Genomic DNA, 72,089 nt, shown 5'->3' on the forward strand with positions numbered 1-72,089 from the left:
AAAAGTAAAATGTACACTCACTTTGGTCTTCCTTGAACGACGGCTGTGACGGGAAGGCCTAAAACTAATAAATAATTCCCCCACCCATCTTCAAGGTCCCAAACAGTCATTCTGATTCCCATGTAAAATAGCCTTTATAGTGATTCAAATATCACCCATAAACTTTTGGGGATTTATAAATATTTTTTGAAAAAGTCATTTTTCTCTCATGGCTAACTACAGTGCCTTCAGAAAGTATTCATACCCCCTGACTTATTCCACATTTGTTGTTCCAGCTTGAATTCAAAAGGCTTAAATATATTATTATTTCTCACACATCTACTTACAATAAGTGAAAACATGTTAGACATTTTTGCTAATTTATTGAAAATGAATTACAGAAATACCCCTGAGTCAATACCTTGTAGAAGCACCTTTGGCATCGATTACAGCTGTCATGACGTTGGCATGGGGGGTAGGTTTATGACAGTCATAAATACCTCTTCACTGCTTTTTCCTCTCTCTACCCTACTGATGTTACATTTGCAAAACCCTTGGTTAACAGAGATTCTGGGAACATCAGAAGGTGGGGGGAAAATTAACTATATTCTGGTAATCCGACCAATGGAACATATGTGGTGGTACTTAATGAATATGATGTCAGTTCGGTTGTCATCTGAGACATTCTCATCAATGATAAGATGACAAACTCTACAGTGGAAAGTCTACACATCAGAGTTATCGGATTCACATGGAATTGTTGTTCAATGTAAATGTTTGAATATGAAATTATTTGTGGGATGAAATGTGATTTTGGCTTCTAAAATGTGAGATTTGGGGTTTCATAAGATAGGGCTCTGCTCAATCAGTGGCCCGCCCTGTGAAGGGACATGGGCTATAAAACTTTTCAAACACGCCCTCCTCTCCCTTCCTATATAAGTCCTTGATGACAATAGAAACTCCTGTTTCCCGAGGATGTAGGACGACGATCCTATGTCAGAATGGTTCAGATAATAACTACAGAACGAAGCCAACATGAGCGTGAGCTTTGGTTGCGAATGGTATGAACTTTGAACTCTGTGACGACCCTCCCACTCTGTCTGCCGTATTCTGTCTTTGTTCTTGTTTCCTTATTAGGATGCCGGTGGGCGGAGTTGGGGAGGGTCGTTAGCTACATGGGAAACACCTGGGCCAGGTGTGTCCAAGGATAAATAGACCTCTTCCACATTCATGGAGGAGACTCTCTCCATGCAGACACCTTTGTAGATTGTGTTGTGGTTCTTGGTGGCCTTTTGTTTGTTTGCATTGGCACCTTTCAACACACTGCATTATCACATTCATGCATGCAAAACACTCGCTTACACTACTGATTACACACACCATTGTATATTTTCCTTAGTTGCTTTGGTTAATAAATATATATTTTGTTACTCCTTATCTCCACGTTGTCTCCCTTTGTTACGGGCTTTGAGCCGGTTCGTGACAAGTGGGGGCTCGTCCGGGATCTTTGAACTATTGGTTTGGGAGACCGTGGAGGTACGTGTTTGGTTTGCATATTGTGTTTGAGTTTGATAGGCCCAGTATTGGTTGCTTTTGTTGCTTGGTTTGTGTGCTGCGTTGGAGAGAGATAATGGTTAGTTTCCAGGCCCTGCCTAGCCTGAACTCTAGTTCTGCTTTCTGTTGGGAAGTCAGTCTGAGGAGGTGAGTAAATCGGCTGTGTACCTCGGTAGGAGATTTGTGTAGGGTAGTGGAACTTGCTACCTGGAGCTATAGCCTTTTACCCCTGATAGGCTTAGCGACGTGTTTCATTTTTGGACATGTTTGGCATGGTTAAATGTTTGTTATTTTTGTGTGGTGTCTGTGGACTGAGCAGTTGTCTTCGGGGCACATCCGTGGGTTGGTGGAATTTGCCAACATGCTGGGGAGTTTTTCTTTGCCAGCAGGCTACAGTGCGTAAATTCCCACCGCAAATCTGCACGAAGACTAGGGTTGAGTTATTGTAGGTTTGGGGAAGCTCCGTATCTCATCTCTCTTCTGTGGTGCTCAGGGTGATTGTCATTTCTCTGGTTGTGGTCTGTGCTCAGCAGAGGGGTTGAGCAAGATTATTTACTTATTACTATGGTGTCTCATGTACACAAGTTCATTCGCTTTCCATCAGAGGACCTGTTAGAATTATATACTAAAGAACAGCTGTTGAAGATGGCTGAACACTACAAGGTTAAATGATTGAAATTAGTGAGATTCTGAATCGTTGGAAGTGACTATGAATCGTTGGAAGTGACTATGAATCGTTGGAAGTGACTATGAATCGTTGGAAGTGACTATGAATCGTTGAAGTTGTAAAAATTAAGGACCCTGATGTTCTTTTCGTTGGAGTTTGTAGCTGTTGTGGTCTTTTGTGCCATGTTACTGAATGTTTACGTGACTGACCATTGTTTTGGGTTGTCATGTTCGATCTTTCCTGTCTGTTCCCCCCTGGTCTTGTGTTCTTCTTTCCTCTTAAATATTGCTTCCTATGCACAAAGGTTGCTGAGGTCTGGGGAGGAGGAGGTTGATTTGTGCAGGTGGAGGTGTGAACTCATAACCCCTCATCAATTTGGGACGCAGAGGCTGTGTCAATTTGGGACGCAGAGGCTGTGTCAATTTGGGACTGCAGAGGCTGGTATGTTCCGGGGTCCTTGTTGGTCCCCGGTTTTATGGGGGGGAATGTGACGACCCTCCCACTCTGTCTGCCGTATTCTGTCTTTGTTCTTGTTTCCTTATTAGGATGCCGGTGGGCGGAGTTGGGGAGGGTCATTAGCTACATGGGAAACACCTGGGCCAGGTGTGTCCCAGGATAAATAGACCTCTTCCACATTCATGGAGGAGACTCTCTCCATGCAGACACCTTTGTAGATTGTGTTGTGGTTCTTGGTGGCCGTTTGTTTGCATTAGCCAACTCCAATGTCGTTTTAGAGAATTCGTCACTGTCTAACCAGCCTCACAAGCGCAGACCACATGAAGCCACCCCAGGACCTCCACATCAGGCTATTTCACCGGTAGGATCATCTGAGACCAGCCAGCCAGACAGCTGATGAAAGTGTGGGTTTGCACAACCAAAGAATTTCTGCACAAACTGTCAGAAACCGAACATTATAATTTGTTTACAAGCATGATAGTTGTACTGTCAGTTCTTGGCCATCAGCCAATCAACGTTTTTCAACGAGTTCAAAGCACTTGAATTAACATTTCTCAAAATAATGTATCTCTTCTAAATCATTTCAAATGTTCTTATATTCTGTTTCGTTTACTGACTTGACTGAGTAGTTAATAAATGCGTGTCCTTAAAAAAAAAACATTGCAAAATACCGTGGGTCTTAAACAACTTATTTTGCGTCTGAAGTGACGTCACACTCAGTTATGTCACCGGTGGACAAAGTGAGTCTTTCAAATCTGTGCAAACCATTGTGAAGAGTATACAATTACATGCTACTGCTCTAGTTATTGGTAACTACATTTGCAGGGGTGGGTATAATTTGTGGAACGTTCCAACAGGAATCCGTTCCAAAAACTTCGTAAATAACAAGGTTGCCAACAAGCAACGCATACAGAGTCGTATAACAGTAGAATGAGATACCGGGTAGGGAGCGAGCTATGTAATTACGTTTTTCATTCACCACGTTTATTCGGAAAAAAAGTTCTGTCTTAATCCTTTTCCCCAAATATAGCAGGTAACTTGTGTCTATGTCGATGGTGTTGAGTTCATCTTGCCTAGTTAAATAAAGATAATAAATTAGAACGTTTAAAATATATACTCTGACCTATTTCATTTAACCCCAAGATGCTTGATTCACTACACCTGCTTTTGAATAACTTTCCAGTCGTTTTTGCTTTACATTCCGACTTTTGAACGTCTGTTTATTGGACATATATATTAGTGTCTAATAAAAAATAGCAACTTATGTAAAGCATCCCATCTGTGTTAAGGTTCAAGTGTGTGTGTGTGTGTGTGTATATGTGTGTAGTGTAGGTTTTCTTGATGTCCACTAGGTGTCAGCACAGCTTCAATAATGTCACACCAGGTTCACAACATGCTTTTCATGTGTAACAAATCAAATTGTATTTGTCACATGCGCCAAATACTACATGTGTAGACCTTACAGTGAAATGCTGAAATGAAGCCCTTAACACATTTTTCTTACAACTAAATTGTTGGTTAAGTAAAAGTAACAATTAAAGATCAGCAGTGAAATAAAAATAGCAAGGCTATATACATGGGGTACCGGTGTTCCTTTCAAGTCCAGTGGTGTAAATTACTTAACAAAAATGTATTTAAACTACTCCACTACATTCTATTTATATCTGTTTTTTTTGTATCTGTCATTTTACTCTTTCTGTTTCTTTACAACATTCAATTTTACTTCGCCACATTTTTAAAGAAATTAATATATTTTTTACTCCATACAGTTTCCCTGGCACCCAAAAGTACTTTATGCATTTGAATGCTAAGCCGGACAGGAAAATGGTCCAATTCACACACTTATCAAGAGAACATCCCTACTGCCTGATCTAGCGGACTCACTAAACACATACTTCGTTTGTAAATTATGTCTGAGCGTTCCCATGGCTATTTCATAATTAAAAATACAAGAGAATTGTGCTGTCTGGTTTGCTTAATATATGGAAGGTCAAATAATTTATACTTTTACCACTGACACTTAAGTATCTTTTAGCAATGAGGTTTACTTAGTATTTTGCTGGTTCACTTTAACTTTTACTTGAGACATTTTCTATTAACATATCTTTACTTTTACTCAAGAATGACAATTGGGTACTTTTTCAACCACTGTTCAAGATGTTTAGCACCCAATACCCAACATTCACTTGGTGGCTTGAAGGAGGAGTGCTGAACTAGGATCTGTTTGGCATTTGTGAGTAGAATGAATAACATTACTTTGACGGGGGTGGGGGGTACTGCTTCCAGTTCAGCATTCTTAGCCTGAGACATTTCATAAATGCGTACAGAGGAGTACTTTTCTACGATCAGCTTTGCCCAAATCATTCTGAATCAGTTGTCTCTGGAATAACTTTATATGGACAGCGGTGGGTTTGTTTGTAGATCAGCACTCCTTCTCAACACCAGTTGCTGTACCCTAACATTTTATAATCCAATTTCCCTTAATGTCTATGTCCTTCCGGAACCCCACCTCAACATTGTTCTGTCAAGGCAACAAAAGCAAGTTGGCATGCTCTTGAAATGAATTTAACTCACAACCTCTCCTTTGGGAATTCATCACCATATCTACTACTACAACTATTTTTAAACTATCTTAACATGTGGCTTTCTTCAGGGGGACCAAGACTAGGAACACTTTTGAATGGTCTACAAAGAATGGCCCCAGGTAAAAGTTGGCTTTTGCAGAGTATGTTTGTATTGTTACTCCACAGCATAGTATGCTATCACAACTCTATTGAAATGACATTTGAAACAAGGTGTCACTTCATTCTTGCTTTTTGATGGGAACTAGCCCCTTTTCCCCTATATACCTCTGGTTTGCTCTTTCAGACGCACAAAGGCAACAAGAAAGAAGTTGCTACATTAACTGTTTCTCTGGGATTTGAACAAGGGGGTACATACCTCAAGTTAGCTCTTTCATGGCAACAAAAGGCAACATCAAGCATGGCTCTCTAAAAAATGCTCTCCTCAGATTTGAACTCTCAAAGTCTGGTTTGGAGAGCAAACACCATAACTTCTACTCTACCAAAGAGACAGAGACTACATGTTAAGGGGCACTTCAAAATGCACACATCAAAGACAACATTTCAGAGGTGAGAGAATGGTGTGGGGGCGTGTACTTCTTGGGTCCACCAACCGTTCCTCAATCTTCTTTTAATGACTACAAACAGAGATTATCAATCTTCAAAACCTACACTATATGATGGATGTGTTTAGGAACGGGGGACGGAATTCGAAAGAGGCGTGTTTCCAATTACCAACAAATAGACCCTAGAAATGTTATTCCAAAATCTTAATATTGGAACTTTGTCCCTTCATTTGCCTACCACTGTCTATAAGCTATCATAACACGTGGGTTTTTTCTTGCTATTTTTATTTTACTGCTGATCTTTAATTATGTGTTACTTTTATTTCTTATTTTTTTACTTAACCAACAGTTTAGTTGTAAGAAAAATGTGTTAAGGGCTTCATTTCAGCATTTCACTGTAAGGTCTACACATGTAGTATTTGGCGCATGTGACAAATACAATTTGATTTGTTACACATGAAAAGCATGTTGTGAACCTGGTGTGACATTATTGAAGCTGTGCTGACACCTAGTGGACATCAAGAAGACCTACACTACACACATATATATACACACACACTTGAACCTTAACACAGATGGGATGCTTTACATAAATTGGTATTTTTCATTAGACACTAATATATATGTCCAATAAACAGACGTTCAAAAGTCGGAATGTAAAGCAAAAACGACTGGAAAGTTATTCAAAAGCAGGTGTAGTGAATCAAGCATATTGGGGTTAACTGAAATAGGTCAAAGTATATATTTTAAATGTTCTAATTTATTTTATCTTTATTTAACTAGGCAAGATGAACTCAACAACATTGACATATGTAACAGGGTTATATTGGTGATTCCACTTGCCACTTTATTGTTAAGCCAATGGGTTTTTGGCTTGAGCTTGTCTTGCCTTCACCTACTCAACATGGCATCTTATTGGCTGGTTTGCGTAGCATGCTTACGAGGGGGATGTTCCAGTTAGAATCGTTCCAGTGAACAAGCACCAAACCAGCGGTAAGCACCGTACATCAAAAGTGATTATTTCAATGTACAATTTATATCAAATTGTTTGTAAATGTTATTCGAACATCACACATAAGATGCAGCGGTTTTTGGAGAATATTTGTTGTGCATTTTGTTGTAAAGAATTCCCGCCAGTACTAGCTAGCAACTTACTGTGTCTGGTGGGGGGGTGGGGGGGGTTAATATATTTTATACAGTGAGTGAGTGCAGAGTTGGATGGTGAGACGTGCATTGCATGACGTGCAGTTTTGTGTCGTTCCTATCAGGTACATTGTTAAAGATATTATATTGTATATTGTAACAAAAAAAATGTATGGCCACACAACAGCAGCTGAATGGAAGCCTACAGTATGTGGCCGAGCTTCGATACAGCCATGGCCATGTGTAGACTTGACAGTTCATGTCGTTTTTAGTATTCTGATCATAGTTCTGACCACGGAATTACGAACGAGTCAATGTGTCCGGATTACCCTATTCACACACTGTTCAAGTGGCCAGGATGCATTCAACAATTGTTGGAATAGGCTAAATATGATGACATTACAACTACTTGATGGCTGTAGCTAAGTAGCCAGCTGACCTATGTAGCAAGCAACGCTAAAGGGATTTTAAAAAGGGTTAGCAGAAGTCTAGACCCAACAACAAAATAAATCGTTTTTCTTAATATTCGCTAGAAGTCTAGTATTTATGAGTCTAGGAACGGATTTCATCCGAAGTTCTAATGAAAAGGTGCCTCGGTTCCAAAACACACCTTTTCTGGAGACTTGTGCCACTTGCTGGAGGGGTGCTGATAACGTCGCCCACTGTATGTGTTTTCCGTAGCCTGATTGCGTCCAGAGTGAGAAACCTGCACACAATGTAGCCCTGCCAGATCTGGAAAAACAAAGCGAGTTATGCGCGTCTAGTACCGTATTTTCAATGCGATTTTCTTATTCTGATAGCAATGTCGAAGGTTTCTATATTCGGGTTGCAGCGAAGCAAATGTGGCTGTACTTGAACTTTTCAAATATCTCATGTGCCTTGGCATGTTAACTATCTTGATAGCTATGTCCTTTACATTTAACAATGTTTGTGTTACCAGAAAATGACAAAACAGTTAGCTAGTTGTTTTAGATTAGAAAGTACTTTGTGACTTGTAAACATTGATTATTTTAATACCAATTGCATTCGAGATGGTTTTTAAAATATATTCAGGTAGGTCCTTCCCCGTTTCGTTCCATTTAATTCAGTTCAAGAAACGTTCTGGAACAGAATTGACATAATGAATATACCCAAGAAAAATATTAGATTGAGAAATATTTGGGGCGGCAGGGTAGCCTAGCGGTTAGAGCATTGGACTAGTATCCGAAAGGTTGCAAGTTCAAATCCCCAAGCTGACATCTGTCGTTCTGCCCCTGAATAAGCAGTTAACCCACTGTTCCTAGGCTGTCATTGAAAATAAGAATTTGTTCTTAACCAACTTGCCTGGTTAAAAAAAAATCTAAATATATATATAATTATTTTTTAAATATATATTTTTAACCAGGCAAGTCGGTTAAATGACTAATGATTACACCCCCGTCGTGACCTTTTTTCTTTGCATGCCTTCTCTCTAGCATCAATGGCATTAGCGGAATCTAAACCAAACCTCAGCCATCTACAGGTGTCTGAGCTAGTGAAGAGGCTCTTTGACTTGACGCCGTCCCAGATTCACCCGCTGCCCAGCTACGATGACCAGAACTTCCGCTTGGTGGTCAGTGAGGACAACGAGTACGTCCTGAAGGTAATGAACTCTGAGGACAGTCAGAACCCCACTCTGCTGGAGCTGCAGTCTCATGCCATGACCTTCCTGCACAAGAAGGGGCTTCCTGCCCAGACAGTTCTCCCCACCACCTCAGGACAAGTCATGAGCCTGGAGGACATCGGTATGTATGAAGCTCACACAAGACTGAGCCTTTGGGAGATGCTCTGGGAATCACCAGATGTTACTGTATGATCATGGTTTAATTGCATGTTAAGGCCTATTAACAAAAATCAGTGTCAGCTGGTTTTCTCTTCTTCCTGGTACTTAGTCAATCTATTTAGTAGAAATGGGCACGTATAGGGCATTCCATACGGGAGTGACGCAAAGATATTTATAATGTTTTGGATCTTCCTGAAATGAAATCCTCTGGATTTAATTTCAGGAAGATCCAAAACATAAAAATCTTGTGGCCAATCTTGTATGGAATTGCCCACATTGAAATCAATAAAATAGTTTTTGATACAATATACAGTGTGTTATACTATCATTCAAAAACTTTGGGGTCACTTAGAAATGTCCTTGTTTTTGAAAGAAAAGCACTTTTTCTTTTTTGTCCATTTTGAAATGACATCAAATTAGAAATACAGTGCAGACAGTGTTAATGTTGTAAATGACTCTTGTAGCTGAAAACTGCGGATTTTTAATGGAATATCTACATAGGTGTACAGAGGCCCATTGTCAACAAACATCACTCCTGTGTTCCAATGGCACGTTGTGTTAGCTAATCCAAGTTTATCATTTTAAAAGGATATTTGATTATCACCCGAAAACCCTTTTGCAATTATGTTAGCACAGCTGAAAACTGTTGTTCTGATTTAAAGGACAACAGTTCTTTCCTGTTCTTTAGACTAGTTGAGTATCTGGAGCGTCAGCATTTGTGGGTTCGATTACAAAATGGTCAGAAACAAATACCTTTCTTCTGAAACTCCTCAGTCTGTTCTTGTTCTGAGAAATGAAGGCTATTCCATGTGAGAAATTGCCATTAAGATATTGTACAATGCTGTGTACTACTCCCTTCACAGAACCGGACAAACTGGCTCTAACCAGAATAGAAAGAGGAGTGGGAGGCCCCCGGTGCATAACTGAGCAATAGGACAAGTACATTAGAGTGTCTAGTTTGAGAAAGACGCCTCAAGTCCGCAACTGGCAGCTTCATTAAATCATACCCGCAAATCACCAGTCTCAACGTCAACAGTGAAGAGGTGACTTCGGGATGTTGGCCTTCTAGGCAGAGTTGCAAAGAAAAAGCCATATCTCAGACTGACCAATGAAAAGATTAAGATAGTCAAAAGAACAGACACTGGACAGAAGAACTCTGTAATCTTTCTAGGGTAGGTGGGACGGTAGCCTCCCACCTAGCCAATATCCAGTGAGATTGCAGAGCGCGTAATTCAAAAATACTATATTCAAATATTTAACATTCTTGAAAATGTGTTATACATCAAAATAAAGCTTAACTTATTGTTAATCCAGCCGCGTGTCAGATTTCAAAAGGGCTTTACGCCCCCCCCCCCCCCTCCTTTCCTTCACTAGGCACTTTACATTCTAGCGTGTCTTCTTCAGATATCGTTTACAGTTCGTTTTCCCAACGGCACTTGTAACTTTTGCCTGTCACATTTCATGGCCCTTGATCATGTCCCGATTTTAATATCCAAGTAGATACTTCCGTTTCCCCCACGTACACGAGTCTCTCACCTGAGATTGTTCTCTCTCTCCACGCTCACTCCACACGCGCTCTCAGCACCCCCGCCCTGGTTTATGGCTCGGATCAGATAGGAGGGGTAAAGGTCACTGTCTCTCATTGCCTTTGTCGCTCTTTCTTCAGCCAGTGAGGCAGGGTTTTGAGGTTTACACACACCGTCTATGGTCAAATTATTCCTACCATGCATTAAGACACAATCTGACGATACCTTCCATGATAACTGTTAAGATCTGTGCTTTTTGAGGTTAAGTTCATTCCATTTGCTTCAGGAAACCAGACAAACCTTGACGATATGATGAATTATGACATGAACCTTTTCTTAATAACATCTCTAAGACAAATGTCAAAAAGCATAAAACCATTTTCTAACCATTTTCTCCCTTATTCTACTGGCGACCTCTAGGAAGAGTTATCGTTCAGTTAACACCCTAACCCCTCGCAGAATTCCCACTCCAGGATCCCAATCTGGTGGCGATTGTATCAAAACACATGAAATCAGCAATACATATATCACAATCCATTTGAAGTAACTGTCATCCCTTATTAACATATATTTTCCTTTCTATATGCAGCCTGAACACAGTACCACTGTATAAGTAGCACAAAGACCAGGACCTCAGGGAACTGGTCATTTCCCACTTTTGCTCATGTGACAAAAACAACATGTTAAATCAAAAAATAAACAAATTCGAATAACTAATCAATTTAGAATTATAACTCCCTACAGAAATAATAATCTGAAGTAATGGTACAATTTTGATAGAGACGGGTGATTCCTCATTAATTTTATAATTAAATCCCACTGTTCCGTTAATTTCTAATGAGATCATTTCTCATTAGTATTTTTTTGTTCTCTCCCTGTCCTCCGGAAACCATTTAAATACCTCTTCAAAACACTTCCATCATCCTGCATACCCAATTTAATTAAAAAGACCCCTTCTAATAAATCCCACAACATGGCGACAGTATCTCTCCACCGAGTCTAACGATTCACTGGTCTCCTTTTCCCCATGTGGTTCTCAATAACCACCGCACCGCATAAACAAATTAAGTTACTTTTAGGTTTGGTAACCCCTATTCTAATTCCTCGTGACCCCCTCTTTTGTCCATTCCAGAATTAGATGACATAAAATGTAAATGTATAAAAAATAAAAAAACGGCTTAAAATATCTAATGATTTCAACAAACCTTAAGGCCTTCTGAGTTTGCAAGGAGTGTTTGTCCATATTTAAATGTGTTAACTTTAGAATCCATTCCCCTGGCATTTCGCCTAGAATCTTCAAATCTAATTCATTTCTAAAGCCCTTATATCAGCTGATATCTCAAAGTGCTGTACAGAAACCCAGCCTAAAACCCCCAAACAGCAAGCAATGCAGGTGTAGAAGCACGGTGGCTAGGAAAAACTCCCTAGAAAGGCCGAAACCTAGAGCAACAGGCTATGAGGGGTGGCCAGTCCTCTTCTGGCTTCTGTCCTCTTCTGGTGGAGATTATATCAGAACATGGCCAAGATGTTGAAATGTTCATAAATGACCAGCAAGGTATAATAATAATAATAATAATAATAATAATAATAATAATAATAATAATAATCACAGTAGTTGTCGAGGGTGCAGCAAGTCAGCAGCTCAGGAGTAAATGTCAGCTGGCTTTTCATAGCCGATCATTAAGAGTATCTCTACCACTCCTGCTGTCTTTCTGTCCGGTGAATAGGTCAGGGTTCCATAGCCGCAGGCAGAACAGTTGAAACTGAAGCAGCAGCACAGCCAGGTGGACTGGGGACAGCAAGGAGTCATCATGCCAGGTAGTCCTGGGGCATGGTCCGAGGGCTCAGGTCCTCCGAGAGAAAGAGAGACTTAGAGAGAGCATACTTAAATTCACACAGGACACCGGATAAGACAGGAGAAGTACTCCAGATATAACAGACTGACCCCAGCCTCCCGACACATAAACTCCTGCAGAATAAATACTGGAGGCTGAGACAGGAGGGGTCAGGAGACACTATGGCCCCATCCGAAGATACCCCCAGACAAACAGGCAGGAAATAACCCCACCCACTTTGCCAAAGCACAGCCCCCACACCACTAGAGGGATATCTTCAACCACCAACTTACCATCCTGAGACAAGCCTGAGTATAGCCCACAAAGATCTCCTCCACGGCACAGTGACTCAACCTACTCAAGTGACTCACCCCTTCTAGGGACGGCATGGAAGAGCAGTGACTCAGCCCCTGTAATAGGGTTGGAGGCAGGGAATCCCAGTGTAGAGAGGGGAACCGGCCAGGCAGAGACAGCAAGGGCGGTTCGTTGCTCCAGAGCCTTTCCGTTCACCTTCAGACTCCTGGGCCAGACTACACTCAATCATATGACCTACTGACCGTAGCGTACGTTTAGGTATGTACGGCAGGACCAAATCAGAAAGAAAGGTAGGAGCAAGCCCATGTAATGCTTTGTAGGTTAGCAGTAAAACCTTGAAATAAGCCCATGCCTTAACAGGAAGCCAGTGTAGGGAGGCTAGCACTGGAGTAATATGATCAAATTTTTTAGTTCTAGTCAGGATTCTAGCAGCCGTATTTTGCACTAACTGAAGTTTATTTAGTGATTTATCCGGGTAGCCGGAAAGTAGAGCATTGCAGTAGTCTAACCTAGAAGTAACAAAAGCATGAATACATTTTTCTGCATCATTTATGGACACAAAGTTTCTGATTTCTGCAATGTTATGTAGATGGAAAAAAGCTTGATATTAGAGGTCGACCGATTATGATTTTTCAATGCCGATACCGATTATTGGAGGACAAAAAAAAGCCGATACCGATTATTCGGACGATTTTGAAAATGTATTTGTAATAATGACAATTACAACAATACTGAATGAACACTTATTTTAACTTAATATAATGCATCAATAAAATCCATTTAGCCTCAAATAAGTAATGAAACTTGTTCAATTTGGTTTAAATAATGCAAAAACAAAGAGTTGGAGAAGAAAGTAAAAGTGCAATATGTGCTTTGTAAGAAAGCTAACGTTTAAGTTCCTTGCTCAGAACATGAGAACATATGAAAGTTGGTGGTTCCTTTTAACCAGGAACAAATCGACAACAGCCACCCTCGAATCAGCGTTACCCATACAGTGGAAGGGGAACGACAACTCCAAGTCTCAGAGCGAGTGACGTTTGAAACACTATTAACCCCTCTAACTAGCTAGCCACTTCACATCACATCGTTACACCAGCCTAATCTCGGGAGTTGATAGTCTTGAAGTCATAAACAACAGAGCTGCTGGCAAAACGCACGAAAGTGCTGTTTGAATGAATGCTTATGAGCGTGCTGGTGCCCACCATTGCTCAGTCAGACTGCTCTATCAAATCATAGACTTAATTATAACATTTACATTACATTTACATTTAAGTCATTTGGCAGACGCTCTTATCCAGAGCGACTTACAAATCGGTGCTATAACACACAGAAATACGTGCCTTTGGTCATTAATATGGTCGAATCCGGAAACCGTTCTGTATTCCGTAAAAAAAAAATTAACAGGTGGCATCCATCAGTGTCACCTGCAAGGGAATCGCCGGATCAAAACTGTGTGTCTCCTGAGGTATTTCCAGTTTGTGCCGTTCCCCGCGCGGACTCTCGTTAGGAGATTGAGAGTAAGCCAGAAAGTCTTGAGTCAAACTCCAGACAGAACAGTTGACTAGTTCTAGAGATTCATTGAAGGCTGAGCAAAAAGGCCGATACTAACTTGGCTGATCTGTTTGATAAAGTTGTTCCTGATTCAGTGGTGAGGAACAGTGCTCAGTGTTATTTTCTTCTTCATGGGCTGTTGGTCAGGAAATGTGTTCCACACTATGATCAGGGTCTAGGAGAACAAGTCTTTCAAATAGTTGTACCTACTACTTTGCGAAATAAAGTGTTGCAACCTTCACATGGTGATGTGGCAGGTCATATGGGTGTTCGTGAAACCTATGATCACATACTTCATTATTTTTTCTGGCCACGTTTAAAGCGGGATGCTGCTCAGTTTAATACAACTTGTGATACGTGTCAGAGCACAAGCAAGCCAAACCAGGTTGTATAGCCAGCACCTTTGTATCCAATACCAGTTGTAGGGCAACCTTTTGAGCATATTATTATCGATTGTGTTGGGCCTTTACCAAGGTCCAAGTCAGGTCATAGCTACTTATTAACTGTTATGTGTTAAGCAACCAGATATCCGGCAGATCTGGTCAAATCTTCTCAACGGAAAATGAAACTTAAATATGACAGACAGGCTGAGCTGCGTGAGTTTAGTCCCGGTGATTGTGTACTTGCTCTTCTGCCTCTTGTAAGTTCACCTTTTCAGGCAAAATACTGTGGTCCCCTCAATGTGTTGTGTAAAGTGTCAGATTTGAACTATCTTATTGAAACCCCTGGTCATAGGAAGTCCTCTATATTATGCCATGTGAACCTGTTAAAATATTATCACTCCCGTGATCTAAGCAAAGTAGAAGGCACTCCAGCGGTGAGGACAGCGTTGACTGCTGCTCCAGTCACTGCATCTTGTGGCTTTAATTTGGTGGAGGGGGGAGAAGAGGAGGACGTTAGGGTTTCGGATGAGGTCTTACAAGGTCGGTTGAAAAACTCCGACTTTGCAAAACCTTGGGGTTTTGGTAGATCATTTAGACTCTGAGAAACGTGATGAATTGATAGCTCTTATTAGAAACTACCCTGTTTTGTTTTCTGACACTTACTGTAATTTAATTATACCAATGTGTTTTCATTAATTGAATTCCCTTAATCTATTTTATGAGAATTTGTAAGATTCTTGTTTGCATAAAATAGATGGAGACCAGTCTTATCATTTCATTGCTCCTAAAATGAATCTCCTCCTCCAGACCGGGACAAAGGGAACTTTAAAGGTTCATTCTGAGTTCATTCTGGCCCCCAGCACATACACAGGACACACAATACAACTGAATTACCTTTTGACTCCTCACCATTATCGATCACCACTTAGCTGACAGTTCTAATTAACAGAACCTAGGAATGCACTCACTGTCTTATCTAAAACACCCCAGAGCTAAGTTTTGTCGGTTCAACCATAGGTTAACTACCTTATCTGTTTACTTAATCCACAACCCATTTCTTCCTAGTTGGAATGGTGGTCATTAACTTTAATTACTCCTTGTCTGTGTCACACAATCCCTTATGAACTCATACTGTTAATAAGATGTAATTAAACAGAGTATAAGTTTACTTAGTTACAGTTCTATTTAAAATGAGGATATTGTTTATTCATAATATTTCTAACAGACACTCCATCGCAAACCCACTTAATTGAGCATGATATAGACATCGAAGATGCTAAGCCTATCAAAAAGAGATTTTATCGTGTATCTGAGGAGAAGAGATTGAAACTGGAAACAGAGGTGCAGTATATGTTGGACAATTGTATTGCGGAGCCATGTTGTTCAAATTGGGCTTCACCCTGTCTTTTGGTCAAAAAGTCTGATTCCACTTTCAGATCTTGCACTGATAATAGAAAAGGTAACAATGTTACTAAAGCAGACCTTTACCCTATTCCTAGGATGGAGGACTGTATTGATCAAGTTGGGTCAGCAAAGTATGTTAGCAAATGGGATCTTTTAAAGGGATATTGGCAAGTACCCCTTACCAAAAGAGTTTGTGAGATTACTGCCTTTATAACTCTGTCTGGTTTGTTCTCCTATACAGTGATGCCTTTCGGCTTGCGGAATGCTCCAGCCACCTTCCAGAGGCTAATGAATCGGGTGGTCTCAGGTCTGGAAGGGTGTGTCGTGTATTTGGACGACGTGGTCGTCTACTCAGACTCCTGGGAGGAGCTTGTTTGGAGAGTGCAAAAGCCCTGTTCGAAAGACTGGTGTGGGCCAGGTTGACTATTAATTTGGCAAAATGTGAGTTTACCAAAGCTACAGTCACATACCTAGGCAAGGTTGTTGGTCAGGGTTTTGTCTGTCCCGTGGAAGCCAAGGTCCAGGCTGTGAAGCATTTCCCACAGCCCTCCACAAAGACAGAACTGATGCACTTCCTGGGAATGGCGGGGTACTGCCGCGCTTTCTGTAAACTTTTCAGTAGTAGTGTCCCCCCCTGACCAATCTGTTGAAGGCCAAGGCTTAATTTATCTGGTCCACCCAGTGCCAAGAGGCATTTGATGCAGTTAAGGCTCTTTTGTGTTTGGCACCTGTGTTGGCAGCACCAAATTTTAGGAAACCTTTCAAATTGCAGGTAGACGCCAGTCAAATTGGCACTGGTGCTGTGCTTCTCCAGGAGAATGATAACAATGTTGAGTGTCCAGTCAGTTTCTTCTCCCGGAAATTTAATAAGTATCAAAATATTCTGTAATTGAAAAGGAGGCTTTAGGTCTCATTTGGGCTTTACACTTCACAGGGCTTTTACTTCGAGGTCTATGTTGGTTCTGGTTTGACCCCTTTAACTGTGTTCACTGACTACAACCCACTTGTTTTTCTGCTCTGTCCCGTGCTCCTTTAACCTAGTTTGTATCTTCTCCCTGCTGACCCCTACGGGCTGTCTGCGCCTCTTTCCTCTTAAATTGCTCCCCAGGTACCAGGGCTGCCGAGTTTGAGGGGTGGACAGTCAGTTGGGGGACACGGGGCTCCTACTAGGAGCCGGGACTGGTATCCTTTTTTTGGGGGGGGGGGGGGGGGGGTGGAATTTGAATTGTTTTGAATATGTTGGAGCAAATTGGGTTGAGGGTGGGACCCTCATTTTACGGGGTGTGTGTGTGTGTGTGGGGGGGGGGGCTCCTCTGGGGTGTGTGGGGGGGGGGGTGTCACGGCTCCTCTGCAGTGCAGGGGCGGCTCCTCCTGCAGGTAGAGGAGGGTCGTTAGTGATTGGAGTCACCTGGGCTCAGGGTATTTAAACGGCTTCATTAATCACTCCTTCTCTCTCCTCCTCCAGGTATGAACCTGTTTTGTTTGTTCTTTTGTAGTTTTGCATAGTTTTCACTCAGTCATTCACACACACAGATTCACACATCCCTGCACTTTACCTACAACTTACATTATGATACTTCCACACCTCATACCTTTTTCTTAGTTTAAAGTTAATAGTTTGTTTATAATATTTTTTTTTTTTTAATTGGCCTATACCTGTTCGCATCCCCTCATTTTTGCCACAGGCTATGAGCCAGCCTGTGACACTTATGTCTGAAACACAAGCTTCTAGCAAGGGCAATTTTGGGGCTTCACCATGTTTCATTGAAATGTACACCTGTGTGTCATCCGCATTGCAGTGAAAGTTAACATTATGTTTTCGAATGACATCCCCAAGAGGTAAAATGTATGGTGAAGACGATAGTGGTCCTAAAACGGAACCTTGAGGAACACCGAAATGTACAGTTTTGTCAGAGGACAATCCATTCATAGAGACAAACTGATATCTTTCCGACAGATAAGATCTAAACCAGGCCAGAACTTGTCCGTGTAGACAGGATTGGGTTTCCAATCTCTCCTCACTAAGTTCCCCAATAGAATGTGATCAATGGTATCATAAGCAGCTCGAAGGTCTAGGAGCACGAGGACAGATGCAGAGCCTTGGTCTGACGCCATTAAAAGGTCATTTACCACCTTCACAATTGCAGTCTCGGTGCTATGAATGGGTCTAAAACTAGACTGAAGCATTATGTGTACATTGTTTGTCTTCAGGAAGGCAGTGAGATGCTGCACAACAGCTTTTTCTAAAATTTGAGAGGAATGGAAGATTCGATATAGGCCAATTCATTTTTTTATATTTTCTGGGTCAAGGTTTGGCTTTTTCAAGAGGCTTTATTACTGCCACTTTTAGTGAGTTTGGTACACATCCGGTGGATAGAGAGACGTTTATTATGTTCAACATAGGAGGGCCAAGCACAGGAAGCAGCTCTTTCAGTAGTTTAGTTGGAATATCCAGTATGCAGCTTGAAGGTTGAGAGGCCATGATTATTTTCATCATTGTGTCAAGAGATATAGTACTAAAACACTTGAGTGTCTCTCTTGATCCTAGGTCCTGGCAGAGTTGTGCAGACTCAGGACAACTGAGCTTTGGAGGAATACGCAGATTTAAAGAGTCCGTAATTTGCTTTCTTATGATCATGATCTTGTTCTCAAAGAAGTTTATGAATGTATTACTGCTGAAGTGAAAGCCATCCTCTCTTGGGGAATGCAGCGTTTTAGTTAGCTTTTCGACAGTATCAAAGACATTTCGGCTTGTTCTTATTTTCCTCAATTAAGTTGGAAAAATAGGATGATCGAACAGCAGTGATGGCTCTTCAATACTGCATGGTACTGTCTTTCCAAGCTAGCCGGAAGACTTCCAGTTTGTGGCGCAATTTCAGTTCCAATTTTCTGGAAGCTTGCTTCAGAGCTCGGGTATTTCTGTGTACCAGGGAGCTAGTCTCTTATGACATTTTTTAGGGGTGCGACTGCATCTAGGGTATTGTGCAAGGTTAAATTGAGTTCCTCAGTTAGGTGGTTAACTGATTTTTGTCCTCTGACATCCTTGGGTAGGCAGAGGGAATCTGGAAGGGCATCAAAGAATCTTTGTGTTGTCTGTGAATTTATAGCATGACTTTTGAGGCTCCTTGGTTGGGATCTGATCAGGTTACTTGTTGCAATTGCAAACATAATAAAATGGTGGTCTGATAGTCCAGGATTATGAGGAAAAACATTAAGATCCACAACATTTATTCCATGGGAAAAAACTAGGTCCAGAGTATGACTGTGACAGTGAGTAGGTCCAGAGACATGTTGGACAAAACCCACTGAGTCGATGATGGCTCCGAAAGCCTTTTGGAGTGAGTCTGTGGACTTTTCCATGTGAATATTAATATCACCCAAAATTTGAATATTATCTGCTATGACTTCAAGGTCCGATAGGAATTCGGGGAACTCTGAGGAACGCAGTGTATGGCCCAGGAGGCCTGTAAAAAGTATATAAGGCCAGGAGGCCTGTAAAAAGCTATAAAAAGTGATTGAGTAAGCTGCATAGATTTCATGACTAGAAGCTCAAAATACATTTTTCTTTTTTTTGTAAATTGAAATTATCGTAAATGTTAGCAACACCTCTGCCTTTGCGGGATGCATGGTCACTAGGCTTTTTCAAGAGAGGCTTTATTACTGCCACATTTAGTGAGTTTGGTACACATCCGGTGGATAGTGCCGTTTTAAAACCGTTTGGAATCCGCAATATTTACATGTGGTTCTCTAAGACTTTCTCTCACCAAGGCAGCTGCCTTAGCCAATTCGTCTCCTTTACGATTACCTATGGCGATTAAAACAAATCATATATTTTATAACTGTACGACGAGTATGGTCTTCACCTTTTCACAACTTCTAATTTACTGGGTAACTGACATGCTTCTAATCATGTCTCTACCTCCAGACCATTTTATTTTATTGGTGTTCCTGTTGCTGTTAACATGCCCCGATGTGACCACAATGTACCGAAATCATGAACTACTCCAAATGCATACCACACTGTGTTCATGTAACTAGAGCCATCTGTACAATGCTTTTCCCGATTCCAGTGCTGTCACTAACAAGTCAGTCCTAGGTTTTGGACCACCCCCCCCTTCCGTCAACTCTGTAAGTGTCTCAGCAATTTCAGAGAATGACTAAATAAAATGTCTAACAAAATTGAAAACTCCTAAAGTGTTCCTGAGCGTGCAAGGAGTGTTTTGGCCGTGCCAAACACTTCCATGGTTTCTACCCGATCCCGGGTAATGTATATCTTGCTCTTAGAAATCGAAAATGCCAAATATGTTACTTCTTGCTTTGCTAGTTGTGCTCGCTCATACGATGCTATATGACCCTGTTCCGAAAAATAGTCAATGTGGTGAGGTCTCGCAAGTGTTTCTTCATCTTTTGACGCTAATAACAAATCATCCACGTATTGTACCAACAGGATGGATCAACAACATTATAGTTACTCCACAATACTAAGCATGTAGAGAATACCATTTTTCCACAACATGCATCCTGTTTGCAACAAGGCACTAAAGTAATACTGCAAGAAATGTGGCAAAACGATTTAACTTTTTGTCCTGAATACAAAGTGTTATGTTTGTGGCCAAATCCAATACAAGACATTACTGAGAACCACTCCATATTTTCAAGCATAGTGGTGGCTGCATCATGTTATGGGTATGCTTGTAATCGTGTATGCTTTATATCTTGTGAATCTGTTCAATTTAAGACTCAGACAACCAGGTTAGGGCAGTTCATAACTAATCAGTGACCTTAATTGATCTTTCAAGTATAAGGGAGGAGTGAACTTGCATATACAGACACTTGGCCGTCCAGCAATTTGAGTTTGTTTCGCCTGGTGTAAAAGTTACATTTAGTTTCTGGAAATATTAATAACAATACTAAAGCACTAGAGAATCAGACCTGGGGGAACCTTCAATACTGCATCACTAGAGAATCAGACCTGGGGAAACCTTCAATACTGCATCACTAGAGAATCAGACCTGGGGGAACCTTCAATACTGCATCACTAGAGAATCAGACCTGGGGGAAACATTCAATACTGAAGCACTAGAGAATCAGACCTGGGGGAAACATTCAATACTGAAGCACTAGAGAATCAGACCTGGGGGAACCTTCAATACTGCATCACTAGAGAATCAGACCTGGGGGAACCTTCAATACTGAAGCACTAGAGAATCAGACCTGGGGGAAACATTCAATACTGCATCACTAGAGAATCAGACCTGGGGAACCTTCAATACTGAAGCACTAGAGAATCAGACCTGGGGGAACCTTCAATACTGAAGCACTAGAGAATCAGACCTGGGGGAAACATTCAATACTGCATCACTAGAGAATCAGACCTGGGGAAACCTTCAATACTGAAGCACTAGAGAATCAGACCTGGGGAACCTTCAATACTGAAGCACTAGAGAATCAGACCTGGGGAACCTTCAATACTGCATCACTAGAGAATCAGACCTGGGGGAAACATTCAATACTGCATCACTAGAGAATCAGACCTGGGGAAACCTTCAATACTGAAGCACTAGAGAATCAGACCTGGGGAAACCTTCAATACTGAAGCACTAGAGAATCAGACCTGGGGAAACCTTCAATACTGAAGCACTAGAGAATCAGACCTGGGGAAACCTTCAATACTGCATCACTAGAGAATCAGACCTGGGGGAACCTTCAATACTGAAGCACTAGAGAATCAGACCTGGGGGAACCTTCAATACTGCATCACTAGAGAATCAGACCTGGGGGAACCTTCAATACTGAAGCACTAGAGAATCAGACCTGGGGGAACCTTCAATACTGAAGCACTAGAGAATCAGACCTGGGGGAACCTTCAATACTGAAGCACTAGAGAATCAGACCTGGGGGAACCTTCAATACTGCATCACTAGAGAATCAGACCTGGGGGAACCTTCAATACTGCATCACTAGAGAATCAGACCTGGGGGAACCTTCAATACTGAAGCACTAGAGAATCAGACCTGGGGGAACCTTCAATACTGAAGCACTAGAGAATCAGACCTGGGGGAACCTTCAATACTGAAGCACTAGAGAATCAGACCTGGGGAACCTTCAATACTGAAGCACTAGAGAATCAGACCTGGGGAAACCTTCAATACTGAAGCACTAGAGAATCAGACCTGGGGGAACCTTCAATACTGAAGCACTAGACAATCAGACCTGGGGGAACCTTCAATACTGAAGCACTAGAGAATCAGACCTGGGGGAAACATTCAATACTGCATCACTAGAGAATCAGACCTGGGGAAACATTCAATACTGCATCACTAGAGAATCAGACCTGGGGGAAACATTCAATACTGAAGCACTAGAGAATCAGACCTGGGGGAACCTTCAATACTGCATCACTAGAGAATCAGACCTGGGGAAACATTCAATACTGCATCACTAGAGAATCAGACCTGGGGGAAACATTCAATACTGAAGCACTAGAGAATCAGACCTGGGGGAACCTTCAATACTGCATCACTAGAGAATCAGACCTGGGGGAAACATTCAATACTGCATCACTAGAGAATCAGACCTGGGGAACCTTCAATACTGCATCACTAGAGAATCAGACCTGGGGAAACATTCAATACTGCATCACTAGAGAATCAGACCTGGGGGAACCTTCAATACTGCATCACTAGAGAATCAGACCTGGGGGAACCTTCAATACTGCATCACGAGAGAATCAGACCTGGGGGAAACATTCAATACTGAAGCACTAGAGAATCAGACCTGGGGGAACCTTCAATACTGCATCACTAGAGAATCAGACCTGGGGGAACCTTCAATACTGCATCACTAGAGAATCAGACCTGGGGGAACCTTCAATACTGCATCACGAGAGAATCAGACCTGGGGGAAACATTCAATACTGCATCACGAGAGAATCAGACCTGGGGGAAACATTCAATACTGAAGCACTAGAGAATCAGACCTGGGGGAACCTTCAATACTGCATCACGAGAGAATCAGACCTGGGGAAACATTCAATACTGCATCACGAGAGAATCAGACCTGGGGGAAACATTCAATACTGAAGCACTAGAGAATCAGACCTGGGGGAACCTTCAATACTGCATCACGAGAGAATCAGACCTGGGGGAAACATTCAATACTGCATCACTAGAGAATCAGACCTGGGGGAAACATTCAATACTGCATCACTAGAGAATCAGACCTGGGGGAAACATTCAATACTGCATCACTAGAGAATCAGACCTGGGGGAAACCTTCAATACTGCATCACGAGAGAATCAGACCTGGGGGAAACCTTCAATACTGCATCACTAGAGAATCTCCAATAATCGGTATCGGCGTTGAAAAATCATAATCGGTCGACCTCTGGCTAGGTTAACGTTAACAGTCAGAGCTGCTTTTTAAAATCTACATTGCCAAGCATCTAGAGGCAGATTTAATTTGATCTTTGTTGACAAGGAGGTGGTGAAACAGGATGAGCTTATATTCCAATTTCCCCCAGAGGGCAGCAGATCTCTTCCAATTACTATTTTTTATTTTTCCCTGGTAGACTGCGGCTTTGGCGTGCAGAAGTACCTGGTGAGACTGCTGACCTATTTACCGGGAACCACCATCGCCAAAGTGCCCTGCTCTCCACAGATCCTGTATGAAGCTGGCAAAATGGCCGCCAAGATGGACACAGTCCTGCAGGAAGTATGATTATCTTCAATTAGTCTGCCTGAGGTGCGTTCAAGTAGGCTAATGTTTGCAAATGTTGCTATTTAAAATGCATACAGTTAGTTTGGCAACATTTTAACTTGAAGAGGGTAAGATATAACACCTCAATTAAATGTGACGTCAAAATATTTTCACTGTTTGCAATGTCTGGCCTTATGGTTTATGCAACATTGTACCCTATATAGACCTACTATGTGGCCGTTGCTGTGGTAAGATAGAGAGAGAAAAGCGCTCCTGTAGTCCAGTGTTTTTGCCCAAACAATTAATATCCTACGGTTGGGATCTTGCGACCAATTTGTCAGTGAAAAGCATGCAGACAAAACAAGCCTTTTGAAATATTTCAACTACAATCGTGGGCTAACACAGGTTGGAAAGCAAATGGCTTCTGCTGAAAAGAGAAGACTCTAATCTGTCAACTGTAGGATACGACATATATTGTATCAACTTCCAAATAGGCCTATAATGCGAACTGTATTGTTTTACAAAGTTAAACAAGTGAGTGGCTTTGGGTATGAGAGCGAGGCCATCGCTGGTGAGTGAGCTGTGCATAAGTGGGTGAGTCAGTAAAACTGGAAAGCTTTTTTGGGACTATAATTGTCTCTGCGGACTGTACAATATGTCTCTCCACAGACCTAGGCCTAGGTTATTGATGGATTCAAGACAAGGTCGTTTTTTTATTGATCTGTTTGTCAGTAGCCTGTCATTTCGATCATTTGTGCAGTGTTTTAAAAAAAATAAAAAGATTCTGCCAGTCTCCACTCATGTAAAATAATGCATGAAATGTTTTTATATAAAACCACATTTTTTTCCCAGACCCGAGGCTACTAAAATTGTTCCCCGTGTGTGCAACTTCTGTAAGCGCGACGGTACGAATGCATGTAATGATAAATAAATAAATGAATAATAATAATAAATAATAAAGATATGCATGTAATGATAAATAAATAAATAATAATAAATAATAAAGATATGCATGTAATGATAAATGAATAAATAATAATAATAATAAATAATAAAAATATGCATGTAATGATAAAGGAATAAATAATAATAATAATAAATAATAAAGATATGCATGTAATGATAAATAAATAATAATTAATAAAGATATGCATGTAATGATAAATAAATGAATAAATAATAATAATAATAAAGATATGCATGTAATGATAAATAAATAATAATAATTAATAAAAATATGCATGTAATGATAAATAAATAATAAAGATATGCATGTAATAATAAATAAATAAATGAATAAATAATAATAAATAATAAAGATATGCATGTAATGATAATAATAATAAATAATAAAGATATGCATGTAATGATAAATAAATAATAATAAATAATAAAGATATGCATGTAATAATGAATAAATAATAATAAATAATAAAGATATGCATGTAATGATAAATAAATAATAATAAATAAAAGATATGCATGTAATGATGAATAAATAAATAAATAATAAAGATATGCATGTAATGCTTTGTTATAAAAGGTATTTTCCTTTTTCATGCATTCTGGTGCCTCTGAGACCACTAGGTCACTTTTTGCTCCCACCTGATTTAAAAAAAAAATGTTTAAATATTTTTTTTTTTTTTACAAATGGAGCTCTGGATGACCCCCTTTGAGTATTGTAGTATCATTCATAAAACCTTTTATTCCATTTATTCAGTATCATTCATGAGTAAATAAAATACCCTTTTTCATGACAACTTCTTGGATGGGGTATGCAAAAGGAAAACACAATTTTTATGGGTGTCTCAGTGTCATATTCACATTTCAAGTAAAGAATGAAGCCAGTAAAAGTGTCATCTCTTTTTAAATGTTTGTTAGGTTTGGCTCAGGGCAAACAAAATTAGCAGTGTTTTTCTAAGCTGTTGAAAAACCATCACAATACATATTATTCTAGGAGGTTGATGCTTATTCTGTGTGAGTGAATACATTTCTCGTATATAGAGAGCAAGAAAATGGGTTCTGTCAATTTGAAATCGTCACAATGGATTGAAATATGCATTGGACATAGAGTAATACTGAAGGCCGTATTAAAATATTTTTTCATATGCTGGATTGTTGGTTTTTGAATGTGAGCTTTGAACGCACCTCTAAATGTTGACCAAACAAAATACTGTCATGATTTTACCCCCATTTCCCTGCATGCTCTATGACCCACTGCTATGCGTGATCAGATGATTTCAAGGAGTTTTGGTTTATATATGATATAATATATATATAACGATTGATTGGCAAACAAATATTTCAGTGTTAATTAAAAAACATAATACATAATTGCTCATAGCTGTAGAACGGCATGTTTTAAAATAAAAAAATGTCTGACAATAATCTGATCGACAGTAGTTAACTCAGTTCACGGTTGATGAGTCTGTTTTTATAGATGGAACATCCTCAACTCCATGTACTACAGAGGGAGAAGTTCATCTGGAGTCTGTCCAACATCCCTCTGCTGGAGCCGTACCTCCATGTAATGGACGGAGATCCTGTACAGCAGGTGGTCAAGTCAGTCATCCAACTATACAAGACTTGTGTTCAGCCCAAACTCGGCTCCTTCCGCAAGTGTGAGTCTCTCCCTTCACCAGCTGTTCTGTCAGAGCTCTCTCTTTTGATAGACCTGGTTCAAATGGAAGAAAACGGACTGGAACAGCGTAGGACTAGTTCATCAAGAGAGGCACATTTTTTGTTTTCCATTGCATGCCACAATGAATATGACCTTCATTTTAACAAAGTAACCAATCTGTTGTAATGATTAACAGGTCAGGTACTGATGCAGGTGGAGAATGTAATGGTTTATAACTGAGCTGTGAAATCAAACCTGGAGTCAAATAGTATTGGTTTTCTTTCAAACTTTCACTGGGCATTATTGAGTTTACTCAGTGCAATGGAACCAATGAAATAGGCCACCAAAGTACAAACCACGCCCATTTGGTACTCTAGGTAGACTCACGCAAACGCTCAAAACATTTGAACGATTTGAATTACTATTTGAGCAAACGTCTGGTACTATTGCACGTGCATATTTGATATGTCAAGTAAACGTGCATTTGTTTCTATGTAGGCATCAACCATGGTGACTTCAATGACCACAACATCTTGGTGCAACCAGATGATTCAACCGGCTACAAAATCTCTGGCATCCTGGACTTTGGGGACATGAGCAGCGGCTACTATGTGTTCGAGCTGGCCATCGCCATCATGTACATGATGATGGAGAACCCCACACCTCTGGATGTGGCAAGAGACGTGCTAGCCGGCTGGGAGAGTGTTATTCCCCTCAACGAAGCCGAGAGGGACGCACTCTACCTGCTGGTGCTCTGTCGCTTCTGCCAGTCCCTGGTTGTTGCCCGCCACACTGTGATGCAGCACCCGGAGAACAAAGATTACCTCATGATCACCACCAAGGCGGGCATCAGTCATCTTTGCCGACTTTGGGAACTGGGCAAGGAAGTGGTGGAGAGGAGGTGGTTTCAGAATGCCGCCCAGTATCCTGGCAAAGAGTGGCCCAATGTTCTCCAAGCCCAAGAGGTTTAAGGGAAGCAGTCTCTCTTGAAGGATATTTCAGGGACTTTCACTTTCTTTTCATAGGCTGTGTGTCCCGATTTATTTTCCCTTCAGCCAGTGCTTTCACCAATCCAAATATTAAATCCATGTGGAGTCTGCAGGTGCACCTTTGTAAGTATTAAAAGGTGCACTCAGCAATATGAAATCATTAAAGTGTGGCGTGCCTCAAGCTGATAGTTGGTTGTCATCCTGTTCTGCATGATAATTTCATATTGCTGAGTCTAGCAGACCCCTTTTAGTAACTCAGTTTTACATGCATTAAGTCATCTCTTAACACTTCCAAAGCTTTGATTTACGAGTTTAAACCCCCCCCGCACGGAATTTGTGCTCTTTTCAAAATGGCATGTTGACATTGTCATACTGTGGATAATGTCTGTTGGGATAATGTCTGTTGGGATGAAGGCCATATGATTATTCAAATGAGTAGGTCGGATGATTTTAGGTGCTTATATGCATAGCAACAATTTACTCTGAATCAGCTGTGGCAATGTCCACAATCCACACTATGTCCTGTGTCAATTTTCATCATTTTTAGGGCTCACTTCAATTGGTGTAACTCACTTTACAAAATAAGCAATTCAGCAGCTATGACCTACATTTAACTAGTGCCTGTTTAAGGAGTCGTTGATGTACCATGATCGGTTGTTAAAATCATATTTTGTACCATGATTGTTTGTTAAAATCATATTTTGTAAGATTCATCTAATTCCGTTGCATAATAAACCTACAAATCTGTGAAATTAAGAAACTTTCAAAGTATTTATTTTATGAAACTGGATATATCAATCAATGAAGCGATGAAGGGATATACAGGCAGGTCTGAACTTATTGGCACCCTTGATAAAGATGAGCAAAAACATACAAATACTGAACAAATATTACATGCTAAAAAAAATTGTACTCTTGTTTTTTTTTACTAATACAATTGCTCAGAGAAGCAGATTTAGTTAAAACAAAATCTAGGGGTAAAAATTATTGGCACCCTTTATAAAGACGAGCAAAAACATACAAATACTGAACTAATATTACATGCTAAAAAAATTGTACTCTTATTTTTTTTTACTAATACAATTGCTCAGAGAAACAAGATTTAGTTCAAACAAAATCTAGGGGTAAAAATTATTGGCACCCCTGTTTTCAATACATTTTCAAAAAATCAAGTCTAATTTTAATTGTCACAAGGCACCAAATACAATTTCACCTTACAGTGAAATGCTTACTTACAAGCGCTTAACCAACAATGCAGTTAAGTAAAACAAATAAAAAATAAAATAACAATGCAAATAGTCTGGGTAGCTGTTCAGGAGTCTTATAGCTTGGGGGTAGAAGCTGTTAAGAAGCCTTTTGGACCTCGACATGGTGCGCCGGTACCGCTTGCCATGCGGTAGCAGAGAGAACAGTCTAACTAGTGTGACTGATCACGTTGAGGGAGAGATTGTTGTCCTGGCATCACACGGTCAGGTCTCTGACCTCCCTCCCTATAGGCTGTCTCATTGTCAGTGATCCGGCCTACCACTGTTGTCGTCAGCAAACTTATTGATGGTGTTGGGAGTCGTGCCTGGACGTGCAGACATGAGTGAACAGGGAGTACAGGAGGGGACTGAGTACACACCCCTGAGGGACCCCCATGTTGAGGATCAGCGTGGCGGATATGTTGTGACCTACCCTTACCATCTTGGGGCGGCCCGTCAGGACGTCCAGGATCCAGTTGCAGAGGGAGGTGTTTAGTCCCAGGGTCCTTAGCTTAGTGATGAGCTTTGATGTCATGGTGTTGATCTGTAGTCAATGAATAGCATTCTCATTTGTGTTCCTTTTGCCTAGGTGTGTAAGGGCAGTGTGGAGTGCAATAGAGATTGCATCATCTGTACATCTGTTGACGCAGTATGCAAATTGGAGTGGGTCTAGGGTTTATGGGATAATGGTGTTGATGTGAGCCATGATCAGCCTTTCAAAGCATTTCATGGCTAGAGATGTGAGGGCTACGGATCGGTAGTCATTTAGGCAGGTTACCTTAGTGTTCTTGGGCACAGGGACTATGGTGGTCTGCTTGAAACATGTTGGTATTACAGACAGGGAGAGGTTGAAAATGTCAGTGATGACACTTGCCAGTTGGTCAGCACATGCTCGGAGTACATGTTCTGGTAATCTCTCTGGCCCTGCGGCCTTGTGAATGTTGACCATTTTTAGGTCTTACTCACATTGACTGTTGAGTGCGTTATCACGCAGTCGTCCGGAACAGCTGATGCTCTCATGCATGTTTCAGTGTTTGCCTCGAAGCGAGCATAGAAGTAGTTTAGCTCGCCTGAGCATATAAGTAGTTTGTCTGGTAGGCTCGTGTCACCGTCACTAGTCCTGTATTGATGCTTTGCCTGTTTGATTGTTCGTCGGAGGGCATAGCGGGATTTCTTATAAGCTTCCGGGTTACACGAAACCCAAACCGGCTGTGCGCGTGCGCAATCGTGCATACATTTATTTTGTCCCCCCTCACCAAATGCGATCAGGAAATGCAGGTTAAAATATCAAAACAAACTCTGAACCAATTACATTAATTTGGGGACCGGTCAATAAGCAGTAAACATGTATGGCAATTTAGCTAGCTAGCTTGCACTTTCTAGCTAATTTGTCATATATAGCTAGCTTGCTGTTGCTAGCTAATTTGTCATATATAGCTAGCTTGCTGTTGCTAGCTAATTTGTCCTGGGATTGTGCATTTCAGGTAAAATAACAAGGTCCTCTACTCTGACAATTAATCCACACATAAAACGGTCAACCGAATCGTTTCTAATCACCTCTCCTCCTCCCAGGCTATTTCATCTTTGAACTTATATGGTGATTGGCATCTAAACTTTCATAGTTTTACCACAACTAGCGGCAACAAAGTTTGTTTTTCAATCATCCACATGGGTATAACCAATTGAGGAGATGGCAAATTGGGTACCTGCTTCTATAAACCAATGAGGAGATGGCACATGGGTACCTGCTTCTATAAACCAATGAGGAGATGGCACATGGGTACCTGCTTCTAAATCAAATTTTATTTGTCACATACACATGGTTAGCAGATGTTAATGCGAGTGTAGCGAAATGCTTGTGCTTCTAGTTCCGACAATGCAGTAATAACCAACAAGTAATCTAACTAACAATTCCTAAACTACTGTCTTATACGCAGTGTAAGGGGATAAAGAATATGTACATAAGGATATATGAATGAGTGATGGTACAGAGCAGCATAGGCAAGATACAGTAGATGGTATCGAGTACAGTATATACATATGAGATGAGTATGTAAACAAAGTGGCATAGTTAAAGTGGCTAGTGATACATGTATTACATAAGGATGCAGTCGATGATATAGAGTACAGTATATACGTATGCATATGAGATGAATAATGTAGGGTAAGTAACATTATATAAGGTAGCATTGTTTAAAGTGGCTAGTGATATATTTACATAATTTCCCATCAATTCCCATTATTAAAGTGGCTGGAGTTGAGTCAGTGTCAGTGTGTTGGCAGCAGCCACTCAATGTTAGTGGTGGCTGTTTAACAGTCTGATGGCCTTGAGATAGAAGCTGTTTTTCAGTCTCTCGGTCCCAGCTTTGATGCACCTGTACTGACCTCGCCTTCTGGATGATAGCGGGGTGAACAGGCAGTGGCTCGGGTGGTTGATGTCCTTGATGATCTTTATGGCCTTCCTGTAACATCGGGTGGTGTAGGTGTCCTGGAGGGCAGGTAGTTTGTCCCCGGTGATGCGTTGTGCAGACCTCACTACCCTCTGGAGAGCCTTACGGTTGAGGGCGGAGCAGTTGCCGTACCAGGCGGTGATACAGCCCGCCAGGATGCTCTCGATTGTGCATCTGTAGAAGTTTGTGAGTGCTTTTGGTGACAAGCCGAATTTCTTCAGCCTCCTGAGGTTGAAGAGGCGCTGCTGCGCCTTCTTCACGATGCTGTCTGTGTGAGTGGACCAATTCAGTTTGTCTGTGATGTGTATGCCGAGGAACTTAAAACTTGCTACTCTCTCCACTACTGTTCCATCGATGTGGATAGGGGGGTGTTCCCTCTGCTGTTTCCTGAAGTCCACAATCATCTCCTTAGTTTTGTTGAGTGTGAGTGTAATAATTGAATAACACAGATTCCTACATTTATTTTGCAACGCACGCGACGTGAGTGGTGTAGTCAGGGTATTAAGAGGCCCGCTCCTTGAACTCTACCCTTTAGCTCAGTGCAAATGTTGCCTGTAATCCATGGCTTCTGGTTGGTGTATGTGCGTGCGTGCATTTCCTGTGGGGACAATGTCCTCAATGCACTTATTGATAAAGCCAGTGACTGATGGCTTTATCAACAACACATTTTTCTATAAAGTTAATATCCTGATTGGTGAATGAATGTCTGTCCTCATTATTGGTCATTTAAGACGTCCGCTACAAGATAAGATACATGTTTTTGTAATCTTTTTATTCTGGATATTTGTGTTCTTTTCACTCTGTCATTTAGGTCACAAAATGTGGAATAAGTCAAAGGGTATGAATACTTGCTGAAGACATTGTATACCAGTGGCGGTCAGTGCAGTTTATGATGAGGGAGGACAATATACCTTTCTCATGAGCGCGGCCTTATTTCTTTACAGCGTGTTGGACGACTGTCATTCATATTCCATTCACCCAGTTCAATGTAACATCCATAGGTTTAGGCTACTACATGATACTCAAATTTTCCCTATACCCATTATGACGTTGCTACAACATAGGTGCACACAGGTCGAGAGAATGATTTGAGATGACAGGTAGTGACACATGGACAGACAGACGACACATTCAATACCGCCTTGTACACTCTTGCCTACGTCTAGCTTATCTGGGGTGTAATCATTAGTCCAACAGTTACAAATGAGAGTTTCTATTGGACAAATTCAGGTATTTTTATCCGTTTCGTTCCGTTTAAGAAACGCTTTTCAACAGAATCGGCGGAATGAATACACTAACTGCATAAACACAGTTCACTTCCATAGCAGCCATGTTGTATTCATTCTAGGCCCCTATGTACTCACATTTTCCCTTCGTTTGTGGACTTCAATGAACTAACACATCAGCCCTATGTGACCAGGCAAAAAAAACGAAGCCAAATCATGTCATAACCGCTAAACACAGCCTACACACGTTACTTTAGCTAATCCATATTAGCTAATGTAACACCCTAGTCAACACAGCTAATAGAACTAATGCGTTATTAAACCCGCTATAATCATGCAGTAACGTTAGTGTATAGTCAGTAAGCAGTAAGCCCCGGAAGCAATAAAACTAAAAGCTTTACCATGACACGGAAGAGTTCCAGTGTTGTGTTGGATAGTCATAGCCAGTTAGCTAACATAGAATCCCTCTGTTTGAGATGGGTTTTTGAGTAACTAAACTTGCCAGCTGCATTTGCTAGCTAAGTGAAACTGAAAAAATGACTCTCGCTCTTGCTTCTCCTTAATTTAAGAAATTAATTTGTTGAATTTTTGTTTGAGTCAATTACTCACTGCATTTTATGCACTGCAGTGCTAGCTAGCTGTAGCTTATCCTTTCAGTGCAAGATTCATTCTCTGATCCTTCGATTGGGTGGACAACATGCCAGTTCATGCTGCAAGAGCTCTGATAGGTTGATGTCCGTCCTCATAATCACTGTAAGTCTATTGAAGGGGGTGAGAACCATGAGCCTACAAGGTTTTGTATTGAAGTCAATGTACCAAGAGGAGGAAGGAAGCTAGCTGTCCTCCGGCTATACCATGGTGCTACCCTACCGAGTGATGTTGAGGAAATAAAATAAATTTGTATGTCACATCATAGGAAAAGATACGCAAGTGGGCAGTTTGGATTTGTCACGCCCAAATATATCATACTTTGACTAAAACAATAATTTATTGACTTAAATCATTGTGCAACATCATGGGTAACCTCCTGGTCATCTTTCAGCTCAAAAAGTGGATTTCTACTGGTGTCGGGGCTCTTAAGTGTACCAACCTTTACTGCAAAGAAGAGAGACTTTGCACGTTTTTGAAAACAATAAGCAATAACTTTCAGGGTTGATGTTTCCTTGAGTGGATGGTCGGGGCCAGAACACAGGTATAAATCATTTGCACATTGACCGCAAGAATCCCAAACAGGTATAGTATTAGACAAAAACAGAATCATTCCAAACCTTGATTAGGCCTACGATGAAGTGTGATGTACCATCTCTTGGGCTAATCGCATCTAAGAACCATTTTGTCTTTCATGGTCACGCTATCGATCGAGCATTCTATTATTTCTAAACAATGGTATATCTATTGTTCTTCCTGTGTTTCTTCTCAAATAGCTTTCAATCAATGAACAACACGTATAGATAAAGGAGTTAGAAGTAAATTCATTGGGGTATTATATTGAATCGATCATGCTTTACATGTCACCATGTCACATCTTGAATATGTGATTGTGCTCACCACAATACGATTCTGGTAACGTGGAAAATGGACTAGTAAACCGCTCCCATTCAATCCCTATTGATACTACTGGTGGCTGCTTTTAGGGACCAACTCCCTCCATGCACATTTTTACCCGGCGTCATGCCATCGATCTACATTTTGTGGTATTTTATACAGACTGTGGCAACTGCCCCTGAGATGGTCTAGATTTGACAATCCAATGAGCCACAAATGCAAGCAAGATTACACACAATCACAAAATGGTGTTAGTAATTTTGTCTTGCTTGGTTATCTTGTTAATAGCTCTATTGTTGAGGGGTATGGAAAGCGGTTTTAACAAATACAGTGCCTTGCAAATGTATTCAGACCCCTTGGATTTCTTCACATTTTGTGTTACATACAAAGGATTAAAATTGATTTGTCTTCCCCCCCCCTCAATAATCTACACAAAATACTATGTAATATTAGAAGGGGGAAAAAATAGTTTAAGAAATAATACAAATGTAGTCGTTGCATACTGCATTCAGAAAGTATTCACAACCCTAGACTTTTTCAAAATGTTTTTACAAAGTGAGATTAAAATGGATTTGTCATTTTTTGTCAATGACCTACACAAAATACTCTGTCAAAGTAGAATTTTTATTACAACATTTGAAAAGAAATATAATAAATAACACTAATATATATATAGATTAGATAAGTATTCAACCCTGATTCAATACGTGTTAGAATCACATTTGGCAGTGATTACAGCCATATTCCTACACACAAATAAAGAAGCATATCATATCCCAATTTAGCCTAATCCAGGTTTGGAACTAATCTGTTCTTTGACAATTTTTTTGCAGTTTTACTTTAGTGCCTTTACATTTACATTTAAGTCATTTGGCAGACGCTCTTATCCAGAGCGACTTATTGCAAAATATATATATATATATATATATATATATATTCGGATTCTGTACAGACTTCCTTTTCACTCTGTCAATTAGGTTAGTATTGTGAAGTAACTACAATGTTGTTGATCCATCCTCAGTTTTCTATCACAGTCATTCAACTCAGTGACTGTTTTAAAGTTACTATTGGCCTCAAGGTGAAATTCTTGAGCGGTTTCCTTCCTCTCACGCAACTGAGTTAGGAAGGACACCTGTATCTTAGTAGTGACTGGGTGTATTGATACACCATCCAAAGTGTAATGAATAACTTCACCATGCTCAAAGGGATATTCAGTGTCTGCTTTTTAAAAATATTTCCCCATCTACCCATAGGTGTCCTTTGCCAGGCATTGGAAAACCTCCCTAGTCTTTGTGGTTGAAATTCACTGCTCGACTGAGGGACCTTACAGGTAATTATATGTGTGGGTTACAGAGATGAGGTAATTGTTTTAAGAAATCATGTTAAACACTATTACTGCACACAGTGTGAGTCCATGCAACCTATGTAACTTGTTAAGCACATGTTTACTCCTGAACTTATTTAGGCTTGCCATAAAACAAAGGGGTTGAATACTTATTGACTCAAGACATTTCAACTTTTAATATTTAATTCATTGGGCCAGTAGGGGGGGGGAACTACATGTAACCCATTTAAAATTCAGGCTGTAGCAACAAAACGTGTAAAAAAAAATAACATATTCAAGGGGTGTGAATACTTTCTGAAGGCAGTGTACATGTCATGTGACGAACTAACTGAACTGCAATCAATGCAAGAGAGAAAATTTGATGTCGTAGTTGCATTTAATTTATCTTTTAAGTACAACAAAAAAAAAAATCACTAACTATTATACCCTTGAAATACTTGTGCAGGGAAACTGACACACAGTCCTACTTTGACACAGCTAAGTGCTCCAAATGTGCAGTGTTGATACTCTCTTTAATACGCTACATGACAAAGTTCATTTCCACTAATATGTATTTCTATGCGTGTGTATAAAAACCTTTTAGCCTAGGCAAAGGCTTCACATTTTACAGTACAGTTAAAACCTACCCTCTGCCTATTCCCATGGTGTGATGATATTAGTGCCACCAAAAAAATGTATGGGGATTTAATTTCCGATAGCACTAACCTCGCTCCATATATTCCCATTCACAGATGGGCAAGTGTTTTTTTTCCATCAGTCATAATTGCTGTCCAAAAACAACCATTAAAAGGTCCATCTTTATCATTTACCATTCAAACAAGCTTCAGCCCAACTGAAATACTGTTCATTAAAATGTCATTAACAATTGTTACAATATTACATAAAAGATACCCCATTAAATATTTATACAATTCATTTACAAAAATCCACACGCAGATGAAATCCCAAACACAATCCTCCAACAACATATGATACAATTATCTTATACTTCAAGAACGCCATGTATTGCCAAGTTTGAGATCTTTGATAAGTGACATAAGTACTACCAACAACAATTTATGTCAAGATTATTTTAATTCTAAAACATTTTACAAGCTTGTTATTAAATAAGAACATGTCAAGATAAAGCTTTAGATATGAAGGCCTCCTTTCTTGCATCCATCTTGAAGCTGAAAATTTACACCGCACATTCAAAATTCAAAACTTTTACCCAAGGCACCATATGATTCACATAATGTGGTTTGAATGGACTAAATAAGGCATTCTGCATCCGTCAGAACAGCTAACTAAAAACTGGACGATATGAAAACAACAGGAGGGACTGTGGTGTGCTTTAAGCGAGTGTAGACTATGATGCATTTGATGAGTATATTATTTTCAACAGGACTATAGAGGTGTCGCCATATCATCACAGTCAAATGAAGGTGGTTTTGTATAGCTCTACTGTTAGCAAGAGCCATAGATGCTAAAGAATAAATGACACAGCATTACTATACATGTAGCACACACCTCTAAGAGCCTTGCGGAGGGGTATAGAGGCAGGTATGTCCAAGGATGTGGACTGTGTGTTGTGCTCGTTGTGGTGGCCAGTGTTCCCAGTAACACCAGATTTAAGAGCTGTGGTTTCCAGTGTTCCCAGTGCCAGCCAGCAGTGTCATGGACACTGGGCCCAGAGTTTGACTGTCCTGTCTGCGGAGGAGGACAGGAAGGAAAGGTCGTGCGTGTGCCACCGACATTGGATGACCTTGTCCCCGTGCTCCGCCGCCACCGTCAGAGGAAGCTGCTTCGTCAGGTCACCTGGTGATTCATTAACACACACACACACACACACACACCATGAGGCACGTGGCCACACGAACTGTAGGGCTACATCACCATTCTTCACTCATCTCCACTCATGTCCTGAAGTGTGCACTAACACATGCCCCGTCATCTATTTGAAAGCCTTCACCTGGGGAGTTTGCACCCTTGTCAAATCCATGAGAATGAGTGGGAAAGTGCGCACACTTCAGTGCACACTCCAGAGCCATGTAGAGACCGGGGGGGGGTAGTCAGGATGATGGTGATGTCAACATCTGACTACATGAGCAAAGCAGTCAAGACAAAAAAACCTACAAGTAAACCAAACAAAGTTCTTCACAATAGAGAAAGCTGTTGTGTTACACAGTATATAAAGCACTTGTGTGTTCGCGGACCAGGTGTTACCTTGTTGGGTTTGTGTGTGCGCGAGCGGACTAGACGGTACCTTGTTCGGTTTGTGTGTGAGCGAGCGGACTAGACGGTACCTTGTTGGGTTTGTGTGTGAGCGAGCGGACTAGACGGTACCTTGTTGGGTTTGTGTGTGAGCGAGCGGACTAGACGGTACCTTGTTGGGTTTGTGTGTGAGCGAGCTGACTAGACGGTACCTTGTTCGGTTTGTGTGTGAGCGAGCGGACTTTGTGTGTGCGCGAGACGGTACCTTGTTGGGTTTGTGTGTGCGCGAGCGGACTAGACGGTACCTTGTTCGGTTTGTGTGTGAGCGAGCGGACTAGACGGTACCTTGTTGGGTTTGTGTGTGAGCGAGCGGACTAGACGGTACCTTGTTCGGTTTGTGTGTGAGCGAGCGGACTAGACGGTACCTTGTTGGGTTTGTTTGTGCGCGCGGACCAGGCGGTACCTTGTTGGGTTTGTGTGTGCGCGAGGGGACCAGGCTGTACCTTGTTGGGTTTGTGTGTGCACGCAGACCAGGCGGTACCTTGTTGAGTTTGTGTGTGCGCGAGCGGACCAGACGGTACCTTGTTGGGTTTGTGTGTGCGTGAGTGGACCAGGCCGTACCTTGATGGGTTTGTGTGTGCACGCAGACCAGGCAATACCTTGTTGGGTTTGTGTGTGCGCGAGCGGACCAGGCGGTACCTTGTTGGGTTTGTGTGTGCACGGACCAGGCGGTACCTTGTTGGGTTTGTGTGTGCGTGAGCGGACCAGGCGGTACCTTGTTGGGTTTGTGTGTGCGTGAGCGGACCAGGCGGTACCTTGTTGAGTTTGTGTGTGCGTGAGCGGACCAGGCCGTACCTTGATGGGTTTGTGTGTGCACGGACCAGGCAGTACCTTGTTGGGTTTGTGTGTGCGTGAGCGGACCAGGCGGTACCTTGTTGAGTTTGTGTGTGCGTGAGCGGACCAGGCCGTACCTTGATGGGTTTGTGTGTGCACGCAGACCAGGCGGTACCTTGTTGAGTTTGTGTGTGCGCGAGCGGACCAGGTGTTACCTTGTTGGGTTTGTGTGTGCGCGAGCGGACCAGACGGTACCTTGTTGGGTTTGTGTGTGCGCGAGCGGACCAGACGGTACCTTGTTGGGTTTGTGTGTGCACGGACCAGGCGGTACCTTGTTGGGTTTGTGTGTGCGTGAGCGGACCAGGCGGTACCTTGTTGGGTTTGTGTGTGCGTGAGCGGACCAGGCGGTACCTTGTTGAGTTTGTGTGTGCGTGAGCGGACCAGGCCGTACCTTGATGGGTTTGTGTGTGCACGCAGACCAGGCGGTACCTTGTTGAGTTTGTGTGTGCGCGAGCGGACCAGGTGTTACCTTGTTGGGTTTGTGTGTGCGCGAGCGGACGGTACCTTGTTGAGTTTGTGTGTGCACGGACCAGGCGGTACCTTGTTGGGTTTGTGTGTGCGCGCGGACCAGGCGGTACCTTGCAGGTCAGTGATGATGACTTTGTTGTCGTAGGAACCCGTGAGCAGATAGTGTGCCCCGGGAGAGAAACGGACAGAGCGCAGGTCGCTGGTGTGTGGGCGGTACGTCTGCACCATCCGGCCTCCTCTGATGTCATAGAGCATGCAGCTGCAGTCCTCTTGTCCCGTTGCCAAGAGACGAGCGCTGGGGTCAACAGCTACCGAGGCCACTGCACTGCCTGAGAACAAACAATAAAGGTCTGTCCAGTAGGGCACGACGTAGCAAAACACTTTGCAACAGGAAACACAAATGTATGTTCTTATTGGACAAGTTCTGTTATAAGCTCAACATCTTCACCCTATTGAACTCAACCCATTTGTAACATCTAAGGCTAAGGTGAATGTTAGTCCACTGACAAGACTATCAGTGCCCCCTTGTGGGTAAACTGTATCATTACACAGACATATTTTCCAGCCTTCGGCTCAGTCTTGCCCGGGGTAGATGAAGAAGACTGGGCAGAAACAGAGTTTTAAAACGGATGCTTATCACCATGTCATCTCCAACTCTTATCCAGTCGGCCCAGTTGCCTGGTGTGCCAGTCATATTGACAGGGGCTAGCAGAATGCCTACCAGAGCCATGCAGGGCTGTCCCCACCACCCTCACACAGCTGGGGACTCTCAGGTCCCAGAAGCGGACAGTCTTATCCTGGGAGCCTGTGGCGATCATCCAGCCACCCCACGTGTACAGAGACAGGATGTGGCCTGGGAGAAGGACACATGGATACAGTATAAAAGGTAATTCATTAACAATATGACGTCATGTGTTTTGAAGGACTCACTGTTGCTATATATGACAACTGAAATGCTGAATTGTTTCAATGAGCACTTTGTATCATCTGGTAGGCTGTTTGATTCAGTGTCCTCTGTCTCTGTACAACCCTGTGTGGATAAACCAGTGAGAGCTGGTCAAACTTTTAACTTTTTGCCATTCTCAGTGCAGGAGGTACATAAAGCCCTGAAATCCTTAAATCAGAGAAAGCCTGCAGGTCCTGATCATTTGGATCCCTGCTTTTTAAATCTGGCAGCTGATTTCATAGCTGATCCACTTACATCTCTGTTCAATCTAACCCTGGAATGTAATGGAATTCCAAAGTTCTGGAAATCAGCATTTGTCCTACCCCTTTTAAAAAGGGGGAGATCCAACTCTTATATAATTATAGGCAAATCTCAAAGCTGTCACTCCTGGTAAAAATACCTGAAACCCTTGTAAGTGAACAGCTAAAATAGTTTTTTTTATTTACTAACTATTTTATCAATGTACCAATCGGGCTTCAGGAAGAAGCATAGCACAATTACAGCAGCCATGAAGGTTTTAAATATCACTGAAGCCATTGACAAAAAAGAGCACTGTGTCTCACTTTTTATTGATCTCTCTAAGGCTTTGATACAGTTGATCATGCTATACTAAGGCAGAGATCATCGAGTGTAGGTCTTTCGGAGCATGCAGTTGCATGGTTTGCTAACTATCTGTCTGATAGAACTCAGTGCACTCAAGTTGATGGGCTTATGTCTGTTAAATTGTCTGTCTTGAATGGTGTGCCACAAGGCTCTGTACTTGGTCCCCTCTTATTCACTATATATATAAATGATTTAGACAAAATGTCCAAAATGCACAACTTCATTTTTATGCTGATGATACTGTTAATTACTGTTGTGCCTCGTCTCTTACAAAAGCTTTCCAGAACATGCAAACTGCTTTTTATACTGTTCAACATACCTTGTGTCAATTGAAGTTATCCTCAATACTGACAAAACTAAACTAATGGTGTTTTCTAATGCAAGAAATAGACCTCTGAACCTTTCACCTATTACTCCCTGTCAGGCAAGGGGATTGAGGTTGTAACCTCATAAATATCTTGGAATTTTAATTGATGACAGTCTCTCTTTTAAATTGCATATTCAACAACTTACAAAAAAATTTAAGCTGAAATTCTGATTTTATTTTAGGAATAAGCCCTGTTTTTCTTTTGAAGCCAGAAGGAGGCTAATATCAGCTACATTTATGCCTTTACTAGACTATGGGGATATTTTATATATGAATGCTTCCACTCAGTGTTTGAGATCAATTGACACCCTTTATTTATTTTAAACTGCAAAACCCTTACGCACCACTGCACTTTGTATACCAGGGTTGGCTGTCCTTCTCTCATCACTCGTAGGCTCAGTCACTGGTATACTTTTATTTACAAAGCCTTTTTATTTGTGCATTTTTATTGTTCAGAAATGTGGTGGGTCGTCTCTTCGTTCGCTGGACTTTATCCTGCTAACTGTTCCAAATGTCCCAACTGAGTTTGGCAAAAGGGCTTTTATGTCCTCTGCGCCATCGTCTTGGAACGCCTTACAAAATACTTTTAAACTGGAAGAACTTGTTTTCCCCCGATTGGTGTTTTTAAATCACTGATGAAGGATTTTGAGGATGATTCCCTGGCCTGTCAATGTTTTTAATTTGCTGTTTAATACTCCTGTGAATTCAAATGGTTTTTACTAGATTACTTGTAGTTTTTCATGTTCTCTGTCTGTAATTTGTTTGTAATGACTTGGTGCTGCCTATCTTGGCCAGGGCGCTCTTGAAAAAGAGATTTTAATCTCAATGAGCCCTTCCTGGTTAACTAAAGGTTAAGTAAAATAAATACAAATTGGATACTGTCTAAATGAAAGCATTTGGAATTTGATTAGTCTGATATTATGACATTATAATCTCTCTGGTTAAGTGAAAATAGTTAAGTGCTTGTTCAAGTGGACTGTGTGTGTTTGTACACACACACACACACACACACACCTGTATGCCCACTGAGAGCGTGCAGCCCCTGTCCTCTCTGGCAGTCAGTGGTGTAGATGTTACAGTCTCCGGCTCCGGCGCTGATCAGGATGGACCCTCCACTCTCAGGACCCTCCATGAACGCCAGGTCTCTGATGGTGCCGTCATGCATACTGAACTCCAGGTCTGGCCCTGCACACACACACACACCCTCAGTCAAAACGGCAGGCAGTGTAGCCTAGTTGTTAGATTTGTTAATCGAAACCCCCGAGCTAACAAGGTAAAAATCTGTCGTTCTGCCCCTGAACAAGGCAGTTAACCCACTGTTCCTAGGCAGTCTTTGAAAATAAGAATTTGTTCATAACTGTCTTGCCTAGTTAAATAGAGGTTAATAAATATATATTTTTTAAAGATGAAAAATAACACACACACACACACACCTGTGGCATTGCAGGTTTCTGCGTTGAAGGGCAGCACTTTGACATATTTATCATTGGAGCCTGTGGCCAGCAGTTGTCCACAGTGACTCCAGGCCACACAGTAGATGGAACCCTTGTGATGCTTGTTCCTTCTGAAGCGCACCACCGGCTGCTTGACTGGGTCTGACCCACTAGAGGGAGACAAATCAACGGGAGAAAACATACAACAATTAAACAGCCAATAGGCTTCAGAAAGCTTAATCTGTTTTTGCATAAAACCTGTTTTTTTCCAAACACCGTTGGTCTTTGAGAGAAACCGTAAGTAGCAGGCATTTGTTCCAGCCCAGCACCAAATCTGTGAATCAGGCATGTCAACACGAGGCTGGACCAAACACCTGCACACCCTGTAGTTCTCCAGGACCAGAGGTTTGTGGCCACACACTGTAGTTCTCTAGGACCAGGGGTTTGTGGCCACAGCCTGTAGTTCTCTAGGACCAGGGGTTTGTGGCCACACCCTGTAGTTCTCCAGGACCAGGGGTTTGTGGCCACACCCTGTAGTTCTCCAGGACCAGGGGTTTGTGGCCACACCCTGTAGTTCTCTAGGACCAGGGGTTTGTGGCCACACCCTGTAGTTCTCTAGGACCAGGGGTTTGTGGCCACACCCTGTAGTTCTCTAGGACCAGGGGTTTGTGGCCACACCCTGTAGTTCTCCAGGACCAGAGGTTTGTGGCCACACCCTGTAGTTCTCCAGGACCAGGGGTTTGTGGCCACACCCTGTAGTTCTCCAGGACCAGGGGTTTGTGGCCATTTGGGGTAGAAACTTTTGTTAGTTTTGGGACCGGTCTGAGTACAGGAAGTTCGTTACCTTGTGTTGAGGGAGTCTGGGTAAGCACAGACGCGCAGGGTTTTGGAGTTGGAGCCCACGGCGTACAGCGCCCCCGTGGGGTGAAAGGCCACAGCGCGCAACGCCTGCGTGTCCTCCAGACTGTTCACTGCCACAAACTGGGCCTTGGACTTCTCCATCTGAACACAGATTCATTATGAATCAAATTGATTTTTAAAGCCTTTTTATACAATGCCTTCAAAGTATTCATACCACATTTTGTTGTGTTACAGACTTAATTCAAAATGGATTACATGTATTTTCTCACACTCATCTACACACAATATCCCATGTTTTAAGGAATTTTAGCAAATTTATTGAACATACAGAAATATCTAATTTACATAAGTATTCACACCCCCGAGTCAATACTTTGTAGGAGCAACGTTCACAGAGATTACAGCTTTGAGCCTTTCAGGGTAAATCTCTAAGAGATTTCCACACCTGGATTGTACAGCATTGGCCCATTATTATTTTCAAAATTCTTCAACCTGGTCAAATTGGTTGTTGATCACTGTTGTTGATCACTGCTAGACAACCAATCAGGTCCTTCCATAGATTTTCAAGCAGATTTATGTCAAAAGTGTAACTCAGCCACTCAGGACCATTCGCCATCTTCTTGGTAAGCAACTCCAGTGTTGATTTGTCCTTGTGGTTTAGGTTATTGTCCTGCTGAAAGGTGAATTCATCTCCCAGTGTCTGGTGGAAAGCAGATTGAACCAGGTTTTCCTCTAGGATTTTGCCTGTGTTTAACTCCATTCAGTTAATTTTTTCTCCTGAAAAACTCCCCAGTCCTTAACAATTACAAGCATACCCATGACATGATGCAGCCACCACTATGCTTGAAAATATGGAGAATGGTACTCAGTAATGTGCTGTTTTGGATTTGCCCCAAACAAACACAAAAAAAAGTTAAATCGCTTCCCACATTTTTTGCAGTATTACTTTAGTGCCTGGTTGCAAACAGGATGCGCATTGTGGGATATTGTGTTCTGTACAGACTTCCTTCCTCAGTTTTCTCCTATCACAGCCATTAAACTCTAACTGATTTAAAGTCACCATTGGCCTCATAGTGACATTTTTGAGCGTTTTCCTTCCTCTCCATCCAAAGTGTAATTAATAACTTCACCGTGCTCAAAGGGATCTACCAAAGCTACCCTTCTTAGCAAGGCATTGGAAAACCTCCCTGGTATTTGTGGTTGAATGTGTCTTTGAAATTCACTGCTGTAACACAAAATGTAGAAAAAAAGTCAGTGTGAATACATTCTGAAGGCACTTTTATAAGTAAGTCATTGTCACAAAGTTATTCTCAGTAACCTGGACTATACTACAAAGAGCAGGCAGTAGGAGTGAGTGGACAAACTCCCTACGATGAAGATACCTAGAGAAGACCCAGGTTCCACTCGGGGGTTAGTCTCTCACCTTCTGAGAATTGTTGCGCATCGGGGAGCCGTCTGAATCATCCCGAAGCAGAGTGTTTCTTTGATCACCGAGGGAATCAAAACACACAAGAGTTATTATGTTATTGTGTACCAGTGGACGTACTTCAAATCCTCCCAAACAAGGGGACAATAGTGTCTGTATATTGTTTAGAACAGTGGTTCCCAAACGTTCCACCCCTAGTGACCACAAGGAAAACCTTGAGGGTCCCGGTGGATCCTAGTATGTTCCTTAACCACAGGAAGCATTTTAGGAAAAAAAAAAGATTCTTCGTGACCTCTCACCTCTGAGTGTTCTGGACGGGGGACTCGTTGAAGGAGGGCATGCCCTGAGACCCTGCCATAAGAGGGGTGCTGCTGACCCCCCCCGGCTTGTCCCTGAGACGGCCTGTCTCTTGGGTGTGGGTACTAGAGTTGGGTCCAGGGGTCCCGTTACACTGCTGGCTCACAGACTGGACCCCTCCCTCTCCCACATTGTCCATTCCCACGTTCATCTCCTCCAGCTTCTGGATTGACCTACACACACACACACACACACACACACACACACACACACACACACACACACACACACACACACACACACACACACACACACACACACACACACACACACACACACACACACACACACACACACACACACACACACACACACACACACAATTGGAGTCAATGAAGCAGCTGAGAGATTATACATTATTCCACACTAACTGAAACACAAGCTCATTTAACTACTGTGAGACAAATAAATTACTATTTTAGATCCATAACCCCCCCCCCCCCCCCTTTTATTTATTTTTTAACACAAATGGTAATTGGGCAAATGTATTTTTTGAGCGTGTCAAAACCTAATCTACGAATAAAATGATGAGAAGAATGACGGATGTTTTCTGTAAGTCTTCACAAGGTTTTCACACACTGTTGCTGGTATTTTGGCCCATTCCTCCATGCAGATCTCCTCTAGAGCAGTGATGTTTTGGGACTGTTGCTGGGCAACACGGACTTTCAACTCCCTCCAAAGATGTTCTATGGGGTTGAGATCTGGAGACTGGCTAGGCCACTCCAGGACCTTGACATGCTTCTTACGAAGCCACTCCTTCGTTTTGCGGGGGCGGTAAGTTTGGGATCATTGTCATGCTGAAAGACCCAGTCACGTTTCATCTTCAATGCCCTTGCTGATGGAAGGAGGTTTTCACTCAAAATCTCACGATACATGGCCCCATTCATTCTTTCCTTTACATGGATCAGTCGTCCTGGTCCCTTTGCATAAAAACAGCCCCAAAGCATGATGTTTCCACCCCCATGCTTCACAGTAGGTATGGTGTTCTTTGGATGCAACTCGTCTTTGTCCTCCAAACACGTTGAGTTTTACCAAAAAGTTCTATTTTGGTTTCATCTGAACATATGACATTCTCCCAATCTTCTTCTGGATCATCACGTCTGGCACTGCAGGATTTGAGTCCCTGGCGGTGTAGTGTGTTACTGATGGTAGGCTTTGTTACTTTGGTCCCAGCTCTCTGCAGGTCATTCACTAGGTCCCCACGTGTGGTTCTGGGATTTTTGCTCACAGTCCTTGTGATAATTTTGACCCCACGGGGTGAGATCTTGCGTGGAGCCCCAGATCAAGGGAGATTATCAGTGGTCTTGTATGTCTTCCATTTCCTAATAATTGCTCCCACAGTTGATTTATTCAAACCAAGCTGCTTACCTATTGCAGATTCAGTCTTCCCAGCCTGGTGCAGGTCTACAATTTTGTTTCTGGTGTCCTTTGACAGCTCTTTGGTCTTGGCCATAGTGGAGTTTGGAGTGTGACTAAGGTTGTGGACAGGTGTCTTTTATACTGATAACAAGTTCAAACAGGTGCCGTTAATACAGGTAACGAGTGGAGGACAGAGGAGCCTCTTAAAGAAGAAGTTACAGGTCTGTGAGAGCCAGAAATCTTGCTTGTTTGAAGGTGACCAAATACTTATTTTCCACCATAATTTGCAAATAAATAAATAAAAAATCCTACAATGTGATTTTCTGGATTTTTTCCCTCATTTTGTCTGTCATAGTTGAAGTGTACCTATGATGAAAATTACAGGCCTCTCTCATCTTTTTAAGTGGGAGAACTTGCACAATTGGTGGCTGACTAAATACTTGTTTGCCCCACTGTATATGATAGAGTAGGATTGGACTACGATCTTCAGCCAGAGTTGAACGTTTAGTCTTTCAAGCCTCCGACAGTAAAGATGGGAGCCACATAGCTGGAGCAGAGGGAAGAGGTGATATAATGACAGGTGAAATAATGTTTGTGATTGATGGACAGAGGATGAAAGAATGTATCTGTAATGGAAGGAAGGACTAATTTAGGTTAGAGGGGTTATTGGCTAGATAAGCAGGAGGTTGAAGTGGTGGACGCTGGGACCGAGACTGTTAAATAGCCATTACTAGCCAGCTACCACCCGGTTACTCAACTGTGCACTTTAGAGACTGCTGCCCTATGTACATAGTCATTGAACACTGGTAATTTTCATAATAACCAAAACAGTAAAAATAAAAATAAATTAATACAATATTAGAACAAGCAATGTCAGAGTCCGGATAGATAGAGATCTATATATACAGTTGAAGTCAGAAGTTTACATACCTTAGCCAAATACATTTAAACTCATTTTTTCACAATTCCTGACATTTAATCCAAGTAAAAATCCCCTGTCTTAGGTCAGTAAGGATCACCATTATATTTTAAGAATGTGAAATGTCAGAGTAATAGTGGAGAGAATTATTTCTTTCATCACGTTCCCAGTGGGTCAGAAGTTTACATACACTCAATTAGTATTTGGTAGCATTGCCTTTAAATTGTTTAACTTGGGTCAAATGTTTTGGGTAGCCTTCCACAAGCTTCCCACAATAAGTTGGGTGAATTTTGGCCCATTTCTCCTGACAGAGCTGATGTAACTGAGTCAGGTTTGTAGGCCTCCTTGCTCGCACATGCTTTTTCAGTTCTGACCACCAATTTTGCCACCCCCGTGCTTCATGGTTGGGATGGTGTTCTTCGGCTTTCAAGCCTCCCCCTTTTTCCTTCAAACATAACGATGGTCATTATGGCAAACAGTTCCATTTTTGTTTAATAAGGCCAGAGAACATTTCTCCAAAAAGTAAAATCTTTGTCTCCATGTGCAGTTGCAAACCGTAGTCAGGCTTTGTTATGGTGGTTTTGGAGCAGTGGCTTCTTCCTTGCTGAGCGGCCTTTTAGGTTATGTCGATATAGGACTCGTTTTACTGCGGATATAGATAATTTTGTACCTGTTTCCTGCAGCATCTTCACAAGGTCCTTTGCTGTTTTTCTGGGATTGATTTGCCCTTTTCGCACCAAAGTACGTTTATCTCTAGGAGACAGAACGCGTCTCCTTCCTGAGCGGTATGACGGCTGCGTGGTCCCATGGTGTATATACTTCCTTCAGGCGTTTGGAAATTGCTCCCAAGGATGAACCATTCAGTGGTCTGAATACTTTCAGAATGCACTGTGTGTGTGTGTAATTATAGATATATATATATATATAGCCTTACAGCCTTATTCTAAAATTGATTCATTTGTATTTTTTCCTCATCTAAAACACAATACCCCATAATGACAAAGCAAAAACAGGTTGTAATTTTTGCAACAAAAAAACAACTGATATCATATTGACATAAGTATTCAGAACTTTGTTGAAGCCCTTTGGCACTGATTACAGCCTTGAGTCTTCTTGGGTATGACGCTACAAGCTTGGCACACCTGTATTTTGGTAGGTTCTCCCATTGTTCTCTGCAGATGTATAGGTAGGCTACTTCTCTGTATACATCAATGATGTCGCTCTTGCTGGTGGTGCTTCTTTGATCCACCTCTACACAGAAGTCACCATTCTGTATATTTCTGGCCTTTTGTTGGACATTGTGTTAACAAACCTCCAGATGAGATTCAATGCCATACAACTCTCCTTCCGTGGCCTCCAACTGCTCTTAAATACAAGTAAAACTAAATGCATGCTCTTCAACCGATCGCTGCCCGCACCTGCCCGCCCGTCCACCATCACTACTCTGGACGGTTCTGACTTAGAATATGTGGACAACAACAAATACCTAGGTGTCTGGTTCGACTGTAAACTCTCCTTCCAGACTCACATCAAACATCTCCAATTCAAAATTAAATCTAGAATCGGCTTCCTATTTCACAACAAAGCATCCTTCACTCATGCATACCCTTGTAAAACTGACCATTCTACCGATCCTCGACTTCAGCGATGTCATTTACAAAATAGCCTCCAACACTCTACTGAGCAAATTGGATGCAGTCTATCACAGTGCCATCCATTTTGTCACCAAATCCCCATATACTACCCACCACTGCGACCTGTATGATCTTGTTGGCAGGCCCTTGCTTCATACTCGTCGCCAAACCCACTGGCTACAGGTCATCTACAAGTCTCTGCTAGGTAAAGCCCCGCATTATCTCAGCTCACTGGTTACCATAGCAGCACCCACCCGTAGCACGGCTCCAGCAGGTATATTTCACTGGTCACCCCCAAAGCCAATTCTTCCTTTAGCCGCCTCTCCTTCCAGTTCTCTGCTGCCAATGACTGGAACGAACTGCAAAAATCACTGAAGCTGGAGACTCATATCTCCCTCACTAGCTATAAGCACCAGCTGTCAGAGCAGCTCACAGATGACTGCACCTGTACATTGCTCATCTGTAAATAGCCCATCCAGCTACCTCATCCCCATACTGTATTTATTTATCTTGCTCCTTTGCACCCCAGTATCTCTACTTGCACATTCATCTTCTGCACATTTGCAGTTGCAAATGAGAACTTGTTCTCAACTAGCCTACCTGGTTAAATAAAGGTGAAATAAATATATATATATATATATATATATATATATATATATATATATTTATTTTAAAGCTCCTCTCACAAGCTCTGTCAGGTTTGTAATCGTTCCTGTTATGCAATTGTTTCTAGTCACCACCAGATGGCAGTAAATAGCCACAAGCTCATTATTTTTTTTATTTTACTCTTCATCACGACCTCATGTTAACTCAATAACACATGTTTTGTTTTATTTACTACAGAGTGGTCAGTTAGTAGTGCTGATGTTGTGATTTGAGTTGGGAGGAGCAGAGGTTTGGGACCTACTGGTTAACAAACACTTCTCATTCGTATTACTACACAATTCCAGCCTAATGACTATTGTTTTACTGTTGGCTGTTTGGGAATCTACTACTAAGCAGTGTGGTAACTACGCAATTGTGTTTATGCTAACATTGTTTAATTGATATCACAATATGTAATACAATTTATTTATAAATTGTAGCCGCAATCATTTCTGAAGCAACAACAACAATCTGTTGCTAGAGAATTCAAATTCATAAATGGAGCTGTGGATCAAAGATCAGGACATAGGATCAGGATATATATTTAAAAAAAGTTACAGACCAAATAATTTTCAAACTCAAATAATGAAATATTCTTTCAAAACAGACAACATGTTCGCTAAATCGTTATCTTGCAAAGCATGTAAACATTTTCATCTCACTATTAGTTCATTCGGAAAGATTCAGACCCCCCATCAATCTACACACAATACCCCATAATGACAAAGCAAAAACTGTATTTTAGAAATATACACTACCATTCAAAAGTTTGTGCTCACTTAGAAGTGTCCTTGTTTTAGAAAGAAATGCACATTTTTTTGTCAATTACAATAACATCAAATTGATCAGATACAGTGTAGACAGTGTTAATGTTGTAAATTAATTTTGTAGCTGGAAACGGCTGATTTTTTATGGAATATCTGTACGGAGGCCCATTATCAGCAACCATCACTCCTGTGTTCCAATGGCACGTTGTGTTAACTAATCCAAGTTTATCATTTTAAAAGGCTAATTGATCTTTAGAAAACCATTTTTGGTTACTACATGATTCCATATGTGTTACTGCATAGTTTTGATCTCTTCACTATTATTCTACAATGGGAAAAAATAGTAAAAATAAAGAAAAACCCTTGAATGAGTAGGTGTGTCCAATCGTTTGACTGGTGCTGTATGTCTATTTCGAATATTACTTGTTCTGAAATATCTTATGTATTTATATTTGACTCATTATTAATTTATATTTTAGTCATTTAGCAGACGATCCTATAGATCCAGAGCGACTTACAGGATCAATTAGGGTGAAGTGCCTTGCTCAAGGGCACATCAGATTTTTCACCTAGTCAGCTCAGGGATTCGAACCAGTGACCTTTCAGTTACTGGCCCAGCGCTCTTAACCACTAATTAGTGGACCATAAGATGTAGAAACTTCTCAGTGAGGTTGTGCTCCCTCCAGGTGTGTGTGTGTGTGTGTGTGTTAACCTGTTGAGGAACTTCTCAGTGAGGTTATGCTGGGCATCTGGCCCCTCCTGTGTGTGAACCCCTCCCTCCAGCAGCATCTGCTGGTACAGCTGTCTCTGCTGCTGCTTCTGCTCCAAGTGCTGCTGAACGCGCTTCTTCTGCCTGTAGTACTCCTGGATCTGCTCACCGTCGTGCTGTTGAGGAAGACACACGCATTTAGAACGATAGACGACTATAGTACACCAAGACCGAAACACACCATTATGTCAGGTCATGAGGTCACCTCCAAAACACGCGGCAAACTACAGTACAGCCTCTTTCTTTACAAGGCTTCAAATCCACATTAAAAGACAAAATCCCCATCAAACACACAACGGGCCAACTCTTCATCTCTAACGTGACTCTATGCACAGAAAAATCCAATCTAAAGCTGCTGGGCTCCAGAGATATATTAAAATGAGCAATGAGTGTGCTAGCAGGCTGGCTGTGTCAAGACCAGCCATCAAAGCAGATTGTACACCGCTGTCCGTGACCCTGTGTCGTCAAATTATGGCCCCCGCGGTCGGCAGTAGCTCATAGACTCCCCGTCAGGTGACAGGGTGTCTGGGGTCGACGCCCCCATGGACGAGGTCGTTGGATTTATGGGTAACTAAAGTCAGTGGGAGAGGAGATGGGGGTGTGGGGGATACCATGAGAGAGAGACCATATGGGAAACACACAGAGAGAGACAAACACACAGACAGAGAGAGAGACAAGCACACAGACAGACAGAGAGAGAGAGACAAGCACACAGACAGACAGACAGAAACAGAGAGACAGAAACAGAGAGAGAGAGACAGACAGACAGACAGACAGAGAAACAGACAGAGAATCAGACGGAGAAACAGACGGAGAAACAGACGGAGAAACAGAGAAACAGACAGACAGACAGAGAGACATGGGGTTTGTGGCTCAGTCTAAATGGCGCTTGCACGCCACGTCGTGGGTTCGAACCACCCATATGTAAAAGTGTGGCCCCACAAAGTCAAAAAGCGTCTGCTAAATGGGATATATTATTATAGACAGACAGAAAACAGACAGAGAAACAGACAGAGATCAATATGTATTCCCTTTTAATATATGTCCTAATGTTTTTTCCTGAACGGCCAGATGGGGGTGCAATCTTGTTTGCAGGAAATGACAGAAATGTTAGTGATGGGCATTTACAGTTATATGCGCTGGTCTCACTAAACCTTATCATCACAGGAAATGCCTTGCGTGATACAAGCGGGTGAAATTACCTCTTTTTTTTGGCGGCCCAACGTCCGCCCCCAGAGGGTTGACATTTGGTCCACTGGAGGCCAGAACCAGAACCGGTGGGGCGATCCTGTTGACACAGGAACAAAATATCCACATGACCATAGGCTTGGCAGGAACAGGTTTACAGTGTCCTCTCCAAAAATGACATAAACTGCAAAACAAACACACTTTCAACCAATCCCAAACCAGCCCCTACACCCTAGGGAGGTCTAGTATCATATTGCGTATAGACCACCATCATCATCATCATCGTTTGGCTACAGAACAGTCGACCGGTACAGGCCGCATATACCACAGAGCATTTAGGAAAACACCTATCTATTCATTCCTTTAGATCTACACAAGTGGAGGTAGAACCTCAATGCCGATTTGCGCATCTGATTTTCTTTCGACTAATGTTTTCTCCATTTCACAGTGGCCTTTAGAGACCACAGTCAGCTTGTCAGTGAACCAGCACGCGACACGATGCCAAACGCAGGCGACACGTAAAACGAACGATGCCAAACGCTATTCAAACGCAGGCGACACGATGCCAAACGGACGCGACACGATGCCAACGCAGGCGACACGATGCCAAACGCAGGCGACACGATGCCAAACGGACGCGACACGATGAAACTTAGCGAACGATGCCAAACGGACGCGACACGATGCCAAACGGACGCGACACGATGCCAAACGGACGGATGCCAAACGACTGACACGATGCCAAACGGACGCGACACGATGCCAAACGACTCACGATGCCAAACGGACATCTGCCAATTCACGATGCCAAACGGACGTTACACGATGCCAAATCTACGAAACGCGCAGGCGACACGATGCCAAACGGAACAAAAACATCGACTTGCAAACGCATGACTGCCAAACATACGACACGATGCCAAAACTGACGGATTCGACACGATGCCAAACGAGGTGACACGATGCCAAACAAAATAGCGCGACGCCATCGGACTCTACTGATGCAAACGGACACGATGCCAAACGTCTATGCCAAACGCAGTGCCGATGCCATTTTGTCACGCAAAGACCCATACGATGCCAAACGGACCACCATGCCAAACGCGACCTGCCAAACGCGTCCTCATTGGCTGGCGACACGATGCCAAACGCGCGACGCCAAACGGACGCACATACTAAACGGCGTTACACGATGCCAAACGCCAAACCCACTGCGACACGATGCCAAACGGACTACAGGATGCCAAACGGACGCGATCTACACGTGCCAAACGCTGCTATGCCAAACGCAGGCGACACGGCCAAACGGACGTTACGATGCCAAACGGACGCCCCAAACGGACGCCTTATCTCAGCTCACTGGTCACGCATGCCAACGCAGCGGCACGATGCCAAACGGACGCGATGCCAAACGTAGCACGGCCAAACGGTATATTTCACTGGTGCCAAACCAAACGATGCCAAACAGGCGACACGATGCCAAATCGTTTGGCAGGCGACACGATGCCAAACGCACCACGTTCTCTGCCAAACGCAGGCCAATGACGCAGGAACGATGCCAAACTGCAAAAAAATCACTGCCAAGCGCAGGGAGATGCTTATATCTCGCCGGGCTAACTTTAAGCATCAAACGGACTGAGCAGCTCACGATCAAACTGCACCTGCCAAACATTGCTCATCTGTAAATAGCCCGATCCAAACCCCATACGTATTTAAATTTTGCCAAACGCAGGCGACACGATGCCAAACGCAGCGACACGATGCCAAACCTTTGCACCCAAACGGACGCGACACGTATGCCAAACGGACGCGACTGCCAAATTCATCTTCTGCAAATCGCGACCATTCCAGTGTTTAATTGCTATATTGTAATTACTACGCCAAATGGCATTTATTGCCTTACCTCCCTTATCAGACACGATCATTTGCAATGCTGTATATAGATTTGCCAAACGGACTGCCAAACGTATTATTGATTGTATGTTTGCCAAACGCAGGCGACACGATTATTCCATGTGTAACTCTGTGTTGTTGTTTGTGTCGCACTGCTACTTTATATTGGCCAGGTCGACACGTTGCAAATGAGAACTTGTTCTCAACTAGCCTACCTGGTTAAATAAAGGTGAAATATATATTTTAAAAGATGCCAAACGGACGCGACACGATCAAGCTCTGTAAGGTTTGTAATCGTTCCTGTTATGCAATTGTTTCTAGTCAAACCACCAGATGGCAGGCGATATAGCCAAACGCTCATTATTTTTTTTATTTTACTCTTCATCACGACCTCATGTTATCTCAATAACACATGTTTTGTTTTATTTAAACGCAGGCAACATGAGTGGTCAGTTAGTAGTGCTGATGTTGTGATTTGAGTAGAGAGGAGCAGAGTTTTGGGACCTACTGGTTAACAAACACTTCTCATTCGTGCCATTACTACACAATTCCAGCCTAATGAAACTATTGTTTTAAACTGTTGCGCTGTTTACACGATGCCAAACGGAATAGCTACTAAGCAGTGTGGTAACTGCAAGCGCCACGCAATTGTGATTATGCTAACATTGTTTAATTGATATCACAATATGTAATACAATTTATTTATAAATGCCAAACGCCGACACGATGCATTTCAGAAGCAACAAACGGACGCGACAATCTGTTGCTAGAGAATTCAAATTCATAAATGGAGCTGTGGATCAAAGATCAGGAAATAGGATCAGGATATATATTTTTTTGCCAAACAGTTACAGATGCCAAATAATTTTCCAAACGAACTCAAATAATGAAATATTCGACACGATGCCAAAACAGATAACGATGTTCGCTGGGAAATCGCAGGCTTCTGCAAAGCATGTGCCAAACATTTTCATCTGCCACTACCACGATGCCAAACGCAGGCGACATTGCCAAACGGAATGCCAAACGCAGGCGACACGATGCCAAACCCCCATCCAAACGCAGGCGAATCTACACACAATAAACGGACCCCATAATGACAAAGCAAAAAACTGTATTTGCCAAACGCAGGCTAGATGCCAAACGGACGATACACAATGCCAAATGCAGGCGACAGAAATATACACGACCATTCAAAAGTTTGATGCTCACTTAGAAGTGTCAAACTTGTTTTAGAAAGAAATGCAAATTTTTTTGACAATGCCAATAACATCAAATTGATCAGATGCCAAGACGGACGTGAGTGTTAATGTTGTAAAAACGAGGCTGTGTTAATGTTGTACAATGCCAAACGGACGACACGATGCCAAACGTAGCTGCCAAACGCAAGCGACGATGCCAAACGCAAGCTGATTTTATGCCAAACGCAATATCTGCCAAAGAGGCCCATTATGCAGCAACCATCACTCCTGTGTTCCAATGGCACGTTGATGCCAACTAATCCAAGTTTATAATGCCAAAAGGCTAATTGATCTTTAGAAAACCACACGATGCCAAACGTTACTACATGATTCCAAATGTGTTACTGCCATAGTTTTGATCTGCCAAACGGACTATTATTCTACAATGGGAAAAAAATAGATAAAAATAAAGAAAAACGGACGTTGAATGCCAGTAGGTGTGTCCAATCGCAGGCGACACGATGCCAAACGCAGGCGACCGATGCCAAATTACTTGTTCGATGAAATATCTTACGATGCCATATTTGACGTTATTATTAATTTATATTTTAGTCAAACGCAGGCAGATGCCAAACGGACTATGCCAGCAGCGACACGATGCCAAACGGAGGATCAATTAGGTGAAGATGCCAAACGCAAGGGACACATCAAATTTTTCACCGATGCCAAACTCAGGGATTCGAAAACGCAGTGACCTTTCAGTTACTGATGCCAAACGCAGCGCACTTAACCACTAATTAGTGGACCATAAGATGTAGAAACGATGCCAAACGGAGGTTGTGCCAAACGGACCAGGTGCCAAACGGACGCGACACGATGCCAAACGCAGGCGACACGATGCCAAACTCCTAACAGATGCCAGTGCAGCGACACGGCATCTGGCGACCGATGCCTGGACGTGAACAAACGCAGCATCTGACAAACGGGCGACAGCTGTCTCTGCTGCAGGCTTCTGATGCCAAGCAGGCGCACGATGCCAACGCGCTTCTTCTGCCTGTAGTACTGCCTGGATCTGCCAAACGGGACGCGACGCCAAACGGACGCGACACGATGAGGAAGACAAACGCACGCATTTAAACGCACGATAGATGCCACTATAGTACACCAAGACCGAAACACACACGATTATGTCAGGCGACATGATGCCAAACACAGTCACGATGCCAAACACGTTACACGATGCAACACGATGCCAAACAGATGCCAAACGCAGGCGGCACGATGCTAACAGGCGACACGATGCCAAACGCAGGCGACAAATCCAAACGGACGGCACAAAATCCAAAACACACAGGCGACACGATGCAAACGCTCTAACGATGCCAAACGAGGCGATCCACGATGCCAAGCTGCTGGGCTCCAGAGATATATTAAAATGAGCAATGAGTGTGCTAGCAGGCTGGCTGTGTCAAGACCAGCCATCAAAGCAGATTGATGCACCGCAGGCGACACGATGACCCGACACGTGCCAAACGCAGGCGACACGATGCCCCGGACGCGACACGATGCCAAACGCAGGCGACACGATGCCAAACGAGGCGACCGATGCCAAACGTCAGGCGACACGATGCCAAACGGACGTTACACGATGCCAAACGGACGTTACACGATGCCAAACGTGCCAAACGCAGGCGACACGATGCCAAACGGCGACACGATGCCAAACGCAGGCGACACGATGCCAAACGCAGGCGACACGATGCCAAACGCGACGCGGTGTCTGGATGCCAAACGCACGCGACACGATGCCAAACGCAGGCGACACGATGCCAAACGCAGGCGACACGATGCCAAACGCAGGCGACACGATGCCAAACGGGTGATGCCAAACGGGGACACGATGCCAAACGAGGCGACACGATAAACGGGCGACACACAGAGCAGGCGAGATGCCAAACACACAGATGCCAAACCCAGGCGAGATGCCAAACGCACGACAGATGCAAACGCAGACACGATGCCAAACGAGACACGACCAAACGCAGGCACACGACCAAACAGACAGATGCCAACGACACGATGCCAACACACACGATGCCAAACAGCGACACGATGCCAAACGCAGCGACACGATGCCAAACGCAGCCAAACGGAGCAGATGCCAAACGGAGACACGAGAAACAGACACGATGCCAAACGCAGGCGACACGATGCCACGGACGCGACACGATGCAAACGGAGACACGATGCCAAACGACAGCGACACGATGCCAAACGGACGACACGATGCCAAACGGACGCGACCGATGCCAAACGGAGCGACACGATGCCAAACGGACAGTTACACGAGCCAAACGCAGGCGACACGATGCCAAACGGACGTTACACGATGCCAAACGCAGGCGACACGATGCCAAACGCTGGGACACACCAAACGGACGCGATGATAACAAACGCAGTGGCCGATGCCAAACGCAGGCGACACGATGCCAAACGTCGCGACGGGACAACGATGCCAAACGGACGTTACACGATGCCAAACGGGATACACGATTATAGACACGACCAAACGGAGAAAACGGAGACAGATGCCAAACGGACAGAGATGCAAACGTATTCGACACGATGCCAAACGCAGGCGACACGTGCCAAATGCAGGCGACACGATGCCAAACGGGCGTGACACGATGCCAAACGCAGGCGACACGATGCCAAACGCAGGCGACACGATGCCAAACGCAGGCGACACGATGCCAAACGGACAAACGCAAGCGAACGATGCCAAACGCAAGCGACACGATGCCAAACGCAAGCGTGACACGATGGCAAACGCAATTGCCAATGTTAGTGACGGGCATTTACGAGTTATATGCCAAACGCACGCTGGTCTCGATGCCAAACCTTATCATCACAGGAAATGCCACGATGCCAAACGGACGTGATACATGCCAGGACGCGACACGATGCCAAACGGACGCGACACGATGCCAAACGGACGCGACGCCAACGGAAGTTTGGCGGCGACACGATGCCAAACGGACGTCCGCCAAACGCGGGGGCCAAACGAGGGGTGCGCGGATGACATTTGGTCGACACTGGAGGCGACATGATGCCAAAACGCGGCGCCAAACGGACGCGACACGATGCCTGGACGTTACACAGAACAAACGGACCACATGACATACACAGGAACAAAATATCCACATGACCATAGGCTTGCCAAACGGAACAGGTTTACAGTCTCCAAAAATGACATAAACTGGCAAAACAAGCAGGCACTTTGCAACCAACGATGCCAAACGCAGCCCCTAAACACCCTAGGGAGGTCCAAACACAGGCGATCATAAACGCGTATACGACCACCATCATGCCAAACGGAAGTTTGGCTACAGAAAAGTCGACACGATACAGGCCACATATACCACAGAGCATTTAGGAAAACACCTATCTATTCATTGCCTTTCAGATCTGCCACACAAGTGCCAAACGAGGTAGAACACGATCAAACGGTCGACACGATGCGCATCTGATTTTCTTTCGACTAATGTTTTCGGACGTTCACGATCACAGGCGACCGATGCCAGACGACCACAGTCAGGACTTGTCAGTGAACCAGCACGGACGCGACACGATGCCAAACGGACGCGACACGATGCCAAACGGAGGCGACACGATGCCAAACGCAGGCGACACGATGCCAAACGAAGGCGACACGATGCCAAACGCAGGCGACACGATGCCAAACGGACGTGACACGATGCCAAACGCAGGCGACACGATGCCAAACGGGCGACACGATGCCAAACGCACGACACGATGCCAAACGCAGGCGACACGATGCCAAACGGACGTGATGCCAAACGATGATGCCAAACGCAGGCGATACGATGCCAAACGCAGGCGACACGATGCCAAACGCAGGCGACACGATGCCAAACGCAGGCGACACGATGCCAAACGGACGTTACACGATGCCAAACGCAGGCGACACGATGCCAAACGCAGGCGACACGATGCCAAACGCAGGCGACACGATGCCAAACGCAGGCGACACGATGCCAAACGCAGGCGACACGATGCCAAACGCAGGCGACACGATGCCAAACGCAGGCGACACGATGCCAAACGGACGCGACACGATGCCAAACGCAGGCGACGCCAAACGGCGACACGATGCCAAACGCAGGCGACACGATGCCAAACGCAGGCGACACGATGCCAAACGCAGGCGACACGATGCCAAACGCAGGCGACACGATGCCAAACGCAGGCGACACGATGCCAAACTCAGGCGACACGATGCCAAACGCAGGCGACACGATGCCAAACGCAGGCGACACGATGCCAAACGCAGGCGACACGATGCCAAACGGACTCCCTCCCTAGAGGACTGATCAAGCTTGTAAACACATGGCTCAACTTACATCACAACAATATAGAAAGACCTTAATGCTGATACAGCCTCTATTCATACCTACAACTGCAAAAACTAAATTCACTACTATGTGGTCAGTCTTTAATCAAATGGAATCATAATGGAATCGATATTTAAAAACTAGCTATCTTACCAGATATTAATGACACACAGAAATAGTCACATTTTCCAATGTGTCAGGAGACTGAATGTGGCCACTAGTATGTTTCCATCTCTATACCCAGCAGCCCCGACGGGCTCTTTGTAAGAGCAGAGTGGTGGATCTCTCAAGACAGTGCAGCAGAGCTATAATGTATGATAAAGCATTGTTTACATTACTAATCACGTTCAGGCTAAATATAAAGCACTGCATCGCAGTGATAGAAGCGTCACTACAGACCCTGGTTCGATCCAGGGCTGTATCACTATCGGGCCGTGATCGGGAGTCCCATAGGGCGGCGCACAATTGGCCCAGCGTCGTCCGGTTTAGGGGAGGGTTTGGCCGTCACTGTATATAAGAATTTTGTTCTTAACTCTTTGCATAGTTAAATAAAATGTAACAACTTTAAAAAAGATTAAACAGTGATGCTTAATGTCTCCACGTGGATCTCAAACAGAAAAAACGTGTGTTCCACGTGGACTGGGATATGTTTCGTATCGCGTCAAACAACAACATTAACGAATACGCTGAGTCGGTGAGCGAGTTCATTAGAACGTGCGTTGAAGATGTCGTTCCCATAGCAACGATTAAAACATTCCAACAAACCAGAAATCGTGGATTGATGGCAGCATTCGTGTGAAACTGAAAGCACGGACCACTGTTTTTAACCAGGGCAAGGTGACCGGAAACATGACCGAATACAAACAGTGCAGCTATTCCCTCCGCAAGGCAATCAAACAAGCTAAGCGTCAGTATAGAGACAAAGTAGAATCTCAATTCAACGGCTCAGACACAAGAGGTATGTGGCAGGGTCTACAGTCAATCACGGACTACAAAAAGAAAACCAGCCCCGTCGCAGACCAGGATGTCTTGCTCCCAGGCAGACTAAATAACTTTTTTGCCCGCTTTGAGGACAATACAGTGCCACTGACACGGCCTGCAACGAAAACATGCGGACTCTCCTTCACTGCAGCCGAGGTGAGTAAAACATTTAAACATGTTAACCCTCACAATGCTGCAGGCCCAGACGGCATCCCCAGCCGCGCCCTCAGAGCATGCGCAGACCAGCTGGCTGGTGTGTTTACGGACATATTCAATCAATCCCTATACCAGTCTGCTGTTCCCACATGCTTCAAGAGGGCCACCATTGTTCCTGTTCCCAAGAAAGCTAAGGTAACTGAGCTAAACGACTACCGCCCCGTAGCACTCACTTCCGTCATCATGAAGTGCTTTGAGAGACTAGTCAAGGACCATATCACCTCCACCCTACCTGACACCCTAGACCCACTCCAACATCTCCACCCCGCTGATCCTGAGGGCCCTCGGAGTGTGGTGTCAGGAAAGAATAACCTCACACTCAACGTCAACAAAACTAAGGAGATGATTGTGGACTTCAGGAAACTGCAGAGGGAGCACCACCCTATCCACATCGATGGAACAGTAGTGGAGAGGGTAGTAAGTTAAGTTCCTCGGCATACACATCACAGACAAACTGAATTGGTCCACCCACACAGACAGCATCGTGAAGAAGGCGCAGCAGCGCCACTTCAACCTCAGGAGGCTGAAGAAATTTGGCTTGTCACCAAAAGCACTCACAAACTTCTACAGATGCACAATCGAGAGCATCCTGTCGGGCTGTATCACCGCCTGGTACGGCAACTGCTCCGCCCACAACCGTAAGGCTCTCCAGAGGGTAGTGAGGTCTGCACAACGCATCACCGGGGGCAAACTACCTGCCCTCCAGGACACCTACACCACCCGATGTCACAGGAAGGCCATAAAGATCATCAAGGACAACAACCACCTGAGCCACTGCCTGTTCATCCAGAAGGCGAGGTCATTACAGGTGCATCACAGCAGGGACCGAGAGACTGAAAAACAGCTTCTAACTCAAGGCCATCAGACTGTTAAACAGCCACCACTAACATTGAGTGGCTGCTGCCAACACACTGACTCAACTCCAGCCACTTTAATAATGGGAATTGATGGGAATTGATATCACTAGCCACTTTAAACAATGCTACTTAATATAATGTTTACATACCCTACATTATTCATCTCATATGTATATATACATACTGTATCATATCATATGTATCTATATCATCTACTGCAATACATCTTTATATAATACATGTATCACGAGCCACGAGCCACTTTAAACTATGCCACTTATTTGATTTGATCTAGAACGGAATAAATGTGTTCCACGTGGATCTAGAACGGAATAAACATGTGTTCCACATGTTCAGGGGTGAGGAAAGGTGTTTGGACCTGAATGGAATTGGGGTTTATCGTGAATCCTGGTAAGGAGTGTATCTGTTGATGGAATTTATATGAATGACTAGAATATTCCACCCTGAAGCCATACAATCATATGAAATTGATTAGAATTATGTATAACCATAGTCTGTACAATATGTCTATAATAGAATCTTAAAAACAGACTGTCTGAGCATGTTAAAAACAGACTGTCTGAGCAAGATTCTGCCGCCCTTGGCTGGGGTCACTGAGAGGACTTCCCAGGGTCTCCGTCTCCCTATCTTGAGGGAGGATGGGGAGTAAGTCTCACGGATTCCCCCAATCTCTGTCGGCTGCGTAGCAGGACATTGTGTGGTATGTTAGTGTGACTGTGTGTGCGTATGTTAGTGTGTGTGCGTATGTTAGTGTGACTGTGTGTGCGTATGTTAGTGTGTGTGCGTATGTTAGTGTGACTGTGCGTGCGTATGTTAGTGTGAGTGCGTATGTTAGTGTGACTGTGCGTGCGTATGTTAGTGTGAGTGTGTGTGCGTATGTTAGTGTGAGTGTGTGTGCGTATGTTAGTGTGAGTGCGTATGTTAGTGTGACTGTGCGTGCGTATGTTAGTGTGAGTGTGTGTGCGTATGTTAGTGTGAGTGCGTATGTTAGTGTGAGTGTGTGTGCGTATGTTAGTGTGACTGCGTGTGTTATGTTAGTGTGAGTGCGCGTGCGTATGTTAGTGTGAGTGTGAGTGCGTATGTTAGTGTGAGTGTGCGTGCGTATGCTAGTGTGACTGTGTGTGCGTATGTTAGTGTGAGTGTGTGTGCGTATGTTAGTGTGACTGCGTGTGCGTATGTTAGTGTGAGTGCGCGTGCGTATGTTAGTGTGAGTGTGAGTGCGTATGCTAGTGTGACTGTGTGTGCGTATGTTAGTGTGAGTGTGTGTGCGTATGTTAGTGTGAGTGTGCGTGCGAGCGTATGTTAGAGTGAGTGTGTGTGCGTATGTTAATGTGAGTGTGCGTGCGTGCGTATGTTAGTGTGAGTGTGCGTGCGTATGTTAGTGTGCGTGCGTGCGTATGTTAGTGTGAGTGCGTATGTTAGTGTGAGTGTGCGTGCGTTATGTGAGTGTGAGTGCGTATGTTAGTGTGAGTGTGCGTGCATATGTTAGTGTGAGTGTGCGTGCGTATGTTAGTGTGAGTGTGCGTATGTTAGTGTGAGTGTGCATATGCTAGTGTGACTGTGTGTGCGTATGTTAGTGTGAGTGTGCGTGCGTATGCTAGTGTGACTGTGTGTGCGTATGTTAGTGTGAGTGTGTGTGCGTATGTTAGTGTGACTGTGTGTGCGTATGTTAGTGTGACTGTGTGTGCGTATGTTAGTGTGAGTGTGTGTGCGTATGTTAGTGTGAGTGTGTGTGCGTATGTTAGTGTGAGTGTGCGTGCGTATGTTAGTGTGAGTGTGAGTGCGTATGTTAGTGTGTGTGTGCGTATGTTAGTGTGAGTGTGCGTGCGTATGTTAGTGTGACTGTGTGTGCGTATGCTAGTGTGAGTGTGCGTGCGTATGTTAGTGTGTGTGTGCGTGCGTATGTTAGTGTGTGTGTGCGTGCGTATGTTAGTGTGAGTGTGCGTGCGTATGTTAGTGTGAGTGTGCGTATGTTAGTGTGTGTGCGTATGTTAGTGTGAGTGTGCGTATGTTAGTGTGTGTGCGTATGTTAGTGTGAGTGTGCGTATGTTAGTGTGAGTGTGCGTATGTTAGTGTGAGTGTGCGTATGTTAGTGTGAGTGTGCGTATGTTAGTGTGGGTGCGTATGTTAGTGTGGGTGCGTATGTTAGTGTGTGCGTATGTTAGTGTGTTAGTGCGTATGTTAGTGTGAGTGCGTATGTTAGTGTGAGTGCGTATGTTAGTGTGAGTGCGTATGTTAGTGTGAGTGCGTATGTTAGTGCGTATGTTAGTGCATATGCTAGTGTGGGTGCGTATGTTAGTGTGAGTGCGTATGTTAGTGTGAGTGCGTATGTTAGTGCGTATGTTAGTGCGTATGTTAGTGTGGGTGTTAGTGTGTGTGCGTATGTTAGTGTGAGTGCGTATGTTAGTGTGTGTGTGTATGCGTATGTTAGTGCGTATGTTAGTGTGCGTATGTTAGTGCGTATGTTAGTGTTAGTGCGTATGTTAGTGCGTATGTTAGTGCGTATGTTAGTGTGGGTGCGTATGTTAGTGTGAGTGTGTATGTTAGTGCGTATGTTAGTGCGTATGTTAGTGCGAGTGCGTATGTTAGTGCGTATGTTAGTGTGAGTGCGTATGTTAGTGCGTATGTTAGTGCGTATGTGTATGTTAGTGCGTATGTTAGTGCGTGTGCGTATGTTAGTGCGAGTGCGTATGTTAGTGCGTATGTTAGTGTGAGTGCGTATGTTAGTGCGTATGTTAGTGCGTATGTTAGTGCGTATGTTAGTGCGTATGTTAGTGCGAGTGCGTATGTTAGTGTGAGTGCGTATGTTAGTGTGAGTGCGTATGTTAGTGCGTATGTTAGTGTGAGTGTGCGTATGTTAGTGCGTATGTTAGTGTGAGTGTGTATGTTAGTGCGTATGTTAGTGTGAGTGCGTATGTTAGTGTGATGTTAGTGCGTATGTTAGTGTGAGTGTGCGTATGTTAGTGTGAGTGTGCGTATGTTATTGTGAGTGTGCGTATGTTAGTGTGAGTGTGAGTGTATGTTAGTGCGTATGTTAGTGCGTGTGTTAGTGCGTGTGTGAGTGCGTGTGTGAGTGCGTGTGTGAGTGCGTGTGTGAGTGCGTGTGTGAGTGCGTATGTTAGTGTGTATGTTAGTGCGAGTTAGTATGTTAGTGCGTATGTTAGGCGAGTGCGTATGTTAGTGCGTATGTTAGTGTGAGTGTGTATGTTAGTGCGTATGTTAGTGCGTATGTTAGTGCGTATGTTAGTGTGAGTGTGCGTATGTTAGTGTGTATGTTAGTGTGAGTGTGTATGTTAGTGCGTATGTTAGTGCGTATGTCAGTGCGTATGTTAGTGCGTATGTTAGTGTGAGTGCGTATGTTAGTGCGTATGTTAGTGTGAGTGCGTATGTTAGTGCGTATGTTAGTGCGTATGTTAGTGCGTATGTTAGTGCGAGTGTGCGTATGTTAGTGTGAGTGTGCGTATGTTAGTGTGAATGTTAGTGTGAGTGTGTATGTTAGTGCGTATGTTAGTGCGTATGTTAGTGCGTATGTTAGTGCGTATGTTAGTGCGTATGTTAGTGTGAGTGCGTATGTTAGTGCGTATGTTAGTGCGTATGTTAGTGCGTATGTTAGTGTGAGTGCGTATGTTAGTGCGTATGTTAGTGCGTATGTTAGTGTGAATGTTAGTGTGAGTGTGTATGTTGTTAGTGCGTATTAGTTAGTGCGTATGTTAGTGCGTATGTTAGTGCGTATGTTAGTGCGTATGTTAGTGTGAGTGCGTATGTTAGTGCGTATGTTAGTGCGTATGTTAGTGCGTATGTTAGTGTGAGTGCGTATGTTAGTGCGTATGTTAGTGCGTATGTTAGTGCGTATGTTAGTGCGTATGTTAGTGCGTATGTTAGTGTGAATGTTAGTGTGAGTGTGTATGTTAGTGTGTATGTTAGTGTGTATGTTAGTGTGAGTGCGTATGTTAGTGTGAGTGCGTATGTTAGTGTGAGTGCGTATGTTAGTGCGTATGTTAGTGTGTATGTTAGTGCGTATGTTAGTGCGTATGTTAGTGCGTATGTTAGTGTTAGTGCGTATGTTAGTGCGTATGTTAGTGCGTATGTTAGTGTGAGTGCGTATGTTAGTGCGTATGTTAGTGCGTATGTTAGTGCGTATGTTAGTGTGAATGTTAGTGTGAGTGTGTATGTTAGTGTGTATGTTAGTGTGTATGTTAGTGTGTATGTTAGTGCGTATGTTAGTGCGTATGTTAGTGTGAGTGCGTATGTTAGTGCGTATGTTAGTGTGAGTGCGTATGTTAGTGTGAGTGCGTATGTTAGTGCGTATGTTAGTGCGTATGTTAGTGCGTATGTTAGTGTGAATGTTAGTGTGAGTGTGTATGTTAGTGTGTATGTTAGTGTGTATGTTAGTGTGTATGTTAGTGCGTATGTTAGTGCGTATGTTAGTGTGAGTGCGTATGTTAGTGCGTATGTTAGTGTGAGTGCGTATGTTAGTGTGAGTGCGTATGTTAGTGCGTATGTTAGTGCGTATGTTAGTGTGTATGTTAGTGCGTATGTTAGTGCGTATGTTAGTGCGTATGTTAGTGTTAGTGCGTATGTTAGTGCGTATGTTAGTGCGTATGTTAGTGTGCGTGTGCGTGAGAAGCCAGTATAAAATGAATGGTTGTGTACCACAGACCAGTGCCCTCGTGAATAAACCGTTCTGTTAGCTGGGCTCAGTCTGTTTCATTCAACCAGTATCTTACACATTCTAGGTCGCAGACTGAGTAGTATAATTGAATTGGGTTATGAACCTTGAGAACATAATTCTCCTAACAGTATGTTGTTTACAGTAAGCCTATTGTCATGCCGTACCTACCCATTTCAATAAACCTTAAATTAACCCTGAAGGGCCCAGTAACTACCCATTTCAATAAACCTTAAATTAACCCTGAAGGGCCCAGTACCTACCCATTTCAATAAACCTTAAATTAACCCTGAAGGGCCCAGTAACTACCCATTTCAATAAACCTTAAATTAACCCTGAAGGGCCCAGTACCTACCCATTTCAATAAACCTTAAATTAACCCTGAAGGGCCTAGTGCTGTACCTTTCTGGTGAGTCGTCGTCCAGCTGGTGCACGTTATTCTCCACCATGCTTTGGCTGAGCGCCGGTCTCACGCTGCCCTCCGTGCCCCTCTTGTTCTGGGCCTGGGCCGCCAGGCCATGGGACAGCCCGTCCAGCACCGGGTTCAGGGACCGAGACATGTAGGTGTCTGCCGACTGGGGCCTCTGCAGGGGCGAGGAGGGACAGGGGGAAAGCCGGCTGATGAGGGGAGTGAGCAGGTCGGCGTGGCCGGCCTTGGTGGGCTTGACCAGGCGATCCACGTGGATGGCCAGGGTCTTCTGCTGAAAGGCGCAGGAGAAGGCGCCTGGCGAGAGGTTCTGGAGCCACGAAAGCAGGGAGAGGTCGAGTTCGTCGCAGCCATTGCCACACAGCATGTCCACGCCCAAGAGCACCTCGTCCTCCGTGATCTCCTCCCCCGTGGCTTTGCTCTGGAAGAGAACAGTACAGATACGTTTAATAATGGCTCTCTTTTTGTCTCCTTTCCCTCCATCTGAACTGGTACTACCTAGGCAAGAGACAACTCCTGCTCGTCATATTTGATATTAACTTCACCTATCCTGTGTTTTCAGATCAGAATAATAATAGTGTAGACTGATCTACTGTGAAGCTTCCCTACCATTATGTACGTGGTGGAGTGCCTCATCCTTGGGACCTCTGTAGAGTTTCAGAAATGGAGAACAATGGTGTTTCAAAAGGGACATTTTCAACCCTTTTCTCAAAGCACTTGACATTCTGAAACAAGGTTAGAAAACTGGCCTCATTCACCTCCAGCCAACACATTGGCCATATTTACTGAGCCTGGATTCCTCTCTAGGTGACTACCTTCTAGGGAGTTTTGACTGGCCACTGTGCTTCTGCTTCTCTGTAGGCCGTTGGGGTCCTGGTTTACGTAAAGCACTGTGACAACTGCCGATGTAAAAAAACAAAAAGGGCTTTATAAATACATTTGATTGACCAACACTGACCTGACAGAACTCCACACAGCACTCGTACAAAACTCCTTTGATGAGCAGCTGGAAGAGGCGGTTGCCGCTGGCCCTGAACCCAGCCTCGCTCAGCTTCCTGTCGGCAGGGATGAACTCGGCCACCATGGCGCAGGCCTCCTCGAAGCAGTGCACCCGGGCCGTGCTGGGGTTCCAGTCCTTGAACTCAGCATGTTGGGTGAGGCAGGGCAGCGTGAGGAGCAGGCATAGTTTACTGTAGTCCTCTTTAGAGGGACAGAACCCCTCCAGGCTGTGGAGACATCTGACCGCCTCTTGCATGGACAGCTCCAGCTGTCGGCAGCACAAGGAAAGGGGGGGTGGACATTAATTCAACGGCGTTTATTGAGTAAAGTCGTACTACATAGATATAGTATAACCCACTACTTCTAAGCCAATTTAAGATCACTGAAATGTAATTCATCAATTAGGAAGTGCTTCTAATTTTATTTTTTCACTGAACATGAAATTGACTTCCAAATTACACTGGAAAAGTCCCGGTTTTCCTTCCTTGGCGATGTTCATAGCTTGCGACACCCGAAGCATAAATACAGAGACCGAAATCAGAAGCCACCTAATCAGTTCATCACTTCAGAGACTTGTAGAAACACTTGAAATGGATCTTGCTAAACTGACGGTTGGCTTTTTTGCTGCCAGTATCTCAGCATGTCTATTTGAATACAGTCGTACACGCAACGCTTGTGGTATACACAGGCTTGTCCCACTCACGTTCTGAGGGTCGTCAGCAGCTGACATGGCGTTATTTACACACAGGGCCTCCAGAAATGTCTGTTTCAGGACGATGTAGCGGAACCTAGACAAGCCAGGCAAGATCACAAGACACATTAATAACATTCAGTAAAAATAAAAATGAAAAAGTGCCAAAATTGAAAATTTGTATTTGTTCATATGTAAATAAACAAAATGGGTTGACTGTACAAAGATGACATCTAATTTCACCTCACTCTTAACTGGCTAATCAAATCTCTGAAGAGTTAACCTGTGACCTGTGTGTCTGGCAAGAGTTAAGATTCACATTTGGGTGGAAGACATTGGATCAAATAAGCATAAAAAAAAAGGTTCTCTCACCTCTTTTTGTCAAACTTCTCCATGCCTTCTAAAGGCTGAATGAATTGTAGGACCTCTTCCCATTGGCCATCTAGAATCAGCTGCCTGTGGCACAACATGGGAATAGTTATCAGGGCATAGAGTTAACCTGGGTCGTGTCCATTAAACAAAAACAAGATTTTTTTAAAGATCATTTCACTCTGTTTCGGGTCGTTTTCTTCCGTGTAGTGAACAAGACCCTGTTGTTCTAAAATTCTGTTTGACCTTCATCCATTCACCTTGTACCTTCTGGTAGCAGAGTGGTGGCTCGTAATATGCCAGTTGTTAGTTACAGAGGTTTTATGAAAAACTGTACAGTTCCCGTTGAATGTTGTTAGTATTTTTGTGTAGTATTGCAACAGAGCATCCTAATGTGTTAGTATTTGTGTGTAGTACTGCAACAGAGCATCCTAATGTGTTAGTATTTGTGTGTACTACTGCAACAGAGCATCCTAATTTGTTAGTATTTGTGTGTACTACTGCAACAGAGCATCCTAATTTGTTAGTATTTGTGTGTACTACTGCAACAGAGCATCCTAATGTGTTAGTATTTGTGTGTAGTATTGCAACAGAGCATCCTAATTTGTTAGTATTTGTGTGTACTACTGCAACAGAGCATCCTAATTTGTTAGTATTTGTGTGTACTACTGCAACAGAGCATCCCAATTTGTTAGTATTTGTGTATTGTACTGCAACAGAGCATCCCAATTTGTTAGTATTTGTGTGTAGTATTGCAACAGAGCATCCTAATTTGTTAGTATTTGTGTGTAGTATTGCAACAGAGCATCCTGATGTTAGTATTTGTGTGTAGTATTGCAACAGAGCATCCTGATGTTAGTATTTGTGTGTAGTACTGCAACAGAGCATCCTAATTTGTTAGTTTTTGTGTGTACTACTGCAACAGAGCATCCCAATTTGTTAGTATTTGTGTGTAGTACAGCAACAGAGCATCCCAATTTGTTAGTATTTGTGTGTAGTACTGCAACAGAGCATCCTGATGTTAGTATTTGTGTGTGGTACTGCAACAGAGCATCCTGATGTTAGTATTTGTGTGTAGTACTGCAACAGAGCATCCTGATGTTAGTATTTGTGTATACTACTGCAACAGAGCATCCTCATTTGTTAGTATTTGTGTGTAGTACTGCAACAGAGCATCCTAATGTTAGTATTTGTGTATACTCCTGCAACAGAGCATCCTGATGTTAGTATTTGTGTGTAGTACTGCAACAGAGCATCCTAATTTGTTAGTATTTGTGTGTAGTACTTGCAACAGAGCATCCTAATGTTAGTATTTGTGTGTAGTACTGCAACAGAGCATCCTGATGTTAGTATTTGTGTATAGTACTGCAACAGAGCATCCTGATGTTAGTATTTGTGTATAGTACTGCAACAGAGCATCCTAATTTGTTAGTATTTGTGTGTAGTACTGCAACAGAGCATCCTAATGTGTTAGTATTTGTGTGTACTACTGCAACAGAGCATCCTAATTTGTTAGTATTTGTGTATACTACTGCAACAGGGCATTCTGATGTTAGTATTTGTGTATACTACTGCAACAGAGCATTCTGATGTTAGTATTTGTGTATACTACTGCAACAGAGCATCCTGATGTTAGTATTTGTGTATACTACTGCAACAGAGCATCCTGATGTTAGTATTTGTGTGTACTACTGCAACAGAGCATCCTGATGTTAGTATTTGTGTGTAGTACTGCAACAGAGCATCCTGATGTTAGTATTTGTGTGTAGTACTGCAACAGAGCATCCTGATGTTAGTATTTGTGTATACTACTGCAACAGAGCATCCTGATGTTAGTATTTGTGTGTAGTACTGCAACAGAGCATCCTGATGTTAGTAGTTGTGTGTACTACTGCAACAGAGCATCCTGATGTTAGTATTTGTGTGTACTACTGCAACAGAGCATCCTGATGTTAGTATTTGTGTGTACTACTGCAACAGAGCATCCTAATGTTAGTATTTGTGTGTAGTACTGCAACAGAGCATCCTGATGTTAGTATTTGTGTATACTACTGCAACAGAGCATCCTAATGTTAGTATTTGTGTGTACTACTGCAACAGAGCATCCTAATGTTAGTATTTGTGTATACTACTGCAACAGAGCATCCTAATGTTAGTATTTGTGTGTAGTACTGCAACAGAGCATCATAATTGGATAAGCCTGATGGAAAACAAAGAGGGGTAAACAACGACTTTGAAAATCGTATTATAGTGCACCGTGTATGTAATCAGCCACTTACAGACGCTAAATGGAATAATGTCCCGAGGGGGCTCTTTAGATTAAGTCTCTCTGGTGAAGGTCACGGAGTACTGTACAAGGTGCAGTGCAGCATGAAATAAGATTTGTGTAAAAAAAAAAAATGGGAATGAAACGCAGGACCTCACATACGCCAACACTATCGGTGTACTTAAAGGGACATTTCACTTTAAAAATTATGTTTTCAGTATTTCAAATGTCTCATATCAAGATGAGTCCACATCCCATGCCATCAGGTCGCGTAGATCCAGCTCTATGCCTCAGCCACAAATTGATAGAAAAGATAACCACTGCAAATCTGGAGATAATATGGTGCTTAACTTTTCCATTCATTTTGGATAGCTGAATCTACAAAACAGATGGTCTGGGACATGGACTTGTTTACCGAGTCGTGAAGCGTGATTATTATTATTATTTTATTTAACTAGACAGTTTCAGTTAAGAACAAAGTCTTATTTACAATGATGGCCTACCACTGGCCAGACCCTCCCCTAACCCGGACGACGCTGGGCCAGACCCTGCCTTAACCCGGACAACGCTGGGCCAGACCCTCCCTTAACCCGGACAACGCTGGGCCAGACCCTCCCTTAACCAGGACAACGCTGGGCCAGACCCTCCCCTAACCCGGACGACGCTGGGCCAGACCCTCCCCTAACCCGGACGACGCTGGGCCAGACCCTCCCCTAACCCGGACGACGCTGGGCCAGACCCTCCCCTAACTCGGACGACGCTGGGCCAGACCCTCCCCTAACCCGGACGACGCTGGGCCAGACCCTCCCTTAACCCGGACGACGCTGGGCCAGACCCTCCCTTAACCCGGACGACGCTGGGCCAGACCCTCCCTTAACCCGGACAACGCTGGGCCAGACCCTCCCCTAACCCGGACGACGCTGGGCCAGACCCTCCCCTAACCCGGACGACGCTGGGCCAGACCCTCCCTAACCCGGACGACGCTGGGCCAGACCCTCCCCTAACCCGGACGACGCTGGGCCAGACCCTCCCCTAACCCGGACGACGCTGGGCCAGACCCTCCCCTAACCCGGACGACGCTGGGCCAGACCCTCCCTAACCCGGACGACGCTGGGCCAGACCCTCCCCTAACCCGGACGACGCTGGGCCAGACCCTCCCTTAACCCGGACGACGCTGAGCCAGACCCTCCCCTTAACCCGGACGACGCTGGGCCAGACCCTCCCCTTAACCCGGACGACGCTGGGCCAGACCCTCCCCTAACCCGGACGACGCTGGGCCAGACCCTCCCCTTAACCCGGACGACGCTGGGCCAGACCCTCCCCTAACCCGGACAAAACTGGGCCAATTGTGCGCCACCCTATGGAACTCCCAATCACGGCCGGTTGTGATACAGCCCCAGATCGAACCAGGGTCTGT

General features: G+C 43.4%; 2 protein-coding genes across 4 annotated transcripts in view; one reads left to right on the forward strand and one right to left on the reverse strand.

Annotated features, from left to right (window-relative positions):
• The first annotated feature begins 6,732 nt into the window (after nt 1–6,732).
• On the forward strand, nt 6,733–27,808 carry hykk.2 (hydroxylysine kinase, tandem duplicate 2). Of its 3 annotated transcripts, none has more exons than XM_064952596.1 (5): nt 6,733–6,776; nt 8,381–8,689; nt 23,312–23,454; nt 25,880–26,060; nt 26,558–27,808. In XM_064952596.1, the coding sequence occupies exons 2-5, from the start codon at nt 8,386–8,388 to the stop codon at nt 27,028–27,030; spliced, it is 1,101 nt and encodes a 366-aa protein (XP_064808668.1). In that variant the 5' UTR covers nt 6,733–6,776; nt 8,381–8,385; the 3' UTR covers nt 27,031–27,808. The 3 variants fall into 3 exon arrangements, with proteins under 3 accessions (XP_064808668.1, XP_064808665.1, XP_064808666.1); XM_064952593.1 differs by lacking the exon at nt 6,733–6,776 and adding an exon at nt 6,982–7,051; XM_064952594.1 differs by lacking the exon at nt 6,733–6,776 and adding an exon at nt 6,982–7,051 and having other exon boundaries at nt 25,910–26,060.
• Nucleotides 27,809–35,104: 7,296 nt separating this feature from the next.
• The window catches only part of LOC135525073 (WD repeat-containing protein 47-like), a 42,828-nt gene continuing 5,843 nt past the window's right edge, over nt 35,105–72,089 (reverse strand). Inside the window, exons 3-16 of the mRNA XM_064952831.1 lie at nt 68,410–68,493; nt 68,050–68,134; nt 67,306–67,614; nt 66,323–66,768; nt 51,724–51,787; nt 50,443–50,615; nt 44,349–44,579; nt 44,047–44,104; nt 42,607–42,764; nt 41,763–41,932; nt 41,344–41,514; nt 39,135–39,266; nt 38,524–38,742; nt 35,105–36,655 (exon numbers count right to left, since the gene is read on the reverse strand). Of these exons, the coding sequence (XP_064808903.1) occupies nt 36,513–36,655; nt 38,524–38,742; nt 39,135–39,266; nt 41,344–41,514; nt 41,763–41,932; nt 42,607–42,764; nt 44,047–44,104; nt 44,349–44,579; nt 50,443–50,615; nt 51,724–51,787; nt 66,323–66,768; nt 67,306–67,614; nt 68,050–68,134; nt 68,410–68,493 (2,443 nt within the window). The 3' untranslated portion in view covers nt 35,105–36,512. The remainder of the gene's footprint in view (nt 36,656–38,523; nt 38,743–39,134; nt 39,267–41,343; nt 41,515–41,762; nt 41,933–42,606; nt 42,765–44,046; nt 44,105–44,348; nt 44,580–50,442; nt 50,616–51,723; nt 51,788–66,322; nt 66,769–67,305; nt 67,615–68,049; nt 68,135–68,409; nt 68,494–72,089) is intronic.

This window comes from Oncorhynchus masou, chromosome 31 (assembly GCF_036934945.1).
Source record: "Oncorhynchus masou masou isolate Uvic2021 chromosome 31, UVic_Omas_1.1, whole genome shotgun sequence".
NCBI lineage: Eukaryota > Metazoa > Chordata > Actinopteri > Salmoniformes > Salmonidae > Oncorhynchus > Oncorhynchus masou.

Excerpts from the sequence above, each read along its gene's own strand:
- hykk.2 (XM_064952593.1), top strand. The coding sequence starts at position 7,021 with ATGACGTGCAGTTTTGTGTCGTTCCTATCAG. Across the intron at positions 7,052-8,380 it reads TTTTGTGTCGTTCCTATCAG|CATCAATGGCATTAGCGGAA; the intron begins GTACATTGTTAA and ends CCTTCTCTCTAG. Across the intron at positions 8,690-23,311 it reads CATGAGCCTGGAGGACATCG|ACTGCGGCTTTGGCGTGCAG; the intron begins GTATGTATGAAG and ends TTTCCCTGGTAG.